The 72,089-nt window shown below is 45.0% G+C and overlaps 1 protein-coding gene and 1 long non-coding RNA gene across 3 annotated transcripts; both read left to right on the forward strand.

Annotated features, from left to right (window-relative positions):
- Positions 1-2,681: 2,681 nt before the first annotated feature.
- Positions 2,682-20,757, forward strand: LOC148522766 (uncharacterized). Its single transcript, XR_015878503.1, has 2 exons — positions 2,682-3,442; positions 20,176-20,757. It is a non-coding gene; the product is annotated as an uncharacterized LOC148522766 (long non-coding RNA).
- A 19,220-nt stretch (positions 20,758-39,977) lies between these two features.
- Positions 39,978-46,689, forward strand: ZBTB42 (zinc finger and BTB domain containing 42). Of its 2 annotated transcripts, none has more exons than XM_088473748.1 (2): positions 39,978-40,415; positions 42,344-46,689. In XM_088473748.1, exons 1-2 carry the CDS (start codon positions 40,343-40,345, stop codon positions 43,786-43,788), a joined length of 1,518 nt encoding a protein of 505 aa, XP_088329874.1. In that variant the 5' UTR covers positions 39,978-40,342; the 3' UTR covers positions 43,789-46,689. The 2 variants fall into 2 exon arrangements, with proteins under 2 accessions (XP_088329874.1, XP_088329875.1); XM_088473749.1 differs by lacking the exon at positions 39,978-40,415 and adding an exon at positions 41,587-41,717.
- The last annotated feature ends 25,400 nt before the right edge of the window (positions 46,690-72,089 follow it).

Below are 72,089 nucleotides of genomic sequence, written 5' to 3' on the forward strand. Positions count from 1 at the left end.
CTCGCTGCACCGCTGGGTCACACCATTGCAATCTAATCTCACCCCCTGTAGCCAAACCCCCCATTGTACTAATTAACTTGCTATGGGCTAATTCTCCACTGGTTCCCTTCTCCACACTTTTCACTGCTTGATAAATAGACCCCATAATCTGGGTCAAGGTACCACACGCTTCATCTTATAGCAATGGTTTCTGGTTTTCCCATTTCATAACTTACCTAGGGATAACTATGACATTTTTGTTTTATAATTATATAATAATAGCATTTTGTTTTTGTTTTTTTGCATGCTGCCTCCCTTAAATACCAAAGAGCAGTTGTCCACTTGGACACCATTCCACCCTCAACTGCCTGAAGATATCTAATAATGCTTCTACACATCAACACAAAAGGGAAAATGGCGAGCTGGACACAAGTCCGTTTGCGAAGCGTATTGTAGATGTTTTCACTGTGCCCACATTCCAGAACCATGCTACAGATGATGCAGAGTCATAGGGGTATTTATAATGGGTTCCGCAGTGCATGTGGGCCTCTTTGTCCAGGGTGGCCCCGCCATGTACACCATGCACCAAAAGCATGCTTGGCTACAAACGAGTCCCTCCCCTTCCACGGCACCATTATCCCTATGACATTTTCAGGAAGATGGCACCGCGCACTGAAAGCAAAGTCTCTGACACTGTGCCGGAGCCATTTGTGTCTTGTGTGCATGTGCCATCTTCCTGACTATCACTAAGAAGATGGCACCCCAGAAGAGGAGAGACTACTAGCCAGCACCAGGTAAGTTGCAGGGCCCCTGTGCACAATTCTTCTCCACTTGCAATTGAAGGGGACGTAACCTGATCCGGATTAAAGGGGGGGCACGGGCCTCCCTCTCTCAGGGCCCCCCCCCCATCAGGCACTATGACCCAGTAGGACAGGATCTTATTTAAATTTACTCCTTCATCCATAATCTCTGCCCATCCGGAAGGCTTGCGCAAAGCTTAGAGGTGCGATCATATGTATTGTGCTGCACTCAGTAAGGGTTGAGTTGAAATGAGAGAGAGAGCAGCAGGGAATGTCCCTGCAGCTCTCACACTGGGCCTCGATTATCAACGAGTGATATTCTTGTTAACATTCATTATTAATCTTAAATGCTGCTCCAACCAATCAACTCCTAACTGTGATGTGTTTGAAAAATGACAGTTAGGAGCTGATTGGTTGGAGCACCATTTAAGATTAGTAACGAGTGATAACAAGAATATCACTTGTTGATAAATGAGGCCCACTAAGTCAATCCCATGACACGACACAATGGCAGTGGAAGAACTCAGCACATGCTGACTGGAAGAGTCCCTGATTGGTGGAGCTGCTTTCTGACCCCTGGAACTGTGGGAGGACTTGACTCCAGTCTCTCAACATGAGCATGGTTCCTGTCAGTAAGTATCCTGTGTGCCTCCTCTATCTCCATTTTTTTGCCTCTAGCTCCCTCACACTTAGGACCTGATTCAGAGCCACTCACTAGATGCGGTTGCTCACTCCCAGCGTATGCAAATCCAGCACACGCCCAGCAAGGCAGGCGATCGCACGGCAAGGCATTAGCACGCCCATGAGCAATCATAGACGCCCACCAGCCATTCATAAGATGCCCACTTGCGCACATCATCTCCTGGAAGAGCATGAAAACATTGGTACATCGAGCACCATCAGATGTGCTCGCAGCGCTTGAGGTTGACTATACCTTGCCGCAAGCACTGCGTTCACTTCAGTGTGAAATACAACCAGGTGACGTGTACTATGACACGGTCTATTAATTATGCACGCCTATGAAACTGCGTTTACTTGAAACACACAGACACGCCTGCGTTTGTACCTCCACTCCCCTGTTTCTACTGCCCTGTCCCTGTTATCACCCATAAATGGCCTCTTCTGTCACTCATTCAACTGGGCTGTTTCTGCTGGACGAGCAAGCGCTTCCCGATCTGTCGCAGTGGTTCGCGCAAGCGCATTGTGATGCATACGCATGCACAGAATGTAAATATCGGCCAGCTACGAGCGATCGCATTCTAGCGAGCAGGTCTGAATCCGGGCCTTAATCTCCTTTTCCTGTGTCTCCAAGCTCCTGTCTCTGCCCCTAAAGTTCATCTCCTGTCTGTGTTTCCTATCCTCCCTGCATACTGTAGCTCCTACATCTGTCTCCCGTCTATCTCATTCCCTCTCCTGCATGTATCTCCCCCTCAGTCCATCTCCTGCATGTGTCTTCGCATTCTCTGTCCAGCTTATACCAGTTGCTGTGAGCCCTTCAGCCTGGCACAAAGCCAGGGAGGGTGGGAAGCGATCAGTGTGACCCCTCCCCCCCCCTCAGGGGAAGAGGCCCCCTTGAGCAAAAAAAAAACAAACAAGCAAAAAAAAACACTTTTGCAGCGCACTGGGGAGGGTGGCGCTGTGGGCCCCTCATCCTGGCACAAAGCCAGGAGGGGTGCGATCAGCATGTGCGGTGCTCCTGTGAAGTAAGAAGAAGGGGGGGAAGCACCGGACCAGGGTCCCGCTGGGCCCCTATAGCAGGTCCGGGTAAATAGTACCCGCTCCCCCCCTCTCAGTACCCCTGAATGGGACCACCACATTTGGAATAATACAGACACTCTGTATACATAGGGGCATATTCAATTAGCCGCGGGGTTTCACCCGCGGCTAATTGACAGGCAAAAGTCCCGCTACGCGGGGTTTAGCTATTCAATTAAATAGCTATTTCCCCGCGTCATTAGACTGGGACTCCTGCGCGAGAACACACTGATTCCGTGAGAACTGCGGAATCAGTGTGTATTAACCTCTCACGCGAGGCCAAATACGGCGGCCTCACGGTGATTTTACCACGCACCTACATGAGGTGCGAGGTAAAATCAAACAGCGGGGACTCGCGCGCGGGGTCTCAGGGACACCCGCGCGTGGAATCCCTGCTAATTGATTCCCGTCCAGCGCGCCAATTAGGCGCGGGGTAAACCTCTTTTCCTTGTAGTGTTTTCTGCATTGTTCAACTGTCTGCTTTCTGTCCCTCATCTGTGTGAACGTCTCCATCTATTGCTACAGTTTCCACTTTCTGTTTTCCTCATTTTATGTGTGTATCTTTCATCCCCCATGCGTGCCTCTGCCACCCCCTCCCCCCACTTTGTGTGTCTGCGCGTCTGTCCCGTCTTTGTGTATGCCTGTCCCTATCTTTCCTCATCTGATTGTCCCCATCCTTTTATTAAGCACAATGCCACTTTTCCCTTGTGCTTCTCACAAGCCACTTTTCTTTTTGCCTTGCCTCTTGTCTCGCCCCCACTATTCCTCTTCTGCTCTCTTCACCTCTTACCTGTTTCCTCCTCTTCTTCTAAGTTGGTGGTCTCCTGGTGGCTGCTCGCCAGAAGCAAAGTGGACAAACGGATGTACAGCTGTGTCCAACACCACATAATTGAATCCGAATATGGCAGGTAAGCATTATCTTTTGATTTTAATAATTTTGCTGAAGTAAAGAATAGGAACCTATTGATACATTATATGCGTCCTATTCCTCAAGATCAAAATCCCAATAGCAAATGCGCTAATGGTGTTTTGCGACAACGAGGCACAATGATTCCTCATTATGTAGGCATGCACTATAAGATGACTGGTTCACAATGGACGGGGACCCCAAATGATGTTCTCGAGTAGCCAAAAGTTCACTGAGAGCATGTCAATGGAATTGGAATGGCTACGTAGACCTGTTTTCAGACAAACCTTTTGCATCTAGTATACGGCTGGTGCGAGTGAGCACTGATAATGACGATGGGTAATAAAAGCAATGCGTACGGATAGCCGCAGTGATGCACACAAATCTGCATATGGGTGAATATACGCATTTATTATTTGTGCGGGCACAAATACGGCTGACTAGAGTTCAACTCTGTATCGCCCCCTTATGTGCACTTGCAAGCGATGTCCTTAATATCCTTAATCCACCAAAATCTTCAGACCAGACTGTACAAATGGTTTTATCCCAGCAGGAGACGTGCTCATGGCCCGGAAAATCCACGGATTTACCTGTAACACTAGAAGCATTACTGGGTGCATGATATCACACTCTGGTAAATACAAGAGTAGAATATTATAATATCAGAAAAATCAAGAGATAATAAAGGGCAGTAATGTACAGCCATGGCCAAAAGTTTTGAGAATGACACAAGTATTGGTTTTCACAAAGTTTGCTGCTTCAGTGTTTTTAGACCTTTTGTCAGATGTTACTATGGTATACTGAAGTAAAATTACAGCATTTCATAAGTGTCAAAGGCTTTTATTAATAATTACATTAAGTTTTATGCAAAAAGTAAATATTTGCAGTGATGACCCTTCTTTTTCAAGACCTCTGCAATTCGCCCTGGCATGCTGTCAATCAACTTCTGGGCCACATACTGACTGATGGCCGCCCATTCTTACCTAATCAATGCTTGGAGTTGGTCAGAATTTGTGGGATTTTGTTTGTCCACCCGCCTCTTGAGAATTGACCACAAGTTCTCAATGGGATTAAGGTCTGGGGACTTTCCTGGCCATGGAACCAAAATGTTGATGTTTTGTTCCCTGAACCACTTAGTGATCACTTTTGCCTTATTGCAAGGTGCTCCACCATCCTGGAAAAGGCATTGTTCCTCAAAAATTGTTCCCGGATGGTTGGGAGAAGTTGCTCTTGGAGGATGCTTTGGTACCATTCTTTATTCATGGCTGTTGTTAGGCAAAATTGTGAGTGATCCCACTCCCTTGGTTGAGAAGCAACCCCACACATGAATGGTCTCAGGATGCTTTACTGTTGGCAGGATGCTTTACTGTTGGCATGACACAGGACTGATGGTAGCGCATAAACTTAATGTAATTGCCAATAAAAGCCTTTGACACTTATGAAATGCTTGTAATTTAATTTACTTACGTATACCATAGTAACATCTGACAAAAAGGTCTAAAAACAATGAAGCAGCAAACTTTGTGAAAAAAACAATCCTTGTGTCAGTCTCAAAACTTTTGGCCCTGGCTGTACAGTAAAAGGCAGTAATGTAGAGTAAAAGGCAGTAATATGCAGTAAAAGGCAGTAATGGCATGAGTACAGCAAGTATTTAACAAGACTACAGGTATTTCTTTCACAAACCATTTTGAAACACTCGCAGTAATTTCCACTTTAGAAGTTGTACACTAGGGTAATACCTGAGTGCAGATCACCAGTAACCTGGAGGCTCATCAGTGTGGGCAGATGGGACAGTGAAAAATCAATGAAACAGCTGGGAAGAGTGCACAAACAATAAGATAAAATCACTGTAAACATCCATCTTAACAATTAAACTTTTACGATTGGTTGATGGGCAATTAAAAATTCTACTTTAAGAAGCCAAATTTGGTAACATGCTATTAATTAAGTACTATAAAAATGCAATACAATTAATGACATTTAAAGAAAACAGAACTTTTTTCACTGCTTTATTAATTGTAAAAATGCAATTACATTCAATGCAAACTAGAGTTAATTTGTTTTTGTTTTTAAATTATGCTAGGTCAGTAATTATGCCAGGGCCGGATTAACGGGGGTGTGGGGGATTGTGGGTGGGGGAATCGACAGGGGTGGTCGCCACGGGTACCTCATACATAAAAGGCCCCCACAACTGTCCCCACAATTGGTACCCTGAACCCGGAGTACAGCATTTTGCTGCCTCTGGTCCGGGAAGAATCGGGATGAATTCAAGCTGCAGGAGGAACAGAGCTGAATATTAGACCCTGATGCCCCAGGTGCTCCTTGACTTGGCGATGATGGCATGGGTGCCTAAACCCCCCCTTCCCGCACCCTAAACCTAACCCTCCTGGGGGGGTGCCTAACCCTAACCCCCCCTTTCCCTAGCCTAACCCTAACCTTCCCCGGGGGGCGGGGTACCTAACTCTAAGTCCCCACCGGGGTCCCTAAACCTAACTCTCCCATCCCCTGAGTGATCTACATACCCGTCGCGGACGAACGGGATGGCGGGGATCGGTGTTCCGGCGTCGGGATTAACATAGGCGTCGGTATTTCGACGCCTATGTTACATCCCTTGCCGGGATTACACTGTCGGGAAGCCGCCGGACGGTATCAGAGGGGGTGGAGCCATCTGCACTGAGAAGTGCAGCACTGCCCGCAATATCCTGAGGTCACTCCGAGCAGCTGCGTGGACCAAATGGCAGTCCAGACGGCACTGCAGCAGCAATACTGGCTTCGGGGTGCCGCCACCAGGACCTTCCAACCTGTGTGACAGCACATCACCCACCCTTAGTTTACGGCCCTGCTTTCATATTATACATTTATTTATCATAAAAACTTTTTTTTTTTTTAAATGAAAAAATTAAATGCTTTTTAAACTGTGTGGCTTCTGGGATCCTGTCATTCTGTCTTATCTAGAACTAGTGCATAGAGTTGTACAGTTACTCACCCACGTGGAGCTGGCGAGCTGCAGCATTCTTCAGTAAAGTTTTATTGTCCTTGATGGTTTATTTACTAAATATCTAAGTACATCCACGGTGTAACCAGCAACACGGAGAAAGAACAAAGCTTCTGTTACAGCCAAAGGGTGTTTCCCTGTCCACTGCCGTCCTGGAGAAAGAGACAGCACATAGATTTATTTTGCACTGTTATTGTTATGTCGACAGTTGTGCTATCAACAGTCAAAAATGTCAACAGCATAATGTCGTGCACAAAATGCCGACATGGGATCAATGGCCCTCATTCAGAGCCGCTCGTTAGCGGCAGTACGCTCGTTCCGAGCGATGTTTGCACATCTGCGCATGCGTACGGTTTTTAGTACGCATGCGCGAACTAGTCAGTGCGGCCGAAAATCGTTTGTACGCTATATTGCGAGTGCCTGCTATTTTGAGTGACAGAATGAGGCGTATGTGGGTGGTAACAGGGGAAGGTGCTTGAAAATGGGGAGTGGAGATCCGAACGCAGGCGTGCTTAAAGGTCAAAACGGGCGTTTTATGGGTGTGTATATTTAAAACAGCAGCGTCATTGTCCACGTCACTGGGTTATTTTATAGCCAGAATTGTTCGCAAATTTGTGGTAGCAAACACCAAACACAAGAATAGCGAGCAGTTCATACGCTGGTCGATGTACTCGATTAATCTAATAAATAGCGGACATGACGTATGGTGCGAGCGGCCAGGGGGCGTTTTTAACAAATAAACGAGCGTATGTTTTGCTCGTTCGTTCAGACTTAGAGGTGTGAACAGACTGCAATGTGCGTACGGATCATTTGAATAGCCACCCCTTGTTTTTAAACGAACGACCGCAAATAGCGAACGGCTCTGAATGAGGGCCAATGTTCTGTAAAGCACTTGTACTGTGTCGGCATTAGAACTGTAAACATGGTAAAACATGTTTACAGTTCTAATGCTGACACGGTTACAGCACTTTAATTAACATGCCTCCTGTGTCGGCATTCTGTGGCTGACATTATGCTGTCGACATTTTGACTGTCAACAGCAGAACTGTCAACAATTTAACTAATTATCAAGAGGGAGATGTAGCAAGCCTTCCAGAGAGATATAGTGGAGTAGTTGCCCAAAGCCACCAATAAGCTTCTGTTATTTCATAGGCTGAGCTGGATGAATGACAGCTAGAAGCTGATTGGTTGCAGTAATTGCCTAGGCAAAATCATGTTGAGAGGGATCTCCATCCTAAGGGTGTTACTTCCGAGCCCCACCAGCGCTGAGTAACAAATTAGCAGTGGACCCAGTAGAAAGATAAAGAGATATGGAATCATCCTTGATTGTAAAGATCACAGATGGCTCTGGTACAGCTGCAGTCATAGATGCCTGGAGACCAGTGTTTGAAGAAATTGGACCTCACTAAGCGGGAGTCATAGGACTCATCAGGCATTAGTGCATTAGTTTTCTAAGACCCATCCATTATTTAAAGGCTGCAATCCATCCAGTGGTTGCTCTGTTTCTACCGTAAAGACCTCCAGACATCAGTGTCTAAAGCTGTCATCCTATAGATCCAACCATAGTTTACAGACTACACTCCAACCACATGCAGCCGTTCTTCCATTTCCTGCGACTCCCACTGATCTGTTAGTTACAGTTCTTGTTGCAAGATGGACACTCACAGTAACAATCATCCAAAATAATGCCCCTATTGGCCAGACTGTCATAAAACATGGCAGAATTTATTTATTCATTGAAAGAAGGAAAACCAGTGGTAATCAGCTGGAAGAGTTGAATAGTTATGTACATATTTAAATTAAATATTTCAGTATATATTTCCTTGTAAAGGGGACTTCACAGTTTAACAATCACATAATTTGCGAATCATAGATTTTAACTTTGTATTGGCAAAAATATAAAAGTTTTTTTTATAGCCTATCCACTTGTGAGCTTGAGATTTTATTTGGGATAAATCAATTTACTGTGGTGTGAATAGATGGTAGGGGAATAATCTACATATTGTTCTTCCTTTACTTGCAAAGCTCATACTCATCATTTTTCACCAATAATAATTTTTTTTTTACGGCTAAGCGCATGGATTTGTGGGAGAAAATGGAGGAATCTTACGCAGCAATTTACCCCGCCCGATGGAATAAAAGGCAGATTAAGGCTGTTTCTTCCTTGATAGGCGTGGATTTCGAAAATGTCATTTTGTGAGAAAGGACTATTTCAATTCAATGGCAGTTTAATCAAAAGTGCATTTCGGGAGGGGATCCATGACTGACAGGTTGGTGCACAGCCTCCTTGTAAAGGATTTGAACTTCTAATTGCCAGAAACCCAACCTATTGTTAATGGAATGCATTTTGCACCTTCCAGTTGCACTTTATAGAAAAGTACATTTCTACAACTGTGTGTGGTGTTAGGTCGATAGTTCTCATGCCAACATGCATCAGCTCAACATGAGAATATTGACATGGTCAAAATGTCATTCAACATATCCACACATATGATAGAATGTCGACCTATTGCTCCTGGTGGCCCAGTGGTCACTGACCTTGTCCCGGTGGTAGTCTCCAGCATCATCTACCATGTCCCAGCGACCATGTCATCAGAACATCTGACATGAGTACCCCTATCCTTAATCCTAACCCTCCCCCTAGTGCCTAACACTAACCCCCCCGCACCGCAGCCTAACATTAACCTCCCCCAGCAGCCTAAAGCTGCCCCTCCAAGCAGTGCCTATCCCTAATCCTCCTGGTAGCACCAAACCGTAACCGTCGGCATTCTCAGAATGTTGACATTTCACATGGCGACAATGTGAACATGTCAACATTCTGAGGATGTCGACATGGTGTCTATCGACACGTTAACCGTGTCAGCATGATAATGTTGACATTGTGGTGTCGACATTATTAATATCAGCAACTGTCAACCATGTGACGGGATCCCCTAGAACCTGATGCTGAGTGGGCTGCAGGCAGCTTCACCGTACGGCTGCTGCAGTCTGCTTTCTACTTTATGCTATTGCGAGGATCCTCCTGTCTATGACGATTATACGTATGCCTTCATGCAGAAAGACACGTCACCCGATGTTTTCCATCCGCCCATGCACAGCCTAGGATGACTTTCTGTGGTGCATGCACAGATATCCGAAGGGGTCCGTCTGCATTTGGAATTGAGTCTGACTCAAAATAAGGCTCCTTTTGAGCAAAATGCATAAACATCAAGAAAAACATTCAAACAATTGTAGTCCTTAATTTAATCTATAACTTATACTTAACAGTAAGTAGTGGAAAATAAGATGGACTTTGTTGTGACTTCTTTTATGGTTTCCACTATGCGCAGTTGTTGGGGTATCCACATGTGAGTGCAGATTGATTTAACTTGGTTGTTTTCAAAGACTGCGGCAGGAAATCTAATAGTGGACCCTGATTCAGATATGTACACTAATGCTGCTGCCAAATTGTACACAGTGGCTGTTCACAAATATACAAATGTCGCAGGTACTGGGATTTACAGGGTCGTAGAAAGATGCAGCATTGGTCGCAGATCAGTCAATTATCAGACTTCTGAGTAACCCTATGGAACCCTATGCAACTTATCAATTCATGCAGCCTATCCATTCTCTAGGAACCAGTGACATAATTGAGAATACAGCCTATCCATTCACTAGGAACCAGTGACATCACTGGGAATGCAGCCTATCCATTCTCTAGAAACGAGTGACATCACCGAGAAATGAATGCAGCCTATCTATTCTCTAGGAACCAGTGACATCACTGAGAATGTACCTTATCCATTCACTAGGAACCAGTGACATCACTGAGAATGCAGCCTATCCATTCACTAGGAATCAGTGACATCACTGAGAATGCAGCCTATCCATTCTTTAGGAACCAGTGACATCACTGAGAATGCAGCCTATCCATTCACTAGGAACCAATGACATCACTGAGAATGCAGCCTATCCATTCACTAGGAACCAGTGACATCACTTAGAATGCAGCCTATCCATTCTCTAGGAACCAGTGACATCACTGAGAATGTAGCCTATCCATTGACTAGGAACCAGTGACATCACTGAGAATGCAGCCTATCCATTCACTAGGAACCAGTGACATCACTGAGAATGCAGCCTATCCATTCACTAGGAACCAATGACATCACTGAGAATGCAGCCTATCCATTCACTAGGAACCAGTGACATCACTTAGAATGCAGCCTATCCATTCTCTAGGAACCAGTGACATCACTGAGAATGTAGCCTATCCATTGACTAGGAACCAATGACATCACTGAGAATGCAGCCTATCCATTCACTAGGAACCAGTAGCATCACTGAGGAAAACCAATAGATTACTTTCACACATTATAGGCAAAGTATCACGATAGGGCAATTTTGCCTTCAAACTTATCTACGAGCATTTTAATTGTGTAAATCGGAACAGTCTCAGGCAACAGAAAGAGACGTGGTCGTAAAAAACTGGCGCACAGTGGCGTCATGATGAGGTTTTCCTGGTGCCTCTGATGTCTGGTCAACCCCAACCGCTTTCCCCTCAATACGTACCCCACCATATTACAAATGACAACTGCTTGCAAGGTTTAGCATGACACACCTCCTAGGAGTACTGAACATCAGGACAGTCCCCTGAAATCAGGCACGGTTAAAATATAACATTACCCAAAAGTAAATGTTTTGGGAACAGCCAATTATGTTAATGTTTTGTTAAACTTTTGTTAAATAACTGCTAACCAGCATTCCTGTTATACAGGTAGGTCCCCTAATGTCTAATGGTCTTCGCTGCTGCTGCCACTTACCATTTAAAGCAGGCTAAACTTAATGCGAAAAAACAACAACTATGTTATACACAAAGAAATGACCATCATCCTCTAATATTAGCTAAAAATGTGTCAGGATGTCTTTAAGAGAGGTGTAGTAAAACACAATGAAGTAGCTAAACTACTAAAGATAATATGTAACAGGGGTACAGGTGCAACAGATGTTATTGAGTTTGCTACTTAATACTATGTCAACACATTGTGACTAGAATTAACCATTCAATACGTGTCTGCAATGTGAGGGTAGGGCTAACCTATTCACACAGTGCAGGACACCAGCAGGAACAATAAATACCTGTAGGACACAGGGCCTGATTCAGAGCCGCTCGTAAGCGGCCGCTAGCTCGCTCCGAGCGATGTTCGCACATCTGCGCTTGCGTATGGGTTGTAATGCGCATGCGCCAACCAGTCAATGCGGTCGGAAACCGTGCGCTCGCAAAACAGTGAGGGCCTGCTAATTTGAGTGACAGAATGAGGCGTTTGTGGGTGGTAACAGGGGAAGGTGCTTGAAAACGGGGAGTGGAGATCCGAACGCAGGCGTGCCAACGGTCAAAACGGGAGTTTAATGGGAGTGCATAATTAACAAAGCACCGTCATCGACCACGTCACTTGGTTGTCTTCTAGCCTGAACTGCTCGCAGTGATTGCGGGAAGTAAAACCTACCACAAGCACTGCGAGCAGTTCAGAGGCCTTTCGATGTACTCGATTAATCTAATAAATAGCGGAGATGACATATGATGCGAACGGCCAGTGGGCGTCTTTACAAAATAGCGAGCGCATGTTTCGTTCGCTCGCTCAGACATAGAGGCGTCAACAGACCGCAAAGAGCGAGCGCTCAATTTAAATAGCCGGCCCCTTTTTCTGAACGACCGTTCGTAAATAGCATCCGGCTCTGAATCAGGCCCACAGTTCAATAGCTTTGAAATTGGTAACAGAATATTGAGTAACTGAAAGAGAGGCCAGGTTCTAATGAATGCTGGTACAAACCATCAATGTGTTCTGTGATGTAAAATGACAAAGTACTAACAAACAATAAAAACAGTCTAATAAAAATACAAATTTTTTATGTTATGTGTATTTTTGAGAGTCGGATAATAAAACTGGACTCTTCAGTAGTTATTCTGAATTACCTGGGATACTTGCTGCGTAGCGGATAGGCAGCTTACAATGTACAATACACACAGAAGCTGTACATTAACAGAATTGTTATTACTTACAGTTATGACCATCCACCATTGTTTTAACCTGGGTGCTTATGTAATAGGGTGCGAGCTGCAGCCGCTGCCGGATCTCCTGCGAGTCGTCCCAGACGTTTTAAAGCGGCAATCATTTTAAAAGCAAAACAAGCTTGGTTTTGTCTTTAAAATGATTGCCGCTTTAAAATTACGGGAAGTCTCACAGGAGTTCCTGCATCGGCTGCATTTCGCACCCTATTACATAAACCCCCAGGGCTGGGCACTTTTCTAAATATACCCCCTGGAATCTTAGCAGGAGATAACTTTGGGTTTGATGAGATCTGAGCAATTTATATTGTGCTGTGTGCGGGATATATTTCTCTGAATTCAGGGCCTGATTCAGAGCCGGACGCTATTTGCGGATGGTCGTTCAGAAAAAGGGGCCGGCTATTTAAATAGAGCGCTCGCTCTTTGCGGTCTGTTGACGCCTCTATGTCTGAGCGAGCGAACGAAACATGCGCTCGCTATTTTGTAAAGACGCCCCCTGGCCGTTCGCATCATACGTCATCTCCGCTATTTATTAGTTTAATCGAGTACATCGAAAGGCGTCTGAATTGCTCACAGTGCTTGTGGTAGGTTTTACTTCCTGCAATTACTGCGAGCAGTTCAGGCTAAAAGACGACCAAGTGACGTGGTCGATGACGCTCCTTTACTAATTATGCACTCCCATTAAATGCCCGTTTGACCGTTTGGCAGGCCTGCATTCGGATCTCCACTCCCCGTTTTCAAGCACCTTCCCCTGTTACCACCCACAAACGCCTCATTCTGTCACTCAAATTAGCAGGCCCTCGCTGTTTTGTGAGCGCACGATTTCCGACCGCAATGACTGGTTGGCGCATGCGCATTACGACCCATGCACATGCGCAGATGTGCGAACATCGCTCGGAGCGAGCGAGCGGCCGCTTACGAGCGGCTCTGAATCAGGCCCTCAGTCATTACATGTAGCATCTGGTTTATGGTCTGATGCAATGGAAAATTGATAATTTTTGGTACAGGTTGAGCCTCCCATATGCAACATGATTGGGACCAGAAGTATTGTTGGATAACTGTTTTTTTCCATATTTTGGAATATTTGCATACCATAAGGAGATATATTGGGGATGGGCACAGAATGCATTTATGTTTCATTATTATTTAATAATATATATTAATTTAACAACTGTGCTGCTGTGTCCAGAGTCTCACAAGGGGTTGTGCTGTAGCCAGTGTGTATAGGGGGCATGCTACTGTATACTGTGCTGACTCTGCTATATATATATATATATATATATATATATATATATATTATCTACTATATATATATTATATTATGTGTCCAGAGTACCCTTCTGTGTAAACAAGTACTGTGAATCTGCTGGCCGTACCTCACTGTGTATACAAGCACTGTGACTCTTTGGGCCGTAACCCACTGCGTGTAAATAGCACACAAGTACTGTGACAAGTTAATGCAAGAAAAGTAAAACAAAAAAAAAAATGTAAAAGAAAATGAATGCAAGTTTAAAAAAAGTAAAAAAAAATGGTTTTTTTTGTGCTGTTCCCTCCTGTGTACTGTGTACAAGTATTGTGACTCTGCAGGCCGTACCCCACTGTGTATGCAAGCACTGTTACTCCTTGGGCCGTAGCCCACTGTATATACAAGTACTGTGACTCTGCTGGCCGTACCCCACTGTGTATACAAGCACTGTGACTCCTTGACCCGAGCCCACTGCCTGTTCATAGCACACAAGTACTGTGACAAGTTAACGCAAGAAAAGTAAATTTTAAAAAAAAAGTTTAAAAAAACTTTTTTTTTGTGCTTTACCCCATGTGTACTGTATACAAGTACTATGACTATGCAGGCCGTACTCCGACTGTGTATACAAGCACAGTGACTCCTTGGGCCGTAGGGCCCGATTCAGAACATCAAAGTATGCAAATCCCGTGATCGCACAGCAAGGCATTAGCACGCCCACTATGTCTTGGCGTGCGCTCGTGGTGTGTATTTAGACGCCCACCAGCATGTCTTAAGACGCCCACTTTCCCTTAGAAATACACGTCATCTAATGGAAATGCATTCAACAATTGGTAACATCGAGTAACATCGGACCCACACACAGCACTTGTGGCTGACCATACCCTACCGCAAGCACTGTGAGTGCTTCAGTGTGTAATTCAGCCATGTGATGTGTATTATGATACTGCGTCTAAATTATGCATGCCTTTGAAATGGCGTTAGGATGCATAGACACGCCTGCATTCACACCACCACACCCACATTTCCATGGACCAACATTGGCAGGCTACGAGCAAACGCATCCTAGTGAACGGCTCTGAATAGGGCCCACAGCCCACTGTATATACAAGTACTGTGACTCTGCTGGCCATACCCCAATGTGTATACAAGCACTGTGACTCCTTGGGCCATAGCCCACTGAGTGTTCATAGCACACAAGTACTGTGACAAGTTAACAAAAGTAAAAGAAGATTAATAAAAGTTAAAAAAAAGGAAAAAAAAACTTTTTTGTCCTGTACCCCACTGTGTAGTTTAAACAAGTACTGTGACTCTGCTGGCCATTCCATACTGTGTACTCAAGCACTGTGACTCCTTGGGCCGTAGCCCACTGTGTATACAAGTACAGTGACTCTGCTGGCCGTACCTCAGTGTGTGTCCATAACACACAAGTACTGTGACTCCACAGTGAGTGGTGATTAGTAAATACATAACACTAGTAAGTAGTTTTTGTACAACTTTAGTGTTTTCATCAATATGGAACATGACAACCAACCAAGAGAAGAGCAGAAGCAGCAAGCAAATGCTAGCACTGCAGCTGCTGCAACCAGTCATAATGATGATAGTAGTCCTTCACTATCATCTACAGCCAGTGGCGTAACTAAGGGGGGTTGAGCAGGGTGTGTGCCCTGGGCGCCGTAGGACCGGCGGTGCTGGGGGGGCGCCACCGGCCACGGTACCAGCCAGCCCTAGTTAGGCAGTGTAGCGCCGACCGCAATGTGTGCAGTCAGTGCTACACATTTACACAGGACTGGCGCTAGGCTTCCCTGCGCCCAGCGCCGGTCCTGTGCTGCACAGCCAAGCCCCTTCTCTCCCCCTGAGCACTTACACCCTCACACTAGGAGGAGAGTGGCAGGCAGGCTCAGGCCATGCAGTTTACACACACATCGCCTCCAGTGATGTGTGTGTAAACCAGCAGCCAATGAGAGTCAGACAGACTCTCATTGACTGCTGCAGCGCCCACTGCAAGAGCTGGCTCCCTTCCGGCTCCTGCAGTGGGTAATGGGAGAGACTTCATGACGTCTCTCCCACAATGCAGAGCGCACCAGCCCGGGAGGACTGACGTGCGGCGGTGGGAGCAGTAGCTTTAGCCAGAGCATGGATTCAGGTAAGTGTATTTTTTTTTACTTTTGTGTCTGCACATGGGGGGGTCTACTACTGGGAGGGACCTCTACTGGGGTGGGGCACTATTGGGGAATACAACTGGGGGGGCTACTACTGGGGGCACTGCATTGGGAGGGGTAACCTCTACTGGGGACTACTACTGGGGGTCAAACTACTACTGGGGGCACTATATAAGGGGCTTACTACTAGGGGACCACTACTGGGGGCACTAAATAGGGAGGACCACTACAGGGGGCACTGGATAGGGGAGATTACTACTGAGGGCCTGCATATGGGGGACCACTACTGGGGGCACTACATGGGGGGGACTACTGCTAGGGACTTACTACTAGGGGCACTGTACTGAAGGGACCACTACTGGGGGCACTAAATAGGGGTGACCACTACAGGGAGCACTGTATAAGGGGCACTGGATAGGGGGATCACTGCTGGGGGCCTGCATAAGGGGGACCACTACTGGGGGCACTGCATGCGGGGGGGCACTGCATAAGGGAGACCACTACTGGGGACACTGAATAAGGGGAACTAATGAGGGGCTGCATAAGGGGGACCACTACTGAGGGCATTGCATACGGGGGGTACTGTATAAGGGGAACTAATTGGGGGCTGCATAAGGAGGACCACTACTGGGAGTACTGTATAAGGGGCACTACTGGGGTTAAGGTGCATATGGAAAGGAATGTTCAGAGTGACGATAAAGGGGTGTGTGTCATGCCTTCGGTGCACTCACATAGGGGGGGCTCCATTTTTACCCTAGTTATGCCACTGTCTACAGCTGATGCTCAAGGGTGTAGAGGCTTTAAATAATCAGGGTATCTGATATAAAAAAATCAAGATGTTTCTTCTGCCTCTCATGACAATGAAAGACCTTTTCACTCAGACTTTAGAAGAAGTGTAAAAAAAACTGAAGACCACTAAGGCTGTTGATCAAACTGTGCGTTCCGAAACACAAATGTCACAAATCCATGAGGAGAGTAAAAGTGTGTCCACAAGTGTTATGTGTGGCTCATAAAATATCAAAATCAGGCGCAAAAATGAAATACTAAATTATATAAAACACAAGTGCTGATCATTCCTACCCTGCAAATCATTGAAAATGGTTTTAACGTATTGGGTCTGATTTTTCGATGGGCTGTATGGATGTTTCAAGTGTTTTAAATATCGCACAAGGCTACAGGCGGTTTTTTAATGGTTTTTAAAATTGTGTTTTACAACACAAAAATATACTTGCACCCATTTTAACATAACCCCAATTTACGTGGAACGGTATTTTCCTGAAAAAAAAATATCTTTCTATATTTTTTTCAACATTTTTTTTTTTTCCCCAAAATTTGCAAGGTCGTATTTTTGCCAAAGTATACAACTCACTAATATTTTGGGGGGTAATTTATCATTAGGGGGGTGTCCAAAAGGGTTCTGAAAGATATCTCACGTTTTTAGCCAAAAATAGAGATATTGCATTTTTTTTCCACCTGGTCTGGGATGGAGAAAACTTGTCTCTAGTTTTTTTTTGCCTGTTGCTGTTTTCACCAATTTTTTTGGTGAAAATTTCGCAGTTTTTCTGTCGAAAACAGCAGTTTTTGCCAATGGCAAAAAAAACAGCCGTGTTCACCGCTAATTGAATACAGCCCTATGTGTGTTCACTACCTTTAATACATTTCTTCTTTGTTCCAAGAATCATGTGTGGAGTATATGGGTAGTCCTTCCGACATACTGAATGTCGCAAATACATGTGATAAAATATGCCACACAGGTTAACTGACAATTAATCATACTCTTGATATCAAACATAGGGCCTGATTCAGACCCACTCGCGAGCGGCTGTCCGCTCGCAAGTGGGTCGATGTTCTGGACTGAGCATGCGCACGACGGAGGGAGCTCCGTCGTGCGCATGCGCCAGAGGGAGCTCCGTCGTGCGCATGCGCCAGACGCGACGAGCGAAGGAAAGTCCTTCGCTCGTTGTGTCTGATCAAAGGGGGCGTGCTGTCGATGTTGATTGACAGCACGCCCCCTTTGGTAGGCGTGCCAGGGGCGTGCCTCCCTGACGGGGGTGTTCCCACGGGAACGCCTACCGTCAGAAGCCGGCCCACTGACATCACTAGTGATGTCAGTGGGAGTGATTTTGGCTCTGATAGAGCCAAAATCACTCCGGAGCTTGCGGTTGAAAACCTCAACCGCAGGCTCCGGCTCGCAGTTTCGATGGTCGCGATGGTCACGACCATCGCGGCCATCAAAATGCACGCTCGTATAGCCTGTGGGTGGTGACCCACAGCTATACAAGCGTCCAGGAGGACGCTCCATTTTCATGGAGGCCGGCCCTCATTCAGAGCGTGCGCTCTGCTCAGAGCGTACGGCTCTGAATGAGGGCCATAGAGCCTAATGAACCTGATTTAAATTGAGTACTTTTATCCAAAGTAAATTTACAAGTAATGCAACACATTTTCCCACATTTAAAGTTACCATTCTTAGAAGTATATTTTTCTAACCAGGTATTACACCTACACTTAGATGGATCATTAGATCTAAAGTTACTAGGAGCTAGATATCATTAGAATGTAGATTCATTGCTTTTTTTAAAAATGATCTTTGGTTCATCATCAAGTTGGATAGATAATATATTATCAGTTTTAAGCATTGGATAATTATTTTTTATAATAGTTTTCAATTTGTTTGAAAAAGAATTATACTTCATTACAAACCTCAAATTAGATTCAGCCGGAAGGCTATTTTTGGATCTTTCCTTTCATACTAGCAAAGTCAAATGCTGATTTTAAAATCTCATCAAGATACCCTTGTGCATTAAAGGACTTAGCAAGTTCTGCTGCTTGTGCATTGAATTGTTCCCTTTCTGAACAGTTTCGCCTCAATCTAAGATATTGGCTTTTTGGTAAGTTTTTTAACGAAGGCCGACAATGGAAACTATGAGAATTTTTTTTTTTATAGTAAACCTCTTTTTGATAAGTAGAGGTTACTATCTTATCTCCCCTGATGGAGAGGGTGGTGATAACCAAGAATGTAATATTCATCTCTTGTATGGTGCTAGTGAATTTAAACCCAAAAGTGTTAGTGTTGATATAATCCAAAACAAAAAATCAGATTGTGTATCACCATCCCAAACAAAAAACATATTGTCAATGTACTGACCGACCATAGAGCACCAGGTTCACCCCAAATGGACCATTCCATACCAATTGTTCTTCCAAGAGGCCCATATATAAGTTTGCAAAACTTGGGGTGAACCTGGTGCCCATGGTTGTACCCATAATTTGTAAATAAAATTTACCATCATAAATGAAATAATTGTGAGATAAAATAAAACCCAATGAATCCAAAATAAACTGACATCTCTTCCTGCTTAGAGACTCATCCAAAGTCAAAAAAGTATCAAAAGTGGAGATCCCGTGTTGGTGAGGTATATTAGAATACAAGGATTCAACATCACATGTCATAAATATCAAACTTGCTTTCCATTGTACATCTTTAATTAAAATCAAAAAGTGAGTAGAGTCTCTAATGTAGAATTTCAATGTGACAACATGTGATTGAAAAAATAATTCAACAAATGCAGATAAATTTCATGTCACAAAAGCCACTGTCCACCTATTTCTGTATGAAAAAAAATTAATACAAATAAATAATAATAGAGAAATACCTCAGACCTACCACCCAGAGGTATTATCTTCATGCCACCTATCCCTATCTCTCACCATGTCTTCCTAATCTCCTTTTAATTTATTTATATTGTCCTAGTGGAATACCTTCCAATCATTTATAATGATGTCCACTTTCCATATCTATATATGAATTGGAATCAGTTTCTTTCCTAATGGCCTTAACTCAGATTTCGAGTTAAAATGGTTTCTTAATTAAATTTTATGCTTATTAACTTTATTAACTTTTCATGTAATTATGTCACATAATAACCATATTGTTTTTAGGTTTTCTTTATTTTATTTTACATGTAACACGGGATCCCCTTATCTGACCTTTTTCCTTGTGAGGGCTGGACTGTGTGGGAATACTAAGTACCACAGTAGTTTTTATTGGAAATGGGTCAGGAGGATACAAATAAAAGATCCTGGAGAAAATGATTCAAATTTCTTTCTTTTGTAAACTGTATATATGGAAACCAAGTAAAAGCCCTTTTACATCCACTTCTGGTTTTGGGTCACCACGATGGAATGAGTATTTCCGGCTCTGAAATCCTGGTGATACGCAAATGGTAGATGCGTGTCATTGGCATCCACTTCCGGCTCCAGATGACCGCGTTGTAACATGTATTTCCAGCTCTTGGAACTTCCGGTGAGGTGCAAGTGGCAGATATGCGTCATCGGCATCTACCTCCGGCTCCAGATGACTGCATTGGAACGCACATTTCTGTTTTTGGGAACCTCAGGTGACACGCAAGTGGTGGGAACCAACGCCGGAACTCGAGGATAACCACTTTCACTTTACTTACATAAATAGTACCATTTGCACTCATAGCGGCATGCACTTGAAAAAGGATCAAAATCCGAAACACGTTGTGCTCCATGCCGTGCTGTGGTACTTTGGACTTCTAAAGGACTCATTTTTGGGCTAAGTCTGGTGGTGTGTCGATGAATGGCCTAATTGGATGCCGTGGACACATATTTTCTCACACACCACCATTCCCATATGGTATGTCTCCTCCATCCTGTATTACATTATATATGTCACAATTGGATGGCTTTCATCATTTCTGCATGATATGATACAAGGATTGTCGGACCATTTTCTATTTGATTGCACTTTGACACTTTCCTATTTATTTACATGAAGTGATGCACTGTGACACTTTATTTCATTTCAATTTGTGGATTTTAATATAATAAAAATTGTTTACATCTTTCCAGTCATCAGCGCAATTGTATCTATTCTATTATATTCCATGACTTTAGGAGTATCGATGTTTACTCCCGTACGGTTCTAATTGCTGCAGATCACTGGTTGCGCAATTGTTAATACTATTTATTTTTTATCCTGCTGGTTCTAGCCTGGTTGAAGGACCAAAGCTCTCTACCCTATCCACCTGCACCTGAGTGCCTCAAGAATCTCATCTGGTTTCCATAAATAAACTGTCCCACCAGTGGGACTGGCTGTCCCACCAGTGCATTCAGATGGCATCAGCCACATCTTGCCTACCAGTTAAACACACAAGTGCACTCCATACACCTTATATCTCAGTCCTAGTCCATGAGCAGGAACTATATTAGGCCTCCCAGCTTTCAGCCGCTCCCCCCAGATCTCATTCCAGCCAAAGATTCCAGTTCGGTTCCAAAGACAAACACAAATGTGACACATTGGGATTCGCCAGCCTGGGCTGGTGGAACAGTTGAGGGGAGACATGCAGTGTTGAAGTCCCGCCATCAATATTCCAGGCATACTGAGGCCAGTTGGCATCCGGACATGCTTCCACAGGAGGATTATGTCCTCAAAAGTGCATGTGGGCCTCCAGGGTATAACTAGCCCTAGTGCCAATAGTAATAGGGCTCTTCATGCACCCAATGCCCAGTGGGTGTAGAATAACAATGAAAAATTAAGCAAGAACATTGTTCTTGGCAAACTACAAGTGCCAGCATGGCTCAGTTGCCAAACATGGCTGCCCGGGGCATGCTGGCACTTGAAGAGGAGCTTTCCATGGCACCATAGGCAACTGGGACCTGTAGTTTACCAAGAAAAAATGTAAATACAGTACAAGAGTTTCAGAAAAAATCACACTTTGATAAATAAACACAATATTGTAATAAACTTCATTCCACAGCTCATTTGTGGGATAAAAAAGGGACATACAGTATGTAAAGATTTTTATAAATGTCCTTCATTGGGCATACCAAGTGCAAAAATATCTATGGTAAGGGATTCAGCCCAGGTCAAAACAATATTAGCAATGGGGGTAGGTGGTAACTATAACAAGTAATAATTCAGGTAATGTACAGCTTCCTCTGTGTGTACTGGACAGTGTAAGCTTCCTATCAGCTAAACAGCAGGAAGTACAGCATAACTGGGCTTTGGGGAAGTACCTAACCTCAGTACACCTCTTTGTTACTTGAAAATGCATTGATGTCCATGACTACCACCTGTTTATGTAAACTATCCCAGGTTATTCTGAAGAACTAGTGAAGAATCCAGTTTAGTTGTCCCTAAAAAGCACATAACACTAAAAAACATTAATTTTATTACACTATTTTATATAGTGTTATAGTACTTTGTCTCAGTACATGACTTTCAGGAAAAAAAAAACACTTTAACAAATAAGCACGCAGGCACAATATTCTTTCAGCTTTCATTTATTCAATACTTATCTATTTCAATGGTCAAATGGATTAGGGGAAAAAATGCCCGAAAAATGACAATAGTTTCTCCGGGACCGATGGAAATACTGTATTTGCATGCACTTAGCATAGGCCTAGACTTTAACATGGAAGATTCTTAGGGGTATATTATTTACTAAAGGTCGATTTTAATTGACTTTGATCGATTTTAAATAGATGAAAATCATACATTTAGTAATGCTTAAAAAAACAAATGTGTGATTTAGCCCCAGAAACACAACATTGATGCTGATCGTTTTTCATTGATTTTAAATCGATATAAATTGATTAAAATCGACCATAAGTAAATATACCCCTAACGGTCTGATCCAAGGTAGCCTACCATGTTAAAGTATAGTCTTAATGTGAAGTACTGCCGACACTAAAGCCCTATACTTAACATTGAGCTTATACTTTAACATGGGAGGTTACCGGATGTAAGCCCGTGAGAATCTCCAATGTCAAAGTATAGGCCTATATTAACTACATGGAAATAGCCAGGGCCGTAACTAGGGTGGTGCGACCTGTACCATGGCACAGGGCACCGCCAGGGCCGTTGAGAGCCTGGCCGGGCACGAGTAATGGAGGAGGCGTGGCCTAATCGCAGGAGGCGTGGCCACACCCCCTTGAAAAAAAAAACAATTATGATTTTTTTTCAGCGCCGCATAGCAGCGCTGCAAGCCGGGGAGGGGGGCGCTGTAAGCCCCCCAGCCCGGTGCTAAGCAGGAGGGGGGCGCGATCAGTGTGATTGCTCCCCCCCACAGCCATAGGAGACTGCTCTGGCTATTGCAGCAGCAGCGAGCAGTCTCACACAGCAGCCCAGCACAAGCTGTGTGCTGAGCTGCTGAAAGGGAGGGGGGGGAGGCGACGCCACTCTCGGGCCCCGCCGGGCCCCTCTAGCAAGCCCGGGCCCGGGTAAACTGTACCCTTCCCCCCCCTCTCCGCGCCCATGGGCACCGCAGGGCAGGGGGCGCTGTTGGGCCTGTCAATTTTCCTGTTTATTATCATTTTCACTTGCAGCTTCCTCTTCTTTTATCCCCAGCATCTCCTGGCCTCCCCTATCTCTTCCCTGGCCCTTCCCCATGAGGCCATGGCCCTTTTCAGGTGCATTATATTATGTCCCTATTTAAAAAATGTGGGTGGAGGGGCTCCAATGCTCTCTGTGGCACAGGGCACCAAAAAGTCTAGTTTTGGCTCTGGAAATAGCTAACTATTTTCTATTTTTATATATATTAATATATTTCATTTAATATTTGTATATATTTACTATTTTCATTACTACGGGCAGTGCAGCTGTGTTTTCTGTAAATAAATAAGAGAGCTCATGTTAAAAATAAAAAATCTGTGAGCAACTTCCCTAAAAAATGCTGATAAAAATTGTGAGCAATAAATAGTGGTGTAAAGGAATAAATATGATGCAAGATAAAGATGGTTATTATGTTAAACAAGTTGTATGTAAAATGGAAGGTACTGTGGGTGTTCATTTACTTGGGTGAAGTTAATCGGTCATTAACAAGGTAAACTGATCATGGAAAAATGGATAAAAGCAAAAAATATAAAAAATTAAAACAAATGAAAACATTAAAAAAATAAATAAAAATTAAATTGAATAAGTAAAACCAAAAAAATATGGAATGTGAAAATATGTAATTAAATTAAATAATGTATGTAAAAAAAATAAGTGTATTGGATATGCACCAGGTATATTTACTATGTGCATGCTCCTTAAGAGATTAAACGGTGTAGTGTCTGTAACATAGGCAAACAATGCAGACCTTACACAATTACATATTTATAGGTCATGAGAGTGAATCTTTGGTTTGGGAAGCTTTGATTGCAGGAACATAGGTTCTTATCCTAATTGCCCTTAATCCATCCCAGACTTGTGAGGTTGCAAACAGTGTCCCTGTATTCCTATGTGGCGGCGTGCTTTAAGCTCCACTAGCCAGTGTCCTGCTCCAGTGTGTGAGCAGCAGGCTCAACAGCAGAGAGATGTCACGTTCCTTCGATGGGGTGCTGGCCAGAGTCAATAGTCATTGTGTCACCAACGGAATTGCAAAGCCGCACACAAGTCACTTCGCAATTCCGTCCGGTAATAATGTAAATGCAGCTGGAGGTTTCTGGCACCTCCTTGCTGCATCTGCTATCCCAGCGCTGCGACCAAGGTCACCATTGCAACCATCGCCACCGGTGAGTTTACTGCAGCCTGACCAGATCCTGTCAGACTGTGAGGCCAGGTAGTCTGCATCTGTGGATGCAGATCTTGGCCTTGCCATTCCCGGAACGCAGGCCGCCCCCACACCTGTCAATCAGGCAGAGGCATACGGGGGCCTGCATGCAATTTTGTTTGACCCATTCTGCACATGAGTAGAACGGGTCCTGTGCATGCGCAGATTCCGGATAATCGGTGTACGCTGAATCAGGCCCTTTGTCTGCAATTACTTCACCTGTATCGAGATATGATTTTATAGGGCAGTTGTGCTCCCTAATTGGCTCCTGTTAGGGTCTTGGTTAAAAACTTTTAATCAATATTCATTATAGTGCATGAAAAACTGTGGAAAGCACCCTGAACCCCAGAAAAGTGGTAAATAAGGTTTGATAACAGTATTTATTTATTTATTTATTTACCAGTTATTTATATAGCGCACACATATTCCGCAGCGCTTTACAGAGAATATTTGTCCATTCACATCAGTCCCTGCCCCAGTGGAGCTTACAATCTATGGCCCTCATTCAGAGCCGCTCGTTAGCGGCAGTACGCTCGTTCCGAGCGATGTTTGCACATCTGCGCATGCGTACGCGTTTTAGTACGCATGCGCGAACCAGTCAGTGCGGCCGAAAATCCTTTGTACGCTATATAGCGAGTGCCTGCTATTTTGAGTGACAGAATGAGGCGTATGTGGGTGGTAACAGGGGAAGGTGCTTGAAAATGGGGAGTGGAGATCCGAACGCAGGCGTGCTTAAAGGTCAAAACGGGCGTTTTATGGGTGTGTATATTTAAAACAGCAGCGTCATTGACCACGTCACTGGGTTATTTTATAGCCAGAACTGCACGCAAATTTGTGGTAGCAAACACCAACCACAAGAATAGCGAGCAGTTCATACGCTGGTCGATGTACTCGATTAATCTAATAAATAGCGGACATGACGTAGGATGCGAGCGGCCAGGGGGCGTTTTTAAGAAATAAACGAGCGTATGTTTTGCACGCTCGTTCAGACTTAGAGGTGTGAACAGACAGCAATGTGCGTACGGATCATTTGAATAGCCACCCCTTGTTTTTAAACGAACGACCGCAAATAGCGAACGGCTCTGAATGAGGGCCTATATTCCCTATCACATGCACACACACATACACACTAGGGTTAATTTTTGGTGGGAGCCAATTAACCTACCAGTATATTTTTGGAGTGTGGGAGGAAACCGGAGTACCCGGAGGAAACCCACGCAAGCACAGGGAGAATATACAAACTCCACACAGTTAGAGCCGTGGTGGGAATTGAACCCACGACCTCAGTGCTGTGAGGCAGTAATGCTACCATTACACCGTCTGTGCTGCCCAAGAAGGATATCATTGTCTATAAGTTCTTAAAAGGTGTCAAATTGTTCATTTTTAGTAACAGTGGAAAAATTATACAGTAAGTATTTTTCACCAAATTAAAGCTTCTAGAATATTCATGTATGCAGAAAATTTCTGTAATGTGATTTTTAATTGTTGTTTAAAATATTGGGGGAAAAAAATTGTAACTCCCATCTGCAAGTCAAACTAACTGCTTACCTAGCTGCGATTGCATTAGTGTCCATTGTTAAATGAGGCCCTGAGTCCCTTCATTGTTACTTTAAAATAATGATTTTTCACCTACTCAGGGACTGTGAACTAAAATATGTGTTAACTCCCATTGAGACCTGCGTTAACTTAACACAAATTTTCCAATTGAATAGTGTGAACGGTATCCACGGCTAATGAATCTGCCCCTACCAATAATTCTGAGAAAGCAGAAACTCTTATCAGTATAGAACGTATTCCTTTCTTCTTGGTAAATACACAAGTCTTATTTCCAAGGAACTGGAATTGTTCCATCTAGAAGACAGAGGCTTACAGTATGCTCATAGTTTTCTGCAAATAAGATCACAGATCTAATTAAGCACAATCCCTCAGGCATCTACATAATTGCTAAAGAAGCCAGTACAGATGTTATTGTCACACTCACGTATTCTTTTTCTTCTCAGCTTGGCCATTCCAGGATACTTTGTGAGCCGCATACAATAAAATCCAGGACCTGATTCCGTGGTGGTCGCAGTTGCAGATGCGATTGTTTACAGAGCCGCAGCGGTGATAATATGCGAATTCTACTTTCAGCCTCCCTCTTGTGTTCAAGGCAGCATGCGCTGAACTGTGCATGCCCAGGGATGGCAATTTCAATACCCCAGTGGACGGTGCAGCTCAGCTGCTGGTTATGAACACTCCATCATCGGTGCACCACCGTCCATTGCATCAACTTGTGGCTGGTACACCGTCTCATTCTGAAATTGCTCTAAACATGGCTTCTGATGATGCAGCTGTGCATTTGGGAATGCAGCTGCGTCCACTGACACATCCGTAGCCAGGGGCATATTAAGAGGGGGTCCCGGATGGGGAATGAATATGGGCCCCCTTCTCTCTATCCGGTGGCCTCTGGGCACTAGTTTGTGCCCAGAGTCTACTGTGCATGCTCAGGTCACCGAGAAAATGGCTCGACAGGGATCTCCCACTGTGCATGCGCAAAAAGGCCGGAAAAATGGCCGCCGTGGCCATTTTCCAGGGGTTTTGTGTAGCGCTGCTACAGCCGATGCAGGACTTCGGAGAAGCAAGTATAAAAAATATGGGTGTGGGGTAAGCGGTGTGAGGGGCGCCGACAGCTGTGCCAGGCCCAGGAAAAGATGTGGGCATGGCCAAACCATGGGAGGGATGGCCACGCCCCCTTAGGAAGAAGAAAGAAAATAAAACATTTTTTAAGTGCCGCGCACTGAGGAGGGGGGTGCTGTGAGCCCCTCAGCCCACTGCATAGCCAGTGCGTGGTGCGATCAGTGTGATCGCCCTCCCCACAGGAATAGGAGACTGCTATGGCTGCTACTTAGCAGCCGCGAGCAGTCTCCCAGTGCAGCCCAGCACACAGCAGCATGTGCTGGGCTGCTTTGATGTAAGAGGGAGAGGGGGGGGGTGGCACCGGACCTGGGCCCCCATCGGGCCCTTCCAGAAAGCCCGGGCCCGGGTAATTCGTTCCCAGCTCCTGCCCCTCTCTCGGCGACCCTGTACAGATACGCCCTCTGCCCGTAACACGCCCATGAGGAGTCACTTTTTTTGTGTTTGCTTCAGGCCACCTCCCGGTCATCTCCGAAGAACACCCATGGTCTTATACCACCAGTTCTAATGCCAGCAATACCGTATGCAACAGCGGTCTCTGCGTGTACTCAAGACTGCAGTAAAAAATAATCTGTCAACTGCGCAAACATCTGGATTGCGTCTACCTGTGAATCAGGCCCTCAATGTGGAAAGAGTTTTAATGTGATGGAACCAATTAGATGTCAGTGTTATCTGTGGGGAGCAATGTTATTTATCTCTGTGGGGAGCAACGTTATTTATCTATGTGGGAAGCAATGTTATTTATCTCTGTGGGGTGCAATGTTATTTATCTCTGTGGGGAGCAATGTTATTTATCTCTGTGGGGTGCAATATTATTTATCTCTGTGGGGAGCAATGTTATTTATCTCAGTGGGAAACAATGTTATTTATCTCTGTGGGGAGCAATGTTATTTATCTCTGTGGGGAGCAATGTTATTTATCTCTGTGGGGAGCAATGCTATTTATCTCTGTTGGGAGCAATGTTATTGATCTCTGTGGGTAGCAATGTTATTTCCTATGTGGGGAGCAATGTTGTTGGTTTTTCTTCTATGGAGAGCAATGTGTTTTTATTTCCAGTGTGGGGGGTGATGGTGTGCCTTGGAAAATTTAACAGGAAAACAGCAGTTGGTTTTGCTGTCCCTAATCCCATGGTTATTTACTCTGTGTGCAGCACAGCGGCTCAGAATGCCAACACCAGAATCCCGACACCAGTTATGATCCCGGCGTTGGCATCCCCACAGTAAGTAGTGGGGTTAGGGGGAGGGTTAGGGGTTAGGGTTAGGCACTAGAGGGAGGGTTAGGGTAGGGCACAAGGGGCGAGGGTTAGGTTTAGGCTGCGGGTGGGGGGAGGTCAGATTTAGGCACTAGGAGGGTTAGTTTTAGGCAGAGGGGAAGGAGGGTTAGTGGAAGTGGGTAGTGGTAAAGTTAAGTATCCTAACCCTGTCGGGATGCTGGCATCGGGATTTTGACCATCGGCATCCCAAGTGCTGACATCCCATACCCAACCCCATTGGGGGTGATTTATCAAATCTTGGAGAGAAATAAACTGCGGGCCCGATTTGCGAGTTTTTGTTGTCATTGGGCGGTACATGGGGCCCTTACATATGATGCTATAGGGCCCAGAAATTAGTAGTTACTCCCCTGGTGGTAACTGATTGCTGTACCGATAGATGGAATGGATTTACCTAATGGGGAACCAATTCTTAGAGGACTCTCTGTCACCAGCTATACTACGGCACTCCAATGAAAGTATTGCATTTTAGGTTTGGATAATAATAATTGTCGATAAGATACCAACTGACATTGGGCAGCAAGCTCTAGTGGGGGGGGGGGTGGTATAAAAAGGGTAAATAAAATATCCCCCTCCTGCAAATATCAGTACAGATGCTCCTACCATTTAGGGGTTACTCTGACCCACCCTATCCCTGATTTCACGGGTACTGTACTCAGGTGCTTGTTAACCCTTTTGCAAGTTGCAGGTAAAACTTGAAGTAGCTTGCTCTCAGCATACAGTCAGGGGTTTGTCATTTGTCAGAGCAGTCATCAAATAGCAACTTCATCTATTAGTGTCAGAAGAATCAACATTTAACGTTAATTTTCATTCAAAAAATGTTTCTACTGAACAAATAAAGAAATATGATGTAGATGATAATGTACCCTCGCTTTCATTTTGGTATTGAGTAAGAGACTCATTATCTGCTTTGACGGGTGTAAGAAAACTGGTCACCATCTCGGAACTTAAAGTGGTCTGAGATGCCAGTTTGTGTTACTTTGATTTAATATGGTCTGCAATGTCTGACCTCCCACCATGACCATTTGAAAACACAGCACTGCACGTTGAGAATAACACAGTTTGATAATTAATGGCCAGATTCAGAGTTGAAACTCTTAGGGCCAAATCCAAGGTAAAATAAAAATATTTAGTATGGAGTGGTGGAGTGTATATTTAGTATGGAGTGGTTTGCATAGCACTTAGTAGTTTCATAATTAATTGACAGACTCAGCGTTGAAAGTCATAGGCCCTGTCCAAGTAATAATAATAATAATAATAATAATGATAATAATAATAATAAAATAAACGGGTCCGGCTGGGCCAGGCAGACTCAAAGGCATCAGTCCCGGAGTCAGTCTCTGGTTGCCAGCTGGCCGAGTTAGAGTCGTGACTGGCAGCGACGCAGTGACTGTAGTCTGTTGAGAGTGTCATAGCAGTCTCACTCTGGAGTGGGTCTGGGAATGGATCCCTCCAGACCAACGCCGACTCGAATAGTGCCCGAATGCTGCAGATGGTGGGAAGGAAAGGTGGCCGGCCACCGTTGACATCATGACATCATAAAATGCGGCCGGCGTGACTGGGCTAGGCCAGGACCAGGGTCCCAAGACCCAATAGGACATTCTACGCTCATTGTGCGGCTTCCAGGAGCCTGCAGCCAGCCTTCCACAAGACCGCACTGAAAGCAGAACATTTGTGCGGGCCCAACAACAATTTCAAAACGCTGAGGCCATATAGCAAATTCCAGTACGATCCCAGATATTCTGTATGGCATCCCTTATACATAGGCATCAGCCACCTGCCATTCTAAGGGGGAGCTACTATTTAAATCCAAATTTATAGTTAGCATGAGCTGTAGGTCACTTTATATTTGACATATTACTGAATAAGAACTGGTCACTAAAACACTTAAAACCCACAGGATTTGATTCCATCATTTGACATAATTAGTTTATATTCTGTGTAAGGAACTGGTATCTGATTTTATTATATAAAAATGAACGAAGGCCTCAGCTGAGACAGGGAACCTGGCTGTGACTCTCCAAGTGCTGTTAAATTGTATGCCTTAACTAGCCCTGGAGGGACTCATACATCAACAACAGCTGGAGCAGCACATGTCAGCTAAGCCAGGTCTAAATACATGACATGTGTAATGCAGGAGTCTTTGTTGGACACGAGGCTATTTCTTCTGTGAAGTAATACAGAAAGAAGAGAGAATCTCCACAGCTGCCTTTGCTGGTTCAGGTATTTGCAGAATGTTGTGCCCGTTGTTACGTCTAGATGTACTTACATGTGTATACAGTATGCTGTAAAGCAGTTATTTTTACATAAAGAGCAATATTGGTAATTTCTCTTTCGGTCCCATTAGGATATTTGTCAATACATGGGGCAATTCAATCAGCATTCTGACTGTTTCTCGTGCACCTACCACCCACCAGCACTGAAGAGGTGTACCAGAATATCTGCGATGTTACTGTGGCCTAATCTTTGGGGATGAGACCATCTGAACATCGCAACCACTCAATCCATGGGAATTGAATACGGGCCAATGAGTGCAACTCACTGTTCTCTAAGGGGTCTATTCATTATGTTAATTATCGGGGTTTGAGAGGACCCCAATATTTTGCATACTTACTTGCCGCGAGCGCTAGAGCAATTCATCATTGCTCTGGCGCGGAGACAACTGATCCAAACATCAGCTGTCTCCCCGAAGGGCTTCACTGCTCGTTTCGGAGCAGTGAAACTTAGCACTGCTGAGTCGACTCACAGTGCTAGTGCGCCTGTGTGACCTAGAGTTCACGCAGGCGCACAAAGCCCCGACGTCTGGCAGAAGGAGTCTTTTTGCAATATGGGACTCCATCATATAGGGAAGAAGCGGGGTGTGCGCTGCGAGTGGGAGCAAACGCCATCTGAAGATGGCAAATGCTCCAGCAGTCAAGCTCCAAAAATATGGTATTTTCGGAGCTTGATGAATTTCTGTTCCCATACTAGTGCATGGGGACAGCAGGCCATTCCACCAGAGGAAGGTAAGCATGAGATATCTGTGATACTAGTGTATGAGGACAGCGGGCCATTCCACCAGAGGAAGGTAAGCAGGAGTTATCTGTGATACTAGTGTATGGGGACAGCGGGCCATTCCATCAGAGGAAGGTAAGCAGGATATATCTGTGGTACTAGTGCATGGGGACAGCAGTCCATTCCACCAGAGGAAGGTAAGCAGGAGATATCTGTGATACTAGTGTATGAGGACAGCGGGCCATTCCACCAGAGGAAGGTAAGCAGGAGATATCTGTGATACTAGTGTATGAGGACAGCAGGCCATTCCACCAGAGGAAGGTAAGCAGGAGATATCTGTGATACTAGTGTATGAGGACAGCAGGCCATTCCACCAGAGGAAGGTAAGCAGGAGATATCTGTGATACTAGTGTATGAGGACAGCGGGCCATTCTGCCAGAGGAAGGTAAGCAGGAGATATCTGTGATACTAGTGCATGGGGACAGCGGGCCATTTCGCCAGAGGAAGGTAAGCAGGAGATATCTGTGATACTAGTGTATGGGGACAGCAGGCCATTCCGGGACAGAAAAGGTAAGCAGGAGATATCACTGATACTAGTGTATGGGGACAATGGGCCATTCCGCCAGAGGAAGGTAAGCAGGAGATATCAGTGATACTAGTGTATGGGGACAATGGGCCATTCCGCCAGGGGAAGGTAAGCAGGAGATATCTGTGATACTAGTGTATGGGGACAGCGGGCCATTCCGCCAGAGGAAGGTAAGCAGGAGATATCTGTGATACTAGTGTTTGGGGCAGCTGGCCATTCCGTTAGAGGAAGGTAAGAAGGAGATATCTGTGATACTAGTGTATGGGGACAGCGGGCCATTCCATCAGAGGAAGGTAAGCAGGATATATCTGTGATACTAGTGTATGGGGACAGCGGGCCATTCCGTCAGAGGAAGGTAAGCAGGATATATCTGTGATACTAGTGTATGGGGACAGCGGGCCATTCCACCAGAGGAAGGTAAGAAGGAGATATCTGTGATACTAGTGTATGGGGACAGCGGGCCATTCCGAGAGAGAAAGGTAAGCGGGAGATATCTGTGATACTAGTGTATTGGGACAGCGGGCCATTCCGAGAGAGAAAGGTAAGCAGGAGATATCTGTGATACTAGTGTATCGGGACAGCTGGCCATTCCGCCAGAGGAAGGTAAGCAGGAGATATCTGTGATACTAGTGTATTGGGACAGCGGGCCATTCCGAGAGAGAAAGGTAAGCAGGAGATATCTGTGATACTACTGTATGGGGACAGCGGGCCATTCCGTCAGAGGAAAGTAAGCAGAAGATATCTGTGATAGTAGTGTATGGGGACAGCGGGCCATTCCGCCAGAAGTAGGTAAGTAGGAGATATCTGTGATACTAGTGTTTGGGGCAGCTGGCCATTCCGTCAGAGGAAGGTAAGAAGGAGATATCTGTGATACTAGTGTATGGGGACAGCGGGCCATTCCGTCAGAGGAAGGTAAGCAGGATATATCTGTGATACTAGTGTATGGGGACAGCGGGCCATTCCGTCAGAGGAAGGTAAGAAGGAGATATCTGTGATACTAGTGTAAGGGGACAGCGGGCCATTCCGTCAGAGGAAGGTAAGAAGGAGATATCTGTGATACTAGTGTATGGGGACAGCGGGCCGTTCCGCCAGGGGAAGGTAAGCAGGAGATATCTGTTATATCTCCTGCATTTCCATTTTGATGAATGGCCCGAACACTTAGGGCCTGATTCAGAAAGGAATGCAATTGCTAATACGCACGCAATCGGACGCAATGGGATGATTAATTTGCACTGCGCATGCCTATGCATCGCAGTGCGCGTGTGCGAACTAACATTTGCGATCCGAACTGCGATTGCTGTGAGTACGCAGACCCATGGCACAGTGATCGACAGGAAGTGCTGTTTATGGGTTGTGACGGGGGGGTGCACAAATTATCCACTTCGTGGCTATACGCAGCCTGAGGCCTCATAGCGTGCATTGAAGTTAGCAATTCCTGAGTGAGATCTAACCTGCCTTAACTGTGTGAATGGGTCCGATGTTACTCGATGTTGCAGATTATTTCGCTATGTTGCCCAAGTATACGGATGTAAGGGGAAGTGGGCGTCCTTATGTTAGGTGGTGATCGCAATGAAATTGCAAACATTTGCATTTCACCACTGATATTAGCAACGGCTTAGCAGAATAGCGATCCTTGCTGAATCAGGCCCTTAATTTCTACAAAAGCAGGTGAAAATGTTCATTTTCACCTGCTTTTGTAGATATTAAGTGATAATGAATAGACCCCTATGTAACACAGAAAATGGTCACAATAGGATCATTAATTAACAAGGCGACACTAAATAATTGCCACAATGGGCCTGATCCAATTCACATGCAGCTCTATAGTTTCCTAATGGAATTCCAACGCAACAATAGGCAGAGCTGCCTCATTACTTCCACTTGTAGATGCCGCTGTCTTTACTAGTATCGGCGCTTAGACCTCCACATTTCTAGCTACACGCCCCAGACACGCCCCTGACACTCCCACAAGACGGTTATCTTCTGTGCCAAATTGCCATTCAGAAACTGCCATTTCACCTGCAGTTCCGTACAAAGGAGCTGATTCAAAGACTGACACAATGCCGATAGTTACACGAAACGAGCGATTGTTTGCTAATGCGCATGCATGAACACCGCACTGCGCATGTACAGCTATTGTTTTGCGACTCTGATCGTACAGAGGAACCATTCGCAAAGTGAGTGACAGGTAGTCAGCGTTTGGGGGGAGGTAATGGGGAGGGGTGGTTAGAAGAACACAGGAGTATCTGACCGTTTAAACGCCGTTTCATGGGCGTACATAACTTAGCCATTGTGATTTCCTGTGCAGCATGAGAGCTCTCAGGGTGTGCGGAGAGCTGCAGTGTTTGCGGCTGGTCAGACTTTCCTTACATGTTGTGTGACTGCCCGCTGTCTGTCGATGGTACAACTGCACGTCATCGGTCACTTATGAGAAGGCAGCAGTGGGTGTCCGTGAGAGAATGCAGCTGCGAATGCATTACCTTCCGTCTCTGAATCAGGTCCAAATTGCGAGCCAAGGAAAGATAAGGGGCGTGGCCAAATTCTGGGAGGAGTAGTCAAAATCACTCCCACTGACATCACTAGTGATGTCAGTGGGGCCGGCTTCAGATGGTAGGTGTTCCCATGGGAACGGCTCCGTCTGGCAGCCACGCCCCCGGCACGCCCACCAAAGGGGGCGTGCTGTCACTCAACATCGACAGCACGCCCCCTTTGGTGCGAGACCCGGAGCGACGGAGAGCCCGTCGCTCACCGGGTCTCGCGCATGCGCACGTCGGAGCTCCCTCCGTTGTGCGCATGCACAGTAGGGCAACATCGACCCGCTTGCGAGCGTCCTGCGCTCACAAGTGGGTCTGAATGACTGAACAATTAAAAACACTTTTGAAAAAAAAAAAAGTTGCACTTCCCCCTCCATTGACTAATAGATAAATTGGCAAAAAAAAAACATATACAGGAATATGGCGACAGACAAATCACCAAGAGGCAGAGCGAGATATATACATGCTGTTACATAATAGCTTATTTTGAAATAGTCACAGCATCCAAGAAACAGCAGCAGCGTGAAGAATTAAATAAAGATCTATGATTTTCCGCATCCAAATCGGTATAAACAGTAAGATCCTTAGTCCCTATATATAACAAAGTGGGCAATCATACATATTACATGTGTAATGTAACTTGTGCTCCAGCCCTGTTCTATGTAAAGTCTCCTGGGCATATTTTGTATCTGTCTTGTGACAGATATATTAGTTTACCCGTGACTAGTTACAATATTTAAATGAACATCTATAAACTAAACAGATGTGGTATAAATAGTCAACATTCAGAATGTGAGACAGGTTCTGTGAACATGGACATTAGGTCGACGTGTAAAATGATGACATATTTGTGATGTCGACTATTACAATGTTGACACCAGAATGCTGACATACAGTTTTTTGCTGATTTTAGCCAAACCCTAAATATAACCCTACCCCAAACCTTAAACCTAAAGCTGGATACACACTATAAGATTTTGCCCATTGCTGCTGACTAGACCGATTCAGACCGACCAAAACGATCCCGAAAACAGCCACTATACAGTGTACACGGCGTGATTCAGAGATATACGCTAATGGTGCGTACACACGGAACGATCGACAATAACGATATAATTTTAAGATCTCCCGGGTGTGCTGGATGATCAATATCGATCATCCAGCACACCACCAACTCACCAACAAGATCGCTGGTCCCTATAGTAACCTGGTCGATATCGACCAGGTTGGTCTGCATGCATGGTCGATGGACGATATCAATATTGTCCATATGATCCCGTGCATCGCAGGTCGTTGAGCACCGGAAAATGCATGATATGAACGATAACGATATGATCGATATCGTTACCGTTCATATTGTCCATTTCAATCGTACCGTGTGTACGCAGCTTAATGCATTTACAGCTGAGATCCCATACTCGGTCCTCAAGGCTCCCCAACAGTCCGGGCTTCAGGAATATCCATGGTTGAGCACAGGTGGTTAAATCAAATTCAGGTACTAATTAAGTCACCTGTGGTCAAGCATGGATATTCTTATACCCTGGACTGTTAGGGTGCCTTGAGGACCGAGTATGGGAACCTCTGGCATAGTGTGTATCCAGCTTAATCCTAAACCTAAAAATAACTCAAAAATGTACTATCGACATTTTGGTCGTGTCGATATTTTACATTCTGTCAACATTCAGAACCTGATGTTATTCTGGTGTCAACATTCCATATATTTTTTAATTTAAAAAAAATTAAATAACATTTTATTGCCAGATTGACAAAACTTGAAAGATTTTAATTATAATGAGCTACAGGAACAAAATACTACAACAGGGTATTTACCTGTTTTTTTTAAGTGCTGCAGGAAAATTATGCAAAGGAAGATTATCCTGGATTTCGCTGCTTACTTCATTTATATTTAACCCATGGCCAAATTAGCTTTCTTTTATGACTACCACATGATCCAATCCCAGCCACATGTGAAGGATTATGCAGCTTTGCTATCTGCCTTAGCAGACCAAGTTTACAGTGCAAATCTCGGTACCTGTCTTTTGACTGCCATCGTTTTATAAAAAAGAAGGAGACTCTGGAAGTATTTTTGAAATATAATGGCCTGCCTGGCTGCACCGGAATTAGCCTGAATGTATCCTGTATGTCTACATAGCGATAAATGAATGCCTGATGCATTTTCTGTATATCAGAGGTTCCCAGACTCCACCATTGCAGTCCAGGTTTCAAGGATATCCATGATTGAGTCCAGATGGTTAAATCAAATTAACTAAGGCACTAATTAAGTCACCTGTCCTCAAGCATAGAAACTCTTAAAATGTGGACTGTAATGGCAGAATTTGGGAACCACTGCTCTATAATCCTTTTTCAAATGGCCCCTGGGTTAACCCTGGCCGGGGCAAGTGCACGATTTTGGAGGTGATGGTTAAATATATGAAATGTGTAGGACATATGGAATTATCGAAAACACAGGTCACGCCCACGACCCACCCTCAAAACTGTGACACGCCCCCCAGCTATGCCGAGCTGGCTTCCTCTCCCGGAAGAGGCAACCAAATAGTCGGCAAGCCTGCATTACAGTCCATGTTTTAGGGATGTCCAAGCTTTAGCAAAGGTGACTTAATTAGTACCTTAGTCAATTTGACGTAACCATCTTGATTCAAGCATGGATATTCTTAAAACCTGGACTGTAATGGCAGAGTTTGGGAACCTTTGGTGTACAGTTATTACTTTTTTGTCCTACTATAGTCTACAAGTTATATTCTGCAAAAATACACAGCTTTTAAAAAAAACACTCAGCATCCCCCCGCCATGATGCCATCAGTGGTATTGCAGTTTATTTTATAATAAAAATGAATAATAATAAATGAATAAAACATTAATTTAGATATTTTGTACAATGATATAACTCAAAGGTATCCCAATATTTATTGTGGATGCAGCAGGGAAGTGTACTGACCCTGGCTGAATAGGAAGTGAGCGGATCATGTGATGCTGTCATCTAATCCTAGAATGCTATCTTTGGACACAGGCACGCTGCTGCTCTTAGGTACCCCGGAAACTCGCTATAAATATTGCAGTGCAGTCATGTGTTCCAGAAATTTTTGAGGTGATCGAAGTACCTGTAATCACCCCTAAACTCTATAGGACACTAGCTTGTGACACCTAGCCATGTTTTGCGGTGTCTCTTTTATTTTCTCTAAAATAAAATGCAAAGCCTTCTAGCAAATGTCTGGCCAGAAAGATACTTAAATGATGACACATCTTTATGGCGTAAAGGGCCTGAACATCTGCCAGCCATTTCCCTGATTCGACGGAACCACCGATCCGCCGTTTGGGAATGCCGATCGGCGTCCATCGATGTTAACCGATCTGTCGGGGCATCAGTGAAATTCTTCATGTTAAAAATTCCCGATTTGCTGATTCTCATCATATTTTGGTCGAGATCAGCAAATCAGGGAAATCCAACATTGGATTCCACGGATGCCCGGACTCCGATGTCTGGGGATTAGGGAATTGCCCCAAGACATTGCAGATGTATGAGGGCCTTAAGAAATGATTACTTGCAACAGGGAATAACATCTTTGACCATAATAAATTTTACCTAAGCTCTGGTCCCTTTTACCATACACCAGAAGCCACCCGTGGCTCTCCAGCAATTGTTGGACTATAAGTGCCAGCATGCCTTGACAAAGTCTCGGTGGGCTTAGTGGGAATTTCAGATCCCCAAAAGTTGTCTTCCTAAAGGTGCTATATGCTGTCATATGCTGCCCAGTGCCACTGTATACTGCTCGGTAAAAATATACCTGTCCCTTGACTTTGGTCCCCTCTTTTTGTATTATAAAGCTAGAAATGCAAATGAATGATTAAAGGCTGCTCACACTCATGGGTTCTGCACTAGATCATTTACTAACCTTTTATTGTTTCAATATTCGCTCTGGTCAAACCACACCACTGCGGAGACAATGGGGCCTATTTAGCAAACCAAACTGTCACTTCAATTATGTGGAAAACAAAAGTTTCCGCATGTTTAAGTATCACAGCTATATAGGAAAGGCTTAACGAAGACGGTAACATAATTATGTTCTCCATTAATGTCTGACTTCTACATCATCGCGTTGTAGAGCACTTAACGTTTTCTGTATATATTATATATACGTATGTGTGTGTATACATATATGATTATATACATGTTTGTTCGGGACGTAGTTATGAGACCGATGGCTGCATTGACGACGGTCTCAATCCCGACACAGGAATCCCGGGAAGGGATTTAACATAGGCGTGGAAATACCGACGCCTATGTTAATCCCGACACCGGAACGCTGACAGGACGCCGGACCACTTAGCTGGGGATGGGGGGGGGTTAGGTTTAGGGAACCCCGGGGAGATTTAGGGTTAGGCACCCCCCCTGGGGAAGGTTAGGGTTAGGCTAGGGGAAGGGGGGGGGAGGTTAGGGTTAGGCACCCCCCAGGTGGGTTAGGTTTAGGGTGTGGGGAGGGGGGGTTAGATTTAGGCACTAACGGGGGGAGGTTAGGGTTAGGCACTATGGGGTGAGGTTAGGGTTAGGCACCCCTAAGGGGGGGTAGAGGGGTTAGGGATAGTATACTTACCTGCGCAGTGCAGAGACGGGGCATCAGGATGGGCATGCTAGACCTGGAATCGGAGCATGTGCAACACTAGACAGAAGAGATCAGTCTTTTCTGATCAACGAAAACAGGATTTTTGCTATATAACCGGTGCAAGTAAGTCAAAATTGTTAATAATCGAGTTGATATTGGATGAAAATATTCAAGCCAATATCACGATTATTGTTAAATAGACCCCAATAAACCTCAACAGGTATTGATAGTCTTGGGTTCGATTCCCACCATGTCTGTATCTGTGTAGAGTTTGTATATTCTCCCTGTGTTTCAGTGGGTTTCCTCCCACAATCCATAACATACAAGTAGGTTCAGTAGCATCTGATAAAAAAAAGAACCCTAGTGTATGTGTTAATGTGATAGGGAATATAGATTGTAAGCTCCACTGGGACAGGGACTGATGTGAATGCCTGAATTACTTGCTGTAAAAGCAATGCAGAATAATATGTGTAAGATATAAATAACATGATTGCATACTAATCTGTGAATGCAGACCGCCTCTCCGATACAGAAAAAAATCATGCAAAAAGTAGAAGGTGAGTTTTTCATGCAAAAGAGGTGCTGCAGCAGCTGAGTTCATCCACTTGATCACAATGTATATTGTTTTTGCACCACTAGCTAGACCAGTAGATGTTTTTCTCTGCACCTGAGTATCCCAATATAGCAGAAGTGTGAGGGGGGCAGAGTGATATGGGCTAGTGCAGACCATCACCCCACCCCCTTAGCAAAAAAAAAAAAAATCTGCCAAGCTGCCCTTGCTGGCTGAGCACTGTGTGCATTATAACAGGAGCAGCCTGTTTATCTGAGAAGGGCACAGCTGCAGCAGTCGCCTCTCCCATTGGTTCCCAGCAGCAGTGGTAACACTTCCCATTGCTGGCTGCTGGGGTGGGGAGGGTGCCCAGTGCCAGGCGCTGCGCAGAGAGACCACCAGCACCAGCAGCAGCAGGGAGAGCCAGCCTGAGCCCAGGAGCAGAGCAGGGGGTGGGGGGGAGACAGCCCTGGAGCATTGCAACTATTGTGTGAGCAAAAAAAAAAAATGAAATAAAAGAGGCTGGCTATCGCGAGAGTGTCCTCTTACCAACCTGCTCCAACAACACAGCAACGCTGCTAGGCTGCCACTAACACAGCACAGCACAGCAGCAGCCAGAGAGAGGGGAGGTGACACCAGCGCGAACATCTGGGGGCAGCAGCTCCTCCATGAAGCCGCAGGATCCCCACAAACTCTGGGCTTTAAACCACGCACCAGCCCCTGGGACCCCCAAACCATCCTGTAAGTAACCCAACATCTTCTATACATAGAATTAAGGGGGAAGGGGGGAGTCTTGTGTTTTTTTTAATTTAAACTGGATGAGACAAGTTTTCAGTCCCCATCTGGACTAATGTCTGCCCAGCACCCTGGGGACCCTCTGCAGACATAAGGGCTCTACATTGACTTTTATAGACCCACCATCCCCGGGTATGTAGGTTCCACAGAGCAAATAACTCAGTTTAATTTTGTTTATTTATTTATCATCCGATTTTGTATCAAAGATGTTTACAAACAGCAACAACTTTTCTTAGTGGGGTGATTCACACAGGCCCCGTGGGAAAGGAGGACTTGGCAGCTAGAGGGTGCAGGCAGGCGGCAGGGGGTGGTGAGGGGGGTGTTTGCGGATACAATGAGGTCTGTCTGCACTTCCTTAAACTCCGTGCAACCTGCTGCAGTTGGAAATTACAGGCCGGGGACTGGCTGCAAAGGTCACAGAGAGAGCGCCCCCTGCAAAATAGTCCCGGGGTTTCCAGCTCTGGGGAGGTGAAGGAGGGCAGACAGGCGTGAAAAAAAAAGGGGGGGGGGGGGGGAGTGTAACTCTCTTATTATCGCCATGTGTATAGCCAATTATTTAGTTATGCAGATGGTTAGTGTGTGCCATAGTACGTATTGCTGTAAGCACATAGAAGTTTGTATGTAACCATGTTACTTAAGTTTACTGCAAGGCAGAGCTCAAATGGTTATAGCAGTTAATTGCAGTATTGTGCATGAGAGCAATCAATGCCCCCTTTTGATGATGATGATGATGATGATAATAATAAAATTGGTTTTTTATAGGCCAGTGTTCCCAGACCACCCCACTTCTGTTAACCTCTGTCCTGCACCTGTATCACTGAGCAAGACAGGCTTGGTGCAGTTATGAGACTTCTGTCCTTCCCCAGTCCGACCAGCAGTTGCACCCATGTAATAGATGGCTATAAATGGGGAAGTTGGAACTTTAAAAGGCAGCGAGCGGCGTGGTTGGCTGGTAGCTAGATTTGCAGTAACATATGGCATTAAGAGGAGCACAGCTGGAGGTAGCATTTCCATCCTAGTGAAGTCAGAGCAGCTGACTTTCCAGCTTGCTGTGTAATTAGCAAAGCGAGCACTCCCAGCCTCCTCCTCCCCTCACACTGACACCGGGACACACTGCCTGCGCTGCCTGTCTGCTGGAGACCTTGTACTACCACAAGTCATGGCAGAGAAGATAGCTGGCTCACTCTGAGGTCCCTGGGGAATATATCCCAAGAACTGTTACATCCTATTGTTGCAAAGGGGGGGAAGGTAAGACTGTGTCAAAAAAATAGATATGTACAAATCTGACACTAGGTCACCATCAGGGCACTTCTGTATTTGTCTTATAACTGTATAGCAAAAAAAAAAGTTAGATCTAGTTTAATGGAAGTGTTTTTGTTTTTCATTGAAACTTTATTTGTGTAAATGACATCATTCCAGTTGTGCTATTATTGTGATTTTTGTTTCATATCTTTACACCACAGCTTGAGTTCTAAACCCCCTGTTGCTTTGCCATGTACACATTTGTCTGCTAGAATCTTCCTAATAGTACATACTGTGTAAGTTATGTTAAGTTTTAAAGAGCTGCCAGGGCTTATGTTTAAAAGGCAGCTGTTACCATAACTACTTACTGCCTCAGATCTGCTGCACCGACCAGGAGAGACAAAGCTTTGGAAACTGCCTCCTGAAAGCCATTGTTTATTTAAAATCAAGTTTTTCCTGTTCCTGGCAGGTGCAGTTAGACGAAAGGTTTGTTTCAAAAATGCAACATGCCATAGAGAAGTGGACATTATGTGTTTGGCTTGTTCCATGCGTTGCCAGCCAGCTCTGTCTATTGCAGCTGCTTAAGAGGATTTAGTTCACTGTAACATTCAAGTTTTTCCTGTTTTGAACAGGTTATGAAGGAAGAATGGAGTTTCCAGACCATAGCCGCCAGTTGCTGCAATGTCTGAGTCAGCAGCGTCACCAGGGTTTCCTGTGTGACTGTACTGTTTTAGTTGGAGAAGCTCAGTTTCAAGCTCACAGAGCTGTATTGGCGTCTTGCAGCATGTACTTCCATCTTTTCTACAGGGACCAGCTAGACAAAAGGGACATTGTGCATCTGAACAGTGACATCGTCACGGCCCCAGCATTCAGTCTGCTGCTTCAATTCATGTATGAGGGGAAGCTGGAATTCAACAACCTCCCAGTTGAAGATGTGCTGGCAGCCGCAAGCTATCTCCACATGTATGACATTGTAAAAGTCTGCAAGGGCAAGCTTAAAGATAAAGAACTGAATTCTGGGGAAAAAAACGGCGATGACGGCTCGGACTTGGAGAAAGAGGACGGCTTCTCGGATACCGATGGCCATCGAGGGCACGTCTTCAGCGCAGAAATGAAAGACAAAATCTCCTCTCCAGAATGTGAGAAGCTTATCTGGAAAGAGAAGGTCTGCGGGCTTCCTGGCTGGACCCCTGATCTGAAAGGTGTCAATTCGGTGTCTACTGAGGCTCTATCATGTAAGACAGCAGCTGGAAAAACAAAGGCCAGTGTCAATAGTTCTTCGTGCCCTTTGTCCCAGAGATCTGCTAACCATGCAAAGCCTCTAAGTGATGGCGATTGTGCTCTGGATTTGTCTTTCAAGCCAATGTCTGGGAGAGATTCCTTACACCCCTCCTACATCTTTGGACAGCTGGCTTCCGACAGCCAGCAGCAGGGCACTGTGCTACTTGTTAAGGATGAACAAGAGTTGCTGTCAGAACAGGAGGACAGTGTAGCAAAGAGTCCAAAGAGTCAGCATGTTGGGAATTCAGCCAAAAGCCTAATGACAGGGTTAGGACACATGTTCGCAGGAAATGGAAATTCTCACGTTAGGGAAGATGACTTGTATCATGATAGGGACGAGAGTGAAGATGACATGGATTCACCAGATATTTCCACTTCAGGTGTCCTTATTTCCCCGGGACAAATTTGCATATGTCCTCTGTGTAGTAAAGTTTTCCCAAGTCCGCACGTTCTACAACTTCATCTCAGCTCTCACTTCCGGGACAGAGACGGTTCTCGGATCAAGATGTCCCCGGACGGCTCTGTTCCCACCTGTACTATATGCGGGAAAACCTTCTCCTGTATGTACACGCTAAAAAGACATGAACGCACGCATTCTGGCGAGAAACCCTACACCTGTGGCCAGTGCGGGAAAAGTTTCCAATATTCCCACAATCTCAGCCGCCACGCGGTGGTTCACACTAGGGAAAAGCCACATGCGTGCAAGTGGTGTGAGAGACGTTTCACCCAGTCAGGTGACTTGTACAGACACATTCGTAAGTTCCATTGTGGCCTAGTAAAGTCATTGGTTGTTTAGTAACAAATTATGTTCAGTTTGATCATTGGACGCTGTGGAGCTCTGTATAAATCTCAATGATGGCACTTTTACCACATATCAAGTTGCAGGAGTGCATCTAGCCCTTGTTTTCTCCTTTTCCTGCAGTTAAAAAAATTTATACTTATTGAATATATATTCGTAGAGTCACTTGTCGTGACAATGTACTGCACATGAAAAGTGTGAGGGAACCAGAGTACGTTAAAATGTGAAAAACAATGTTCTCCTTAGTAGGTCTAATGCCGAACTTCTCTAAAACCTCATTGTAACTTCCTGTTTATAAGTTTATTTTTCCAAGTGTTAAATATTCTAAATATTTAATATGAAGTATATGCAAATCAGAATGGGAAATGTGTAGCCTATTACCAAATGAGGTTATATTAGACTTAATAACCTATAAGATGCAAAAAAAAAACAACCCACCCCTGTATGCACTCATTCTTAAAACTACCTATTTAATGTCTAAATCTGTGAGAGTTAATTACGAATGGGTGCATTGTCCTATCCACTGGCTCATTGCAAATACAAGAATTGGCTCCTCTCACCCTTTTCATCAATTTAGAGTTTTACTGTGCTAATTTATTCGTCCTTGTATGATCTCCAAAGTTGTTGATCAACATTTCAACCAACAGTATTCAGGACCCGGTAGGACATTTCCTGTGCTGATAATCTAGGAAAGGAAAGTGCAGAATCTACTGAATTAAGGTATTGAACATTTAACTAAATGTTCTGTTGCCACAAGTATTGACTATTGTTCTGTTAATGAAAATGTTGGTGTTATTATCGTGATTCTCACCCCCCAAAAAAATATCTGTTCATTTGGTGAGGCAGAAGTGTGTGTGTGTTCTTTTTTTTTTTTCGTTTTTCTTTTTATTTTGAAAGCCAGATGAATTGTCTCATTTTGGCTCAATTTAAGGGCTTAGAACAGAGAACCCCCTCCCCAGTCATCTGACACAGATGAAGAGTTTAGTATTATTTTAATACTAACAGTTAAGAAATCAAATATAACACCCCCAAGGCACAACTTTCCACACTGTACACATCAACTGACATTATTGCATGATAACTGCTATATTTTGCAATCTGCTGTCAATGTTTAACTGATCTGTTATGACAAACGTCTTAAATATTCCTGGACTGAGTTAAGCTATTGTATTCAAAGAGCTACACATCCGGTCTCTGTCGTACTCCCAAGAATCCTTAGAAAAGTCTTAAAATATGCAATTAAAATGACATTAATGTGATTATAACACGGTGTAGGGCAACCAATCATTTATCACGTTTTGTCTGTTTATCCAACAGAGAATAAAAAGAGCAAGTGTCTGGCTGGCTGCTGTCAGTCACAGCACTTCTGCGGCAATAGTACTGTTTTTAACATAAGTCTATAATAAGATTATTTCCAATTGACAATTCTGCAGGAACTGGAGTTGGTACATATATCAGAAAAGCCTCATAATCCTAGGAAACACTACTTTTTAAACACTAATGTCACAGGTGCTTTTAATGTGAAGTGCCAAAAGTTTGCATGTAGTGCAGCGTTAGTAAGGCCTTTTTTGGCATTTAAAAGATGAAGGCATTTATATGACACAGTACACGTAATTCTACAAGCAGAAACAAACGTCCTTCGCTGCAAAATTTGAGTCGCAAACCTTCGTGTAATGTGAAAAAAATATATTTATATAACGGCACAGTCTAATCTCTTTACCACATTGTACTATTGTTTTTTATTTTTTATTTTTTTTCTCCTTCTACAGCTGTTACATTCACATTGGAGGTATGATACTATAAACATTTGATTTTTGTTTGTTAATTTGTAATGTGTGTGAACATCATTGTTTGGTAGTGTGCACCAAGGTACAATAGTTTTATTTACTGGTTAGCTATATTATTTTTGCTGTGATTGGAAATAGCACTGACAACTACTAAAATTAAGTTATTTTTTTCCTGATGGTACTTGATATAGTATTTATTAGTTTTTATTTGAAGTGAAATGATTTATAATTAGAGATTTTATTTTAGCATTGTGTTTCTTTCAACCCTTTAAAGTGATCATCCCTAAAAGGGGAGAAATTGCTGTATTTTTTTTTTTCTTATTGTATTTTTGATTTTGTCTCTAAAATATTTAATTTTGTGTAAACTTTAATAAAACATGGTGAATTAATGTTAGACGACAAACAACAGAGAGAGTTTACATCCACTTAACTTGCCTGATGAGCATGGACAGAACTACAATAATTTGAGTATGGTAAAAATGTCATTGTTTGTTTGTGCAATGTCCAGATACCTTGTTGTTGTTTTTTTTTTTTTGTTTGTTTGTTTGTTGAGAGCAATGACATTTGCACTTATTTTTGTTCAAGTCAATAACACTGATATCTTGGTCTAAACAAAAAAAAGAACTTGCATATTTTATAAAGTATTTTTTTTATTTGTACACATTGCACATTCGCAGTTTTGGGTATATAAATCTGTAATTATTTTTTTTTAATCTGTACCTGTAGAGCTGCTCTTGGGTTTTAACACTGGATGTGAAATGTATTCACACCAATGCTGTGAAATCACTGAAAATTATTAGTTCCTAGTTCTTGAGGTGGCAAAATGTATATGGAAGAAAAAAAAACAGAAAAAAAAATAAAACAGTAATTATTTCTGTATAAAGTTTTATACTATATAATATGTAGACAGACCTGTTGGCTTGGAATATATTTTATAAGAAAATATTTTGCTGTTCTACAGAAAAAAATGTTTTTTTTTTTTTTTTCTTTCATTTGTAATTCTTTATTCTCTTTTAGTTTGTGTGGTGTTTTAATTTTGTACAACTTTAAGTGTGTGTAAAACTGACAATCGTGGATAGGATTGATGTCTTTATAATTTTATTTTATTTTTTTCGGCAAAAATAAAGTCTAAATCTGTTAGAAATTACATTTATCTAAACACGTCTCTTTGAATTACTTTGTGTTTAAAAACGGTGGATATTTTTGTATGTTCAGAAAACCAGATGTTTACTGAAATACAACAAAGCGCACTCATTTTAAACCTACTCAATACTCATTTTCTAATGGAACTAATAATTTTCTTTTAATCGAGGCACTTGATTTGATGCCAGGAGGAATGAAGGCTTATCTGTAGACAAAAGACACTGTCCACTGCCATTATTAAGACATGGACTGAAGTAATTACTAACAACAGAACCCGTTGTGTGTGTGCACTGCAACAACCCATTCTATGTTTTTCTGATATAACCTTGTGATACAACAAAAACAAAAGTGCACATTATTACCCACAACAAGATATTTTTTTTTCTGCATCCACAACCAGGAAAGGGCAATGCAAAGTGTCTCGTGCCTCTCTAATGTCTCCAACACTCTGCAGATTAATAGGTTGAATATTAGGTCACCCCGTAAACTAGCTAGCTTCATCAAGTGTAGGCAACAGGTCAACTTTAACGGCTTGAAAAAGCAAAAACAACTTGTTTACCATTGTCCTAATCTCATTCCACATCTGGATATGGCAGCAGCTGCCGTCTTCACAGCCAAACTATGAGTTCAGAAGTTTTACGCTGTAGTTCTAGATTAGTAATGATTAAAGTAGCAGGCTGGTAAGCAGACTATTTAGTGATAGCTTACAAAGGAAATTTTTTTAAGATCTAAAACAGGGGTGAGCAATAAGTATCCCTCCAGCTGCTGCTGAAATACAATTCCCAGCATGCCTTGCAACAGTTTTTAGCATGGCCAAATTGCAAAACTTTGGCAAAGCACGCTGGGATGTGTAGTTCTTGAACAGCTGAAGGGACACTTACTGTCCACCCCTAATCTAAAGAGTTGTATTTTGGGGGTGAGGTAATTTATAATGGGGGAGTGTTTATTGTGCATTGGTGACATGTAGCTCCCTAGTGGCTTTATGGTTCAGCGTCCTATTACAGCTCGTAGTGTTCAATCTAGCCCCTGTCACGTCCCATGCAGTTCCTCTTTCCTGCCTGGGGTGTCACTCTCTGCTCTGGTGCTTCTAGCACACTCTGTCTGCATGTCAACAGTTTGTTACATTAGCTGAGTCTGCTAGAGGTCTCTGGGCAGACAGCGACACCCCAGGCAGGAAAGAGGAACTGCATGGGTTGTGACAGGTGCAGGGTGCTAGAATGAACACTAGGCTCGTGCTCAGAGACAACTCGGGATCATCCAGTAATTATCTGTTACCATTAACTCTGCAGGATTGGTATCCTCATGAGGTATTTGGGAATAAACCAGTAATAATCAACAGGTGGATTTAGGTAGCTGTCACCTGGGGGAAAAAAAACAACTTCATGATCGTAATTGTCCATACAAAATGATGGCCAGTTTGTCTGACTGCAACCAAATTAAGCCTACATCCTAAAGTGCACAAACCAACTGCATGACTATCCTGTGCAATTAAGCCCAGTCCACAAAGATGAGGTGTGTGAATGGACAGGATGAAAATCTCATAAATGCGTCAAGTACTGAGTTTGTATATCACAAGAAGAAGTGGGGCTCAAAAATCATGATAGGTGCTGGGAAGACATCTTTAACCATTCAAAAGTGTGTCAGGTTATTTGTGGCCAGATATATCCCTGGTATCTGGTTATTTGGTGGACCAGCCAGATCTAACAGTGTGTACGCCTGTAAGTGTATCTGTTCCCGACTTATTATCCAAGAGTATGGGGTCAAATATATCCTGTATTAATTGGTTTAAAGGACCAACAAATCTCTCTCCCTCTCTCCCTCTCCCCCCCCCTTTCAGGAGCTTGTTGAAACCAAATATATTTTAAACTAGTGTTAAGCACGAAGCCATTGTCACATGGGCACTTAGTACATGTAGTTTAGACATAATTTGATGGTATATTTTGAAGTCGTTTATACCGGGGTCCTATCACTAGAGCAATGATGCTCACTATAAACTTCCTGCAGCATTGGTAAAAGCATATACCCATGCTTCTGTGACAGGAACGCAATGCTTTCACTGTCTGTTCTGTGCAGACAAATAGAAGGGATAAAGTTTTGAGTTGATAAGAAAAAAAAAAAAAAAAAAAACACTTGGGCGCACAAAGCACCCGTGTGACCCTATTAGCCAGAGGGGAAGCATTGTTCCTATGTGTATCGAATGTCTTGTGAATAAGCCCATTCAACAATTCTGAATGGAATTTTGTAGACCCTAATATGGCTTTTAATATTGGAATATAACCTGTTATCTAGTTTAGTACATTGTCAGACAACCTAAAGTCTTTCAGAGCATACATAATGCCAATATGTATAAACTCCTGTAAATAATATCAGTATAAAATGGTGAGTTCTGATATCATCACTAAATAATCGGTGAACGGGGAGGTCATCACATTCAATGTTCATTGGTAAATGCTATCTTCCTAATGTAAATTATTATGTATAATAGAAGTCCCTTTTGGAGGTCTGTGCTTCCTGTAAAAACACATGGTCTATGGTCACACAATTCCTTAGTGACTTATAATATGGTTAGAATGGACAGTAAATAAAGCAATGTCCATGCCTCCCGTCACAATTTGATGTGAACACATCCCTAACACGCTGTGACCACGTTCCCCCTTGAAGGAGGTGTGGCTGTGTCCTTGCTTTGGTTTTACTATTGGGCCACACAGCCTCTCACTCTTGTCACGGCCACTATTAACTGCCTGAAAAAGTATTCGTAGAGGAACAAAACCCTTGTTTGCAAATTAAACTTATGCCAAATTTATTTAAAGCTGCTGGATACTTCAGCTACTGCAAGCAGTAACTTGTTTGTCGTTTTTCTCCACAATTACACTCCGTTGGCTAAATGTGGCTAAAACCTCTTAGGATTTGGCTACATCTTGAAACTGGTTCAAAAGGCTGGTTTTAAAATGAATTCCTTACCAAGTTTTATTAATAGACATAAGTACTGAGGATACAGTATAGGGGATATGGTGAGATAAGTCTACAAACTCTTTCCAAATAATATCTGGACAAATGAGAAGTGCTGATGTCATCATTTCAATGTACTTTAGGTAAACTTGTATAGTGTAAGAGGAAAAATGCACCCTTTACATATAATTTTGCTTATGTTGAATGCCTGAGGGCAATTGCGCCTAGGAAAAATTAAAAAAGGGGGTTGGGGAAGGTGCTGGTTTTTTTGTTATCTCTGGGAAGCTGCTCCACTCTGGCTAGCCATGCTTCCAGTACAATGAGATGTGGCTACTGGTAGATCAATCTGGGCTTGAACCTCGGCAACAGATGGAGAGTCACAACAGCTGGAGGGCCATGTGTTGTCTTTGTGCCTCAGAAAACGAAGAATTGTAAAATTAGTATAGGGCTGAACAAATCTCAGAAGCTGCCAGTGTACTTAAAAAATGTACTTCTGTCCTGTAGAATTTGAAGCATGTCTATGTGTACATATATTGCCTGCCTCCTTATAAGACATAGGGAGAGATGTACTAAGCTCTGGAAAGTGATAAACCACCAGCCACTCAGCTCCTAACTGTCATGTGTTTGAAAAAATGACAGGAGCTGATTGGAGAGTGGAAAGTGATAAATTGGTTGGTAGTTTATCAGAGCTTAGTACAGCTAAAGTGCGGGTTTTTAGAAGTGGAGATGTTGCCAATAGCAACCAACATTCAGATTCTACCTAACATTTATCTAGCACCTTCTAGAACAGTGTTCAGGGAACAGGGGTAAATTACCCCACATTGGGTAAAACTGAAATTCCTGGGGGTAATGGACAGACAGCCGGGCATGCATATGAATCATTCTATAATAAAGAATGATTCATATGCATGCCCGGCTGTGCCGCAGGGAGGCTCTAAGCCGGATGCCTGCTGAGATGTTGTTACCAGCGGGCACCCGGTTCCTTCCCTGCAGCGCCGCGTTAGCCGGAAGCTGGAGTTCTCTCCTGAACTCCAGCTTTCGCCTCTCTCCATGCGCACTATGGGAGAGACGTCATGATGTCTCTCCCATAGTTCCGAGGAGCAGGCGGGCGGACAGGACGGCGGCAGATGCAGGAGCTGGGATTAAGGTAAGTGGGGTTTTTTTTGTACAAGTGGCACTACAGGGGCATAAAAATGGGGGGAATTCTACTACAGGGGCATTTTATGGGGGCACTACTACAGGGGCATAACTATGGGGACACTACTACAGGGGCATAACTATGGGGGCACTACTTTATGATTTCCTTCCTTTAAAATCAAGGGGATAAAGTCGGCGTATCTAAATATATTTTGGGTAAAAGGTAAAAAAGTTCCCTGACCCCTGTTCTAGAAGATAATAGCTAGAATATGATTGGTTGCTATAGGCAACAGCTCCACGTCTAAAAACCAGCACTTTAATAAATATACCTCTTAGAGACTGGCTCCTGAATACTGTGTTATTTTGTCTAACACTAGTTTAAGCTTAATCATTAGTTTAGCAAGTATCAACCATTTTTCTAACTTGAGGGCAATATTCTATGGGCAATAGCGTAGAAAAAAAAAAAAAAAGACGGCAGGAGACATTTTGCATGACTACCCCCATCACAATACCTATAATAAAGTATATTGCTTGTACTAACACATACTGAACGAATGGACTGAAATTATAACAAATAAGGGACTTGCGTCAAACAATATAAAAAAAAATGATATATTTCTGTCACGTAAGATGGAGATCACATCAACCCCTCAGGCCTCCATTTGGAGCAGCCCTATTCTAACACACAATAAAACAGGGATACTCTCCAGCTGCTGTGGAACTACAAGTCACAGCATGCCTTGCCACAGATTTGCTACTAAGGCATGCTAAGATTGTGGCAGGGCATGCTGGGATTTGCAGTTCCACAGCAACTGGAGGGCTGCATGGTAATAAATGCTCTGTCCATGCAGAATTTCTTTGCTAAATGTTACTTTGCAAAGTAAGGTACTGTAGTATGACTTACAGAGTTCCCCAAAGGGTTACGCACAAGCAAAAGATGGCAAGTTTTGGTTACAAATGTATATATAATGAGCGTTACATTCGAAAAGAGACGTCTCTGGGGACAATGCCGAAACATAAAGGAGGAAAATGGTATATGTATTAATAAATATTGTATAAATAATTTTATATGTTCCCACTAGCATTGTTTGGGTTTTATAGAAGAACAGAAATCTGAGTATCTGTTACAATGAATTGGTATGGGGATCATTGTAATGAATAATCAGGCATAGGAAGTGATGCAAGAATAAGCAAACGGGTTGTGTAAAAGATCCTGGCGGTCAGAATACCAACAGCGGCATCCCGACACTCAGAATACCAACAGCGGCAACCCGACAGTCAGAATCCCGATAGAATTTCGTAAGTATCCTAACCCTCCCCCTAACCTACCTTTCCTGCAGTCTAACCCTAACCGTCCCCTCCTGCAGCCTAAGGGCCATATTCAATTTGAAGCGAAACGCAGTTTTCGGTGAAAACTTTTCGCCGATGACGTCATTTTCGCCTGTTTGGGTTCTACTTCGTATTCAATTTGAAAGACTTTCCGCCTAGGCGGAAAGTCAATGCAGTGTAATAGGCGGAAAAGTTTCGCCTATGAATAGCAGGCGGAAAAAAGTACAGAATTGGAGTTTTGGGGTGCAACGTTGCGGGAACCCCCGTGCAGCCTTCAAACAGTCCCCCAAAGGTAAACTGTGTTATAAAATTTTTAAAAACACTTAAGAACACCCCAAAAAAATCACTTTGAATTTGGGGCCGAAAAAAAAAATGTTGGGGGACAAAGTGTTTTTTTGATTGCAGGGGCTTGTGGCAGGTGTATTTTTGACGATTTTTTTCAACTTAACTTTAGCAACTTTTAAATATGCTGACCCCCAATTTCAAGTACCCCAAATTTGCTGGGATAACTTATTTTCTGGAAAAAATACTCCTGAATCCTATTCCTATAGAAAAACGCTATTTAGCAGCTATTGAGCCCGTTTAAAAACACCAAATACCTTCAGCAAGCCAAATCGGGGGGTACCATAGTGAACGCCCATGTCAGAGCATCTTTTGGGGGGTGTCAGGCTGCTTTCCCCAAATCTGACAGTACTTTCCGCCTGTTCAAGTTCCGCCGGGTCCCGTTTTCGCGTACTTTCAAATTGAATACGGGGTAAAGCGGGCACGCACACAATACTTTTCTGTCTACAAAACAGGCGAAAAGTCCGGGACGCGAAAAAGTATCGCGGCTTGGCTCAAATTGAATACGGCTCTAAGTACTCTCCCCCTAACCTACATTTCCCACAGCCTAACCCTAACCCTCCCCTCCCGCAGCCTAAGTATTACTAACCATCCCCCTTCCCACAGCCTAACCCTCCTCTCCCACAGCCTAACCCTTCCCCTAGTGCCTAACTCTAACCCTAATACTTACCTTCAGGATGTCCTCAGCCGGGATTCCGACCGCTGGGATGTCGACTACATCCCAAGCAAACAGAAGGAAAAATATGCAAATGTCACTATTCCTAGATCGGCTTCATTTGATCTAAACCAGGTACAGAAAGTAGCAAACTAAAAAAAAATAAAAAAATAGTGCATGTGCCTAAACTTCCTATGTCCGTTTATAGGGCCTGATTCAGAGGCGCTCGCTCTGAATCAGGGCGGTTGCTGGGTTCGCAATAGCTGTGGGTGACCACCCACAGCTATTGCGAGTGGCCAGGATGATGGTCGCGATGGTCAAACCATCGGGTTTGCGACGAGACCCATCTGGTGATGTCAGTGGGGCCGCCCACAAACGGCAGCCGTTCGCTTGGGAACGGCTCCGTTTGTGAAGCCACCCCCCCGGCCATGCCTACAAAACGGGGCGAGTTGTCGATCAACATCGACAGCCGCCCCTTATGTAGTGAGCCACGGAGCGAGTGCTTTTTGCGCTCGCTCCGGGGCTCATGCACTGGGCCACCATCGACCCGCTTGCGAGCGGGTCTGAATCAGGCCCATAATACGCCCATTTTTAAAACAAACATTACATTTGTAACTTACTATTCTAAAGGAGTTCATACATTATTATTAATAGCACCACATGTGCATCATACTTAAATACCCTCCTCCTTGCAAGTGTTTCAAATACATTTTACTAGTGAACATGAAACGCTGCCTGTACACCGACAGTTACGTGGTAAGTAAGAGACATACCCGGGACTTCCCTATGGCTTGCTCTATCATGTTGCCTCTGTCCTGGGTATTTTAGCTGTGCAGAGAAAGTTGGCACGCTAAGAAATGATTAGATAACACACAGCTAAAATAGAGTTTTACGAAGGGTCAGTGCAATGTCACCGCCCTCACAGATTCGTCTTAGGACCATCCAGCGGAACTTGTTCTTCCTGCTGTTTCATTTTGTCTACAACATCTAAGCAGCCCTAAGAACTTGTCTACGGCAACAAAGCAATTATGCGCAGCCCATTCCGCGTGTTAATAGCAGCGTAATGCTTGGGGCCTGTGTGCGATAGCGAGGACTGTGTGAAAAGCACAACAGTCGGCTCTATTTTATGCAAGTGAGGCACAAAAGCAGCTGTTACTCCCCTCTAGTCGTGAGAAACCCAAGTAGGCAGCTAAATGTTTTATATAAAGAAATCAGATTTAAGATACAGTAGAAGCACAAATGAGGACAAAAATCTAAAGTCCTACACCATTTATTTTATATACTGGGAATCCCTTTTCGCTGAACAGCCTACTGCCAATAATCAGCACTTTATATTAAAGGATCTTTTTGCCCCATTTAACAACACTACTACTTACCAGCGTTTAGTATTGCATTGATAATAATGAATATACCACTGGTATTTAACATTTACTTACCTGTCCAGCGACGTCCCCCTCCTCAGACGGTGTCCTCTGCACTGTTGCTGGCAACGACGGGCTGTTGTGTCATGCGCATATGGGACGGTCAGTCTGAACATGACACTATCACATGGTGGGGACTTGGCAATGCCTGGAAAGCTTCGCTGAAGCCGGAAAGGCTGCTTTATGGGTCCCCATTATCGGCAACAAGGACCGATCTCTCACCAGCTACATCATACATACCAACTCTCCCTCATTGTCCCACTGATATAGTAGCAATCTCCCTGACTCCCTGAAGAGTCTAGCAATCTCCCTGATTGCACCTTACCCCAATTATGTAGCTGTATATAAAACCACAGAGATATATACATTCAAATGGGATCAGTAGTATTAAGGGCCTGATTTAGCAAGGAACGCATGGATGCAGACGCATGCACCCGGCCGCTGCGAGAATATGCTAATGAATGATACGCACGGCAATCGCAGCAGAATAAGCAGACGCCCAGCACTACATAATACCACCCACTTCCATTTACTAGCGTCCTCTATACCTGGCAAGACAGCAGAAACTTCGGTAACATCAAGAACCATCGGACCCATACGCACAATGGTGGTTGACCTGACCCTCCCGCAGACATAGCGAGACTTCCTGCGTGCAATTAGACCTCAGGCTGCGTCTGCCGCCGCAAAGGCTTAATTATGCACGCCCCTGAAACACTGTCCAAATGCACAGGCACGCCTGCGTTTGCCCCGACCACTCCCCCATCACCACCCACAAACGGCACTTTCTGTCAATGACTTGTCCCTGGGGCTGCGGACTCCCTGCGTGTGCATACTGCATCACACTGGCTGGTTCACACACGCGCACTGCAATGCATGCGCAGAGCAAAACCATCAACCAATTGCGTGCGTCTGCATCCGTGCGTTCCTTGCTGAATCAGGCCCCAAGTGCTTGCATTTGTTATAAGGCGCAATGATCCCTATGGTTACATGTATTTTCTGAAAAGTATCAGTGTGTTTTCATCAACAAGTAGATCTTACTAACTGCTTTGGGGCCCATTTACATTTGGATGTAAGTCAATTTTATGACACGCCTCTCAGATGTACAGTACACGCCCACTTTACCACCGCGCTCATAGGTGTAGCATCTCCCTGAAATGTTTTTTCAAAAATAGGTAAGTATGATGTACATATAGCACTACAGTGACAAACAGCAGTAATCTTAGTTTACCGCTGTTTGTCAAATACTCAAAGGAGGACACAACCATTATTGCTCCTTGATAAATGGGGCCTTTAAATTAGAAAAATAGACCAGCTTTAGCTCCGGCTGTGTGCCCTAATTTGCCCAAGTGCTTTGAGTTTGCCACCAATGCAATGAGTTTGCGGAGCTTAATGGTGAGGTCTGCGGAGGAACCAAAGTTTGCACAATCTGAAGGGAGGATTTAGGTGGAGGGAAGGGAAAGTATGTCGCAGGTGCCCTGGTGTGCCTAGCCAAGTAGAAATAACTTTTAATGCTGAGCACGCTGTTATGTGAATGAGATAAAGTGGAACATATTTAGGAGCACTCCTTACTGTAGAGAATGCTGTATGGCCATGTCCACTCTGCAAAGGTATTTGAACTTTGCACTAGCTCAGTGCTAATGCTCTTGTATGTCTTGACTTTAACTTTTAATAGGACCTGTTCTTCACCTGAAGAGAAGCAGCAGCTTTCCACCTGCATTCCAAGCAATGGGATAAAAAGCCTCCCAAACAGAAGCGCCCCATGTAATAAAGACACTACCTACATCATGGTTGCCGACTTTCTGGCTGCCCATTCCGGAAGGGAGCAGCCTATTCGGTGGGAGGGAGGGCGTGGCTGGCACAAGGGGGCGCGGTTGGACAAATTATGGTAAATTGTGGACGGGGCTACACATTCGTGTCATTTTTGCCCGGCCCCCGCTACACAATGCCGATATTACAGGCATTGTGAAGCAGAGGGCGGGGCCAAAATGACACGATTCAGCGTGAACCATGTCAACGCCCCCTCCCCCCCCCCCGCTGCGGGGGTTTCACAGGGTAACTGCAGGGGGGCCGGATGCGGCACCCGATTTTTGGGAGGCTCCCGGCCAAATCGGGAGGGCAGGCTAGTATGACCTAGATCCAGAGCCGTAACTACACTTTTTGGTGTCCTGGGCCGGAAAGAACATTTCCGCCGAACCTTGCTATTAATAGCAACATAAGAGGTATGCCTAAAAAAGGGCTTACGGTGGGTAAGCTTTGAAAATGTCCTCCGGTGAATGCAGAGGTCTTGATAGTATGGGTTACGGCACATTTGTACTTTGTTAGTAAATAACCAACCAACTGTGACTGTTCCAGTGTCACCCGACAGCAATACTGACCCACTGCACAGTCATTTAATTGTCCTATAAGCTGGGTGTTTTTCCAGGTACACTGTAGTAAATGAGATTACTTAGAGGTGAGTATGTAAGATCTGATAGTGAATGGTAGATTTCAGTGGGTTTTCTACTACTGGCCAAAAGTTTTTTATCGGTCGCACGGCAGCCCAATTTCACCCTAACAATACAGTTAAAATGAAATAGCTGCAGGAACATAGCAATCTTACCCAACCCATTGGTGCTGTGTATTGTGGACAACATGGAGAGAGGATGTTGCTGTATATTGTAATGAATAAGGAAGAAAGGGTGAGATGTATCAAAGCTTGGAGAGAGAAAAAGTACCAACCAATCAGCTTCTGTCATACAGGCTATGTTTGAAAAATGACAGTTCGGAGCTTACTGGTGGGTTCTTAATCACTCTCCAAGCTTTGATACCCACAGCTTATGTGAGCGGCCAGGTGATGGTCGCGATGGTCAAGTCCATCGCGACCATCGGGCTTGCGACGAGACCCTTACGTTAGGGTCTCGTGGTTGCAAGCCCCAGTGGACTTCCTGCTCTATTAGAGTGATGTCAGTAGGGCCGCCCACAAGCGGCAGCGTTCCTGCAGGAACGCCTCTGTTTGCCCAGCCACCCCCCCTCCCCGCCTTCCAAACGGGGCGAGCTGTCGATCAACATCGACAGCTACCCCTTTTAGATGCGAGCGCCGGAGTGCTTTTTGCGCTCGCTTCGGGGCTCGCACACGCGGTGTGCACTGGCCCACCATCGACCTGCTTGCGAGCGGGTCTGCCTTTGTGTGGTAGGTAGTTTATTGATAATGATAATTGTAAAGGCCGAAAAGAGTTTGCTGTGGTCCAAGGTCACGGTCCTCCCCAGTGGCAAACGCAGGATTTCTAGAGGGGGGGTTTCCAAATGCCTGATTTTAGAGTGAGTGTGGCCAATCCATGAAGAGGGCATAATTAGCACTTAACCAGCTTTAATATGCATCATACAAAGTGTATTGTGTGTCATAATTCTAGCATATAAAGGACCAGCGATCACAACAAGCCATTATATGCGGCAGTAGGGTCATCCTGCCTGAGCTGAACGTATTTATTTTAGATGTAGGCACCAATCCAGAGCATTAGAGCAAGTCCGGGATCCTGGAGGAGCATCAGAAGAACCTAGCACTGCCCTGGACATATATGTACATATTGGGCTCTATAACAGTGCAACTCGAACAGTGTTTTCCAGATCTCCTAGTTGGTGCACAGGATATTTATTACTGGCTGATACATGTTAAAAGATCCACAGGTGGTGCTAATTATTTAATTTGTGATACTGTGAAGAACATGCAGCGCTAGTAATAATCTATTATATTACTATTTCTATTGTCGTCATGGTGTGGGCTGGGGAGGGGGATTTTCAGGCAGACGGAACCCCCCCCCTGCATTTGCCTATGCTCCCTCCTGCTAAGGCGGTCCATTACCACTACAGATGTTGGAGACCAGCTGGATCTGGTGGATGCAGTATAACAAGTAATATTTTGCATTTATGTCTAAAACAAAAATGTGAGTTGTGAGTGAAGTTTAAAGGCTGCTAATTAAATTGTATAAAGTGTCTGGTTTTATAGCAGCTAGTTACATCACTGGAGCAAGACGCATTGCGAGTATTGCAGTGGTTAGCATTGCTGCCTCACACTGCCTGGGCCATGTCTTCCATTTCAACCAGGGCTCCCTGTGTAGTTTGTATGTTCTCCCCTGATCGCATAGGTTTCCTGAATGTGCTCCGGTTTCCTTCCACACACCAAATACATATAGGTAGATTCATTGGCTTCTGTTACTTCTGGACCTGTGTGTTAGAGAATTTAGACAGTTGGCTACATTGTGATTCAAATTCAACTACTGTGCGGTTTCATATGGTGGCACTATACAAAAAAAGATAAAAAATAATTTGTGTTCCCTAAAGTAATAAAGTGATAAAGAAAATCAAATTTACAATGTATTAAGTATATAGATAGCTATTTCATATCCAAAACTAATCTAACATAAGCAAACTTTTATTTTTGTCGAAGTTAGAACTCCATCTAGTGGATCTGTATGAAACTGCAGTTTGATTTTTGTATTTATGAAGACATGGCAACCTGTACAATGTGTTAATAGAATAATTGCCACGAGCTGTGGAAAAATTAAACTAGATAATCTGAAAACAATAAATAATTAAATATATATATATTTATTTTTTTGAATATGTGTGTGTGTGTATGTATATATGCCCACGGCTTCACCCAAGATGAAATTGCTTATGCCAACATTTTATTTTCATTTGAGGTGTTCTAGTTGTATTGCTTTGCATAGGGGCCCTATCATGGGAGCCGCCCACATGACCAGCAGTGCTATACGGAATGGTGGCAGCAGCGCCTTCACCCACCACTCACACCAATGTCACTGAGTGCCCTGTGCACAGACTGCTTTGTAGGCTATCCTATTCACCCACCATTCACACCAATGTCACTGAGTGCCCTGTGCACAGACTGCTTTGTAGGCTATCCTATTCACCCACCATTCACACCAATGTCACTGTGTGCACTGTGCAGTGGCGTAAGTTCATCCCAGACGCCCGGAGGCAAGTTATAATTTGGCGCCCCCCCCCCCCCCCCCGTTACAGCCGCTGGCACTGTAATGTAGCAATTCACATGCAGACAGGCTGTAGATAGAAGAAGGTAGCAGCTGAGGGTCTGATATGGAGCTCTCCACTAGTGTATGGTGGCTGCTCAAGTGCCGGGAAGAGGAGCCATGTATTGGGCGGCTGTGACGGTACATTCTGGGTATATAGTTACAGCCCTAAGTGGGGTGAATATGTTGTGGACAATGAAGGAGGTGCCCCTTCAGAGCTGGAGCCCGGCGGCAGGCGCATCCATTGTCTCCCATAGTCCTATGTGGCCTATCCTAGTCACCCACCACTCACACCAATGTCACTGTGTGCCCTGTGCACAGACTGCTATGTAGCCTATCCTATTCACCCACCACTCACACCAATGTCACTGTGTGCCCTGTGCACAGACTGCTATGTAGCCTATCCTATTCATCCACCCCTCACACCAATGTCACTGTGTGCCCTGTGCACAAACTGCTATGTTGCCTATCCTATTCACCTACCACTCACACCTATGTCACTGTGTGCCCTGTGCACAGACTGCTATGTAGCCTGTCCTATTCACCCACCACTCACGCCAATGTCACTGTGTGCCCTGTGCACAGACTGCTATGTAGCCTGTCCTATTCACCCACCACTCACACCAATGTCACTGTGTGCCCTGTGAACAGACTGCTATGTAGCCTATCCTATTCACCCACCACTCACACCAATGTCACTGTGTGCCCTGTGCACAGACTGCTATGTTGCCTATCCTATTCACCTACCACTCACACCTATGTCACTGTGTGCCCTGTGCACAGACTGCTATGTAGCCTATCCTATTCACCCACCACTCACACCAATGTCACTGTGTGTCCTTTGCAGTCTGCTATGTAGCCTATCCTATTCACCCACCACTCACACCAATGTCACTGTGTGCCCTGTGCACAGTCTGCTATGTAGCCTATCCTATTCACCCACCACTCACACCAATGTCACTGTGTGCCCTGTGCACAGACTGCTATGTAGCCTATCCTATTCACCCACCACTCACACCCAATGTCACTGTGTGCCCTGTGCACAGACTACTATGTAGCCTATCCTATTCACCCACCACTCACACCAATGTCACTGTGTGCCCTGTGCACAGACTGCTATGTAGCCTGTCCAATTCACCCACGACTCACACCCAATATCACTGTGTGCCCTGTGCACAGACTGCTATGTAACCTGTCCAATTCACCCACGACTCACACCCAATATCACTGTGTGCCCTGTGCACAGACTGCTATGTAGCCTGTCCTATTCACCCACCACTCACACCCAATATCACTGTGTGCCCTGTGCACAGACTGCTATGTAGCCTCTCCTATTCACCCACCACTTACACCAATGTCACTGTGTACCCTGTGCACTGACTGCTATGTAGCCTACCCTATTCACCCACCACTCACACCAATGTCACTGTGTGCCCTGTGCACATACTGCTATGTAGCCTACCCTATTCACCCACCACTCACACCAATGTCACTGTGTGCCCTGTGCACATACTGCTATGTAACCTATCCTATTCACCCACCACTCACACCAATGTCACTGTGTGCCCTGTGCACAGACTGCTGTGTAACCTATCCTATTCATCCACCTCTCACACCAATGTCACTGTGTGCCCTGTGCACAGACTGCTATGTAGCCTCTCCTATTCACCCACCACTCACACCCTTGTCACTGTGTGCCCTGTGCACAGACTGCTATGTAGCCTATCCTATTCACCCACCACTCACACCAATGTCACTGTGTGCCCTGTGCACACTGCTATGTAGCCTTTCCTACTCACCCACCACTCACACCAATGTCACTGTGTGCCCTGTGCACAGACTGCTATGTAGCCTACCCTACTCACGCACCTCACACCAATGTCACTGTGTGGCCTATGCACAGACTGCTATGTAGCCTCTCCTATTCACCCATCACTTACACCAATGTCACTGTGTACCCTGTGCACTGACGGCTATGTAGCCTACCCTATTCACCCACCACTCACACCAATCTCACTGTGTGCCCTGTGAACATACTGCTATGTAGCCTACCCTATTCACCCACCACTCACACCAATGTCACTGTGTGCCCTGTGCACAGACTTCTATGTAACCTATCCTATTCACCCACCACTCACACCAATGTCACTGTGTGCCCTGTGCACAGACTGCTATGTAGCCTATCCTATTCACCCACCACTCACACCCATGTCATTGTGTGCCCTGTGCGCAGACTGCTATGTAGCCTCTCCTATTCACCCACCACTCACACCCATGTCACTGTGTGCCCTGTGCACATACTGCTATGTAGCCTGTCCTATTCATCCACCACTCACACCCATGTCACTGTGTGCCCTGTGCACAGACTGCTATGTAACCTGTCCTATTCACCCACCACTCACACCAATGTCACTGTGTGCCCTGTGCACAGACTGCTATGTAACCTATCCTATTCACCCACCTCTTACACCAATGTCACTGTGTGCCCTGTGCACAGACTGCTATGTAGCCTCTCCTATTCACCCACCACTCACACCAATGTCACTGTGTGCCCTGTGCACAGACTGCTATGTAGCCTCTCCTATTCACCCACCACTCACACCAATGTCACTGTGTGCCCTGTGCACAGAATGCTATGTAGCCTACCCTATTCACCGACCACTCACACCAATGTCACTGTGTGCCCTGTGCACATACTGCTTTGTAGCCTACCCTATTCACCCACCACTCACACCAATGTCACTGTGTCCTCTGTGCACAGACTGCTATGTAACCTATCCTATTCACCCACCTCTCACACCAATGTCACTGTGTCCTCTGTGCACAGACTGCTATGTAGCCTCTCCTATTCACCCACCACTCACACCAATGTCACTGTGTGCTCTGTGCACAGAATGTTATGTAGCCTACCCTATTCACCCACCACTCACACCAATGTCACTGTGTGCCCTGTGCACAGACTGCTATGTAACCTATCCTATTCACCCACCACTCACACCAATGTCACTGTGTGCCCTGTGCACAGACTGCAATGTAGCCTATCCTATTCACCCACCACTCACACCAATGTCACTGTGTGCCCTGTGCACAGACTGCTATGTAGCCTATCCTATTCATCCACCACTCACACCTATGTCACTGTGTGCCTTGTGCACAAACTGCTATGTAGCCTATCCTATTCACCCACCACTCACACCAATGTCACTGTGTGCCCTGTGCACTGACTGCTATGTAGCCTATCCTATTCACCCACCACTCACACCAATGTCACTGTGCCCTCTGTGCACAGACTGCTATGTAGCCCATCCTGTTCACCCATCACTCACACCAATGTCACTGTGTGCCCTGTGCACATACTGCTATGTAGCCTATCCTAGTCACCCACCACTCACACCAATGTCACTGTGTGCCCTGTGCACAGACTGCTATGTAGCCTATCCTATTCACCCATCACTCACACCAATGTCACTGTTTGCCCTGTGCACAGACTGCAATGTAGCCTATCCTATTCACCCACCACTCACACCCATGTCACTGTGTGCCCTGTGCACAGACTGCTATGTAGCCTATCCTATTCACCTACCACTCACACCCATGTCACTGTGTGCCCTGTGCACAGACTGCTATGTAGCCTATCCTATTCACCCACCACTCACACCCATGTCACTGTGTGCCCTGTGCACAGACTGCTATGTAGCCTATCCTATTCACCCACCACTCACACCAATGTCACTGTGTGCCCTGTGTACAGACTGCTATGTAGCCTCTCCTATTCACCTACCACTCACACCAATGTCACTGTGTGCCCTGTGCACAGACTGCTATGTAGCCTATCCTATTCACCCATCACTCACACCAATGTCACTGTGTGCCCTGTGCACAGACTGCTATGTAGCCTATCCTATTCACCCACCACTCACACCAATGTCACTGTGTGCCCTGTGCACAGACTGCTATGTAGCCTATCCTATTCACCCACCACTCACACCCAATGTCACTGTGTGCCCTGTGCATAGACTGCTATGTAGCCTATCCTATTCACCCACCACTCACACCAATGTCACTGTGTGCCCTGTGCACAGACTGCTATGTAGCCTATCCTATTCACCCACCACTCACACCAATGTCACTGTGTACCCTGTGCACAGACTGCTATGTAGCCTATCCTATGTTTTGTTTTTGTTATTGCTCAGCTTTCACTTGATGGATCGAGATGAAAGAAATTGCAAGTTATTTCTAGGAGTTTCCACTACAAAATTATGCAATTCTCATGAAATTCGGTTCAGTAGTTTCTGCGCCAACTTGGAACAAACACACACATTATATTTGTGATCCATCCATCTATGCAAGTCCGATGATTGGCACTCCCATAACTGTAATATATATACAGTTGTGGGAGTGTCTATTGGTGTCTATAACGTTCACTGACTTGTTCCCATTTTCATGTTGTGCTAAAGATTTGTTGGGAATTCAAATTTTTTTGTAAAAATCCAGTGAGTGCCGTCTCAGTTTCATTGTTGAAAAACTGGATCTGTCTGTCTGTCTTTCTATCTATCTCATATCTATCTATCTATCTATCTATCTATCTATCTATCTATCTATCTATCTCATATCTATCTATCTATCTATCTCTCTATCTATCTCATATCTATCTATCTATCTATCTATTGTGACACAGCAAGGTTAGGGAGTTCCTCTCCTGGATAGAGGACTCCTTCCTTACACACACACACACAGCAGCAGGGAAGCAGCACACCAGTCTGGATGCAAGTACAAGCTGGTCGGCGCCAGTCTTTATTGTACAATGTCAGAAACATAAAGAAAACATAAATATAAATCCTAGCCCTGTCGGGGCACTAACTTCACAGGTAGTTCCCTCACTACCAGAACCTGGCAGGGCCTAATGCCCTCGCCAGCAACAAAAGCACAGCACAACACTCACAGTTAGGTATCCAAGTGTCTCTGAGCAAACTCCCTGTCTGCTCTCCCAGGTGAGACAATCAGCCCTAAACACACTAGGCTTATATTGGCCACTCTCAGGTGAAAAACTAACAAGCCTGTTACCAGGCTGCGAGAACCAAAACCTGGAGTGGCCGTGGGTGGAGCCCTCCCTCTCCTCTCACCCACAACCCCCAGGTCCCAAACCGGCTTTTCAAAAAGCCGAAACTCAAGTCTGCTACACTGCAGACTTGCTCCTGGGGGTTTAAAACAAAAAGACAGGAATCTGGGACAAATGTACCTGCCACAGACCACTTTACCAGTGATCCTATCACATATCCCCCCCCTTTGTTTCGACCTGTGGGGCGGAACAACTGAAGCCCCCAAACAATGAACGCGTGACAAAGCGTCAGCATTGGCCAGCTGGCTTCCTGGCCTGTGTTCCACTGAAAATTTTAAAGTTTGTAACGCCAAGAACCATCTTGTAATTCTCGCATTACTGTCCTTATTTTCAGACATCCACTTCAGAGGGGCATGGTCAGTGATCAATTTGAATTTTCTTCCGACCAAGTAGTACCTGAAAACCTCTAACGCCCACTTTATGGCCAACGCTTCCTTCTCCACTGTGGCATAGTTTCTCTCATGTACATTCAACTTTCTGCTAAGATAGAAAATAGGGTGTTCCTCACCCTCCTTGTTCTGGGACAGGACCGCTCCTATACCTACTTCTGATGCATCGGTTTGTTCTATGAATTCCCTTTCAAAATTAGGAGTCATCAGGACTGGTTGGGAACACAACGCTACTTTCAACTCCTGAAAAGCTTTCTCTGCCTCAGGACTCCATTCTACCATGACTTTGTTTGCCTTTGGTCAGGTCAGTCAGTGGGACTGCCATGGTGGCAAAGTTGGGTATAAACCTCCTGTAGTACCCCGTAATTCCCAAGAAGGCTCTCCCCTGCTTATTCAGAGGCCGTGGCCAGTTTTGTATGGCATCAACTTTATTGAGCTGAGGCTTTATCAGGCCTCTGCCAATGGTGTATCCCAGATATTTTACTTCCTCCATGCCTAGACAACACTTTTTTGGGTTGGCTGTCAAACCTGCCTTATAGATGGAGTCCAACACTGCTTGTACCCTGGATAAGTGAGACTGCCAATCAGGACTATGAATGACCACGTCATCCAGATAAGCAGCCGCATACCGTCTATGGGGCCTTAGAATCCTGTCCATCATTCTTTGGAAGGTAGCAGGTGCCCCATGTAGCCCGAAGGGCAACATCTTGTACTGAAACAAGCCCTCTGGCGCTGAAAAAGCTGTCTTTTGTTTGGCGCTCTCGGTTAACGGTACTTGCCAATACCCTTTGGTTAGGTCAAGAGTGGTTAAATACCTTGCCGTCCCTAGTCTCTCAATCAGTTCATCCACTCTTGGCATCGGGTAGGCATCGAATTTTGAAACACTGTTCAACTTTCGGAAGTCATTGCAGAAACGCACACTCCCGTCGGGCTTTGGAATCAACACAATGGGACTTGACCATTCACTATGTGATTCTTCAATAACCCCTAACTCTAGCATATTTTTAATTTCTTTTGACACCGATTCTCTTTGTGCTTCTGGTAACCTATAGGGCTTTAGATCAACTTTAATCCCTGGGTCAGTGATGATGTCATGTTTAATGACCGAGGTTTTCCCAGGTACATCAGAGAACAGCATCCTATTTCTAATCAGAAACTCCTTGACCTCTTGTTGTTGAATTGCCGACAGGGTTTTTGCCACTGTCACTTCGGGAACTAAGGGCCCTGGACTTACTGGAGGGTCTCGGACGGCCGACAGTACCGTTCTATCTTTCCAGGGCTTTAACAGATTTATATGGTATATCTGTTCCGGCTTTCTTTTCCCCGGCTGGTAAACTTTGTAATTGACCTGCCCCACTCTTTCTAAGATTTCAAAGGGCCCTTGCCATTTAGCCAAAAGTTTATTTTCCACAGTGGGAACCAATACTAACACTCTGTCCCCAGGAGCAAAGCTGCGTAACCGAGCATTGCGGTTGTATACCCTCTGCTGTGCCTGTTGAGCCTGTTCCAGGTGCTCTCTCACTATCGGCACTACCGCAGCAATTCTCTCCTGCATTTGAGAAACACTCAATCACCATTTTGTAAGGACTAGACTGCCCCTCCCATGTCTCTTTGGCAATGTCTAGTAACCCCCTTGGGTGTCTCCCATACAACAAGTCGAAGGGTGAAAACCCGGTGGAGGACTGGGGAACTTCTCTTATGGCCAACAATAAATATGGCAATAAGTAGTCCCAATCCCTACCATCCTTGTCGACCACTTTCCTAAGCATGTGTTTTAACGTCTTGTTAAACCTCTCGACCAGCCCATCGGTTTGGGGGTGATAAACCGAAGTTCTTAACTGTTCGATTTTGAACAGGCGGCATAACTCTTTCATGACTTTGGACATAAACGGTGTACCCTGGTCAGTTAGTATCTCCTTAGGTATACCCAGCCTGCTAAAGACATGAACTAGCTCTCTGGCAATGGTCTTGGTTGACGTATTGCGCAACGGGATCGCTTCCGGGTACCTTGTAGCGTAATCCATTATGACCAGAATATACTGGTGTCCCCTGGCAGACTTCATTAAGGGTCCAACCAAATCCATCGCTATTCTTTCAAACGGCACCTCTATGATAGGCAATGGAACTAGTGGACCCTTAAAATGTGGCCTGGGAGCATGATACTGACACTCAGGGCAGGATGCGCAAAAGTCAGATACCTCTTTATGAAGCCCGGGCCAGAAAAACCTCTGCATTATTCGCTCAGTGGTTTTCTCTACCCCTAGATGGCCTGCCGTTATATGACCATGGGCCAGATCCAACACTGTTCTTCTGTAGGCTTTGGGAACTATTAGTTGTTCCACAACATCTTCCCCCTTCTTAGTCACCTGATATAACAAATCCTGCCACATTGCCATGTGGGGATAGGACAAAGAACTATCAGGGTCTACGGGTTTACCATCAACTACTTTTACATTCTCCCTGGCTTTTACCAAAGTAGGGTCATTCAACTGCTCCACGGCAAAGACCTCTCTTCTGACCTCTAAATCAGGCAGACGATCACCTGGCCCAACAACACTTCCCACCTCAATGGGAGGCACATCAGTTGGCGGGCCACCGTCATGCTCCGCATTCTCTAGTTCGCCAATCATAGTAGAAAAAGGGAATAACTCTGACTCAGAAGAAACTCCCTCCTCCACTACATCAACAACCTTCTCAAATGGATCGGGGTTGTTCACCTCTGGAACAAAACGGCTTTCCCACAACTTCCAGAAGTGAGCAAAGTACCAAACCTACAGAAACTATAGCAGAACCACATGGTGTCTCGATGTTCACCTCGGCAGTAACATAATATCGAGTATCTCCATGTATGCAGGTCACACCAACAGTTTTCCCTGTATGCCTCATGGGGTTCACCAGCTCAGCTTTTATAAGTGTCACCAAGCTACCAGAGTCTAACAGTGCCTCTACTCGGTTGCCATCTACAGTGAGTACACACATGTGCTTATCAGTCACAGCCTGCCGGTCAGCCGTACAGGCTATCTGTGCAAAGAAAGACCCCCTGCGGTAGACATGAGCAGTATCACATTGCATAGGTTCAGTTGTAAGTGCACAATTAGCGGCAATATGGCCGAAGCCACCACATCGGAAACACTGAGTCATATTAATGTCTAGTCGTTTATGGGGCAAGAACCTTCCCGGCCTGGCAGGCCTGTCTCCAGGTTCTACACCCTCAGTCTTAGGTACATTCCACCGCCCAGCACCCTTCTCCCCTGGAACAGTCTTACCAGTGTCTGTGGGGGTTCGCCGGTGCGCCATCGGGGCTCAGTGGGGCATACTCATCAGCTCCTCAGCCGCCACGTACCTCTCCACCAGCTCGACCAACTGGTCCGCGGACTTAGGGTCTGCATGGCTCACCCACTTGCGCAGAGTCGCAGGTAATGATCGCAGGTCCCGGTCCATCATGGCCCTTTCCACGATCTGTGGTCCCGTCAGCGTCTCGGGCTGTAGCCATTTTGAGGACAGATGGACGAGGTCATGCATCTGTGAACGTGGAGGCTTGACCATATGGAACTCCCAGCGGTGGACCCGTTGGGCACGAACAAAGGTGGTGACTCCCAAGCGAGTTAGGATCTCCTGTTTTAGTTTTTAATAGTCCTTGGCATCAGCCAGGCATAAGTCAAAATAGGCCTTTTGTGGCTCCCCAGACAAAAAAGGTGCCACCAGACTTGCCCACTGCTCCTTGGGCCAACTCTCCCTTTCGGCCGTTCTTTCAAATGCAGTGAGATAGGCCTCCACATCATCGCCCGAAGTCATCTTCTGGAGGAAGTGACTGGCTCGTACGGAGTGAGTGGTGGTGGGAGGACCAGTACCAACATCTCTGGACCGGGCGGTCAGGTGCTGTACCACCTCTTTTATGGCCTGGCTGTTTTCCGCTAAGGCCCAGCGGGTTTCCTCGATGGCAACCTGTTGTTGCCCCTGGGCTGTCTCCAAGGCCGACAGTTGCACCCTGGTGGATTCCTGCAGAGCCCTGGTAGATTCCTGCTGAGCTGCTGTAGCTTGGAGAAGGGCTTTAATAATGTCCTCCATTTTGTCCTGGGGTGTAGGTTGGAAGCTGAACCTTGCCTCTCTGAGCATGGGCTGACGCCTCCTCTATGGGACTCCAAGGACACAGTGTTATTTCCACACTCACAAATTGGGTGTCTGTCCCTTTAATTTTTAAACGGAAAGTTTTCCTCTTGCTGCAACTTCAGTGTGTGTGGGTGCCCGCATTTTCCACCATATTGTGACACAGTTAGGTTAGGGGGTCCCTCTCCTGGGTAGAGGACTCCTTCCTTACACACACACACACAGCAGCAGGGAAGCAGCACACCAGTCTGGATGCAAGTACAAGCTGGTCGGCGCCAGTCTTTATTGTACAATGTCAGAAACATAAAGAAAACATAAATATAAATCCTAGCCCTGTCGGGGCACTAACTTCACAGGTAGTTCCCTCACTACCAGAACCTGGCAGGGCCTAATGCCCTCGCCAGCAACAAAAGCACAGCACAACACTCACAGTTAGGTATCCAAGTGTCTCTGAGCAAACTCCCTGTCTGCTCTCCCAGGTGAGACAATCAGCCCTAAACACACTAGACTTATATTGGCCACTCTCAGGTGAAAAACTAACAAGCCTGTTACCAGGCTGCGAGAACCAAAACCTGGAGTGGCCGTGGGTGGAGCCCTCCCTCTCCTCTCACCCACAACCCCCAGGTCCCAAACCGGCTTTTCAAAAAGCCGAAACTCAAGTCTGCTACACTGCAGACTTTCTCCTGGGGGTTTAAAACACAAAAGACAGGAATCTGGGACAAATGTACCTGCCACGGACCACTTTACCAGTGATCCTATCACACTATCTATCTATCTATCTATCTATCTATCTATCTATCTATCTATCTCATATTTATCTATCTATCTATTGGATAAAAAATATATTTGGAAGTGATTATGGAACATATTTATCATAATCTGCATTGTTCAGTATCTATTGCACAAATTTGCATTGAAACAATGAATATAATATATATAATCTATAATATAGATTAGCTGGAAGCAGTGTGAAAAGCTGGAAGCAGTGTGAGAGCTGGAAGCAGTGTGATGAGCTGGAAGCAGTGTGAGAGCTGGAAGCAGTGTGATGAGCTGGAACCAGTGTGATGAGCTGGAAGCAGTGGGCCTGATTCAGAGCCGCTCGTAAGCGGCCGCTCGTTCGTTCCGAGCGATGTTTGCCGAACTGCGCATGCGTACGGATCGTAATACGCATGCGTGAACCAGTCAGTGTGGCCGAAAATTGTTTGTTCGCTAAATAGCGAATGCCTGCTAATTTGAGTGACAGGAGGAGGCGTATGTGGGTGGTAACAGGGGAAAGTGCTTGAAAATGGGGAGTGGAGATCAGAACGCAGGCGTGCTTAAAGGTCAAAACGGGCGTTTTATGGGTGTGCATAATTAATACAGCAGCGTCATTGACCACGTCACTGGGTTATTTTATAGTCAGAACTGCTCGCATGATTGCGGTAGGAAAAACCAACCACAAGAATAGCGAGCAGTTCATACGCTGGTTGATGTACTCGATTAATCTAATAAATAGCGGACATGACGTAGGATGCGAGCGGCCAGGGGGCGTAGTTTCCAAAAAAACGACTGCAAGTTTTGTTCGCTCGTTCAAACATAGAGGCGTGAACAGACAGCAAAGAGCAAACGGTTCATTTGAATAGCCACCCCTTTTTTCAGAACGAACGACCGCAAATAGCGTCCGGCTCTGAATCAGGCCCAGTGTGAAGAGCTGGAAGTAGTGTGAGAGCTGGAAGCAGTGTGAAGAGCTGGAAGCAGTGCGAGAGCTGGATGCAGTGTGATGAGCTGGAAGCAGTGTGACAGCTGGATGCATTGTGATGAGCTGGAAGCAGTGTGAAGAGCTTGAAGCAGTGTGAGAGCTGGAAGCAGTGTGAGAGCTGGATGCAGTGTGAAGAGCTGGATGCAGTGTGAAGAGCTGGAAGCAGTGTGATGAGCTGGAAGCAGTGTGGAGAGCTGGAAGCAGTGTGACAGCTGGAAGCAGTGTGAAGAGCTGGAAGCAGTGTGAAGAGCTGGAAGCAGTGTGAGACCTGGAAGCAGTGTGATAGCTGGAAGCAGTGTGATAGCTGGAAGCAGGGCGAGAGCTGAAAGTAGTGTGAAGAGCTGGAAGCAGTGTGAAGAGCTGGAAGCAGTGTGATAGCTGGAAGCAGGGTGAGAGCTGGAAGCAGTGTGAAGGGCTGGAAGCAGTGTGATGAGCTGGAAGCAGTGTGATGAGCTGGATGCAGTGTGAAGAGCTGGAAGCAGTGTGAGAGATGTGAATGGCCAAATATTCTCTCTGTAAAGCTGCAGAATATGTGCGCGCTATATAAATAACTGGTAATAATAATAAGAACTGGAAGCAGTGCGAAGAGCTGGAAGCAGTGCGAAGAGCTGGAAGCAGTGCGAAGAGCTGGAAGCAGTGCGAGAGCTGGAAGCAGTGTGAAGAGCTGGAAGCAGTGCGAGAGCTGGAAGCAGTGTAAGAGCTGGAAGCAGTGTGAAGAGCTGGAAGCAGTGTGAGAGCTGGAAGCAGTGTGAGAGCTGGAAGCAGTGTGATGAGCTGGAAGCAGTGTGAGAGCTGGATGCAGTGTGACACCTGGATGCAGTGTGATGAGCTGGAAGCAGTGTGAAGAGCTTGAAGCAGTGTGATAGCTGGAAGCAGTGTGAAGAGCTGGAAGCACTGTGATAGCTGGAAACAGTGTGAGTGCTGGATGCAGTGTGAGAGATGTGAATGGCCAAATATTCTCTCTGTAAAGCTGCGGAATATGTGTGCGCTATATAAATAACTGGTAATAATAATAAGAACTGGAAGCAGTGCGAGAGCTGGAAGCAGTGTGAAGAGCTGGAAGCAGTGCGAGAGCTGGAAGCAGTGTGAAGAGCTGGAAGCAGTGTGAGAGCTGGAAGCAGTGTGACAGCTGGATGCAGTGTGAAGAGCTGGAAGCAG

This window comes from Taudactylus pleione, unplaced genomic scaffold, assembly GCF_031769625.1.
Source record: "Taudactylus pleione unplaced genomic scaffold, aTauple2 ptg000139l, whole genome shotgun sequence".
NCBI lineage: Eukaryota > Metazoa > Chordata > Amphibia > Anura > Myobatrachidae > Taudactylus > Taudactylus pleione.

What these genes read in the sequence shown, in the direction of transcription:
- ZBTB42 (XM_088473748.1), top strand. Translation starts at nt 40,343, where the DNA reads ATGAAGCCGCAGGATCCCCACAAACTCTGGGCTTTAAACCACGCACCA. An exon ending in TGGGACCCCCAAACCATCCT is followed by an intron (nt 40,416 to 42,343) that starts GTAAGTAACCCA and finishes TGTTTTGAACAG; the next exon opens with GTTATGAAGGAAGAATGGAG.